This window comes from Aythya marila (assembly GCF_965140915.1).
Source record: "Aythya marila genome assembly, chromosome: 6".
Lineage (NCBI taxonomy): Eukaryota > Metazoa > Chordata > Aves > Anseriformes > Anatidae > Aythya > Aythya marila.
In genome coordinates, this window is record NC_139047.1 from 23359534 (window position 1) to 23412426 (window position 52893).

At 40.8% G+C, this 52893-nt stretch overlaps 1 protein-coding gene across 2 annotated transcripts; it reads left to right on the forward strand.

The window, feature by feature from the left end:
• The first annotated feature begins 8658 nt into the window (after positions 1 to 8658).
• ZNF148 (zinc finger protein 148) lies at positions 8659 to 47899 on the forward strand. Of its 2 annotated transcripts, XM_082762998.1 has the most exons (7): positions 8659 to 8976; positions 26800 to 27145; positions 28367 to 28492; positions 31454 to 31577; positions 32240 to 32323; positions 38427 to 38545; positions 38882 to 47898. In XM_082762998.1, the coding sequence occupies exons 2-7, from the start codon at positions 26816 to 26818 to the stop codon at positions 40475 to 40477; spliced, it is 2379 nt and encodes a 792-aa protein (XP_082619124.1). In that variant the 5' UTR covers positions 8659 to 8976; positions 26800 to 26815; the 3' UTR covers positions 40478 to 47898. The 2 variants fall into 2 exon arrangements, with proteins under 2 accessions (XP_082619124.1, XP_082619125.1); XM_082762999.1 differs by lacking the exon at positions 28367 to 28492 and having other exon boundaries at positions 38882 to 47899.
• The last annotated feature ends 4994 nt before the right edge of the window (positions 47900 to 52893 follow it).

Here is a 52893-nt window from a genome sequence, read left to right on the forward strand (position 1 = left end):
TCTTGCTGTTCTGCCAGCTGTGATGAGCAGAGGTGGTGCTCTTCTCTCAGGCTAGTTGGAAGTCAGGTGTAGTTTGAAAACTGCATCAGTGCTGTTAGGCAAAAATAATATGCAGTTGCAACATCTCTAGCTTCAATGGTAAAAAACAAAACAAAAGACCAACAACAACAAAAAAAAAACAACTGCTACTACTGAGATCATCTACAGAGAGACCATGTGGAGCCACAGAGAGAAGCTGAGGAGGGCTCTGTTTCCAGGTATAAAATGTGATGTATTTAGCATTTCAAAGGTCAAGTTTTTCTTAATGTGCACATGCAGCACCACATTCCTTCCAGAAATTGCTGGCCTCTTGACATTTGTGTTTTAAACAAATTTCTGGCTAAGCTGCTGGTATGTCTCTGATGTGTCCTTGAACTGTTGGCTCTTGTTCTGGGATCCCCCCTCAAGTTCAGTTCTTCATAGGCGCTAGCTGAAATGTATAACATTGGAAGCTAGTGGTTGGAGTTACTCAGTAATAAGTAGATTTGTTTGTTAAGTTAACTTTGGATAAGACTTTGCAGTGAAGACCTTTGCCCCTCTGTTTATAGATACTGTCAGTGCTGTCATCCGGGTTGGAGATCGTTTGTCACTGCTCATTATTGGCTAAACAAGACACACAACCAGCTAGATACACCTCCTTGATACACACACATTCTGTTTTCTTAGGATGATAACAAGGCCATGATTTTGCGAAGGCTGTTCAAGTTACTGCTTTGGGGCAGAGCACTTTTTTGGGTCAGGACACGTACAGCTTAGGGCTTGGGTCAGACCTCTCCTCTGTTCTTTCAACCATGGCCAGTCCTCAGCCTACTGGGGTGGATGGTGCCCTCTTAAAAACAAGCATTCCCTCTGGTTTGGGGGGTGGGTGGCAGCTGGGCTGGGTTTGGTGGCTCCTGACCCAGTCCTTCTGCTCTTGGGAGCACAATGGATGGTTTTCTCCTGGACTGAGGTTGGTAACACATTTTCTTTCTGAACCATTTTGTTTTCAGCATCGATGCTTTGGATGTACCATAGCAGTGAAGCTCCATATTTGAATCTCTTGTTGTGCATTTTATTTTTATTTTTAGTGTTCTTTATTATTTTTATTTTATTTTTTAGTTTGGACTAACCCACCTTCGGTTTGATAGTTTGGAGAACGTCCCTTTATTTGGCAGTATGAGAGAAGAAGAACAGAAGTCACTGATCGGTCTGTACCAGACATTACTTCATGTACTTTTATTCTGTCTCCATTGTTTTTTCTCTGAAGATAATAATCCCAATCTTCTCCATCTTTCATGAATTGCCATGCCCTTGCTCCTGCTTGCTGTTCTTTGAATCTTCTGAAGTTTCCAGTCTCTTTGAGATGGCTGGTCCACAGCAGTCTGCCTGAGATTGTACCACGTTTTTTCATTGCTCTTCATCCTATTTTATCTGCTTATAATCTGCTCACTTATTTTACCTGCACACTGAAGGGATGAAGTTATAAAGGTTTCTGTTGCACAATGGAAAACAAAGCTAGGTGGCACTTCAGGGTAAAGGCGATGAACTAGGTTACTTCGTAAAGCATTCCCTTTATGTTTATCCAATCTGTTCCTAAAGACCATTCACAGCCCTCTAGGCTCTCCCAGTGTTTTGTGACCTTTGCTATTAGAAAGACAGAAAAATACTTAACCTAAAGAAAGCTTCCTTGCTACGATTCACCTGTACAGCTCCCATGGGCAGGGAAAACAGCTTTTTCCACTTGTCTGTGCAATGGCCTCTTACATATTTGAAGACTCCTATCATGTTTCCCCTCTAGCACTCTGCTTGGGAACAAGTGCAGTTCATTTAGGCTTTTTTAGTCATGTTTTCTTCATCTCTTTTCATTCTCACTGTCCCCTCTCTGACTGGGACATCTATTTCCTTAGCTTCATGCCCCAGACCCGCCACAATACTTACAGCTGACATTTCAACAGCACAGTGTAGACTGAATGGGAACAAGTCCTTTGAGTCTTTCACACTTGCCAGTTTGTATGTAACAGCGTAATGTGAACTTTTTTGGTGACTGCATGATATCAGTTCATGTCCAGCTTGTGAACGACCATCTTCTGCCCATCTTCTGAAACATCGCTGTCCTTCAGCTCTGCAGCTGATCCAGGCCTGTCCCTCCATCCTTACTGAGTGGAGCTCCAGCTTCTCCAGCTCACTCCTAGCTTATCCGAGGAGGTTGAAGTTGAACCTGGACACCAGTCGTTGTCATGGCCATCTCCAGCTTGGTGCAATCTGAAAATTTAGCAGTGTTCATTCTCTAGTTGAAACATTGAATAGTCTGGTCCAAATCTTGAGCAGTTTCATTCAATGCACCCTTATCCTTTGAAAGAAAATCAGTTGTAACTACTTTCAAGAAAGGTTTGCTAATTAGAGAAAATTCATCTAGTCCATTTCCCATATTTTATGAGAAGGGTACATGACAAAATTGCTTACTGACAGTAATAACTTACCTTCTAGCTTTTACCTGACAAAAAGAAACCCCACCTGAAGCCGTAGCTCAACTATTTTTTATTTGTAAGGTATGTTAGCAGGTTGCCTGTTCTCCCAAATGTGCAGCTTCATACAGATGCCATGAACTTTTTTGGTTGTTGTATTGTTCATTCACCCAGCTTTTTTGAAACTCCCTCAAGTCTCCTTCACTCCCCTCGGGCCTGGTTAACTTGGTAACTTCATATCTCCGTTTTTTGTTTATATCTATCAAATCCCAGTTTACCATTCATCACTTCTCAATCTGTATTATAACAAACAACGTGAGATGGATTTAGGATGGAAGACTGATACCCTGATCAAAAATGACCATCTAACCCTACTTTCCACTTTCTGTCTCCTGGACAAATTCTGGCATCAAAAAATGTCAAATGTCTTTTGAAAGACAAAGTAAACTTTTTATTTTCCTTTTTCCTTACCCTTTTCCTTACTTTTCTGATACAATTGATAATTCTAAGAGCTTCATTCATAAAACTTTACTTGTAATAACATGATCTTCCAAATATTTTGAAAGATAATTCTGACTGGTTTGTCAGATAGGGATGTGTGGCTGCATATTTTTGCTGGCAGACCAGCTATTTCAGCTTCTGACAGCCACTAGGTATGCTGTGATTTGAAGAATTGCTAATAGTCTCTTTTGTTACAATATTTCTGTATTATTCAGATGCAATTTTGAGAGTATTACCAGAAAAGACCAATAAAAGGAGGGCAACTCTGATGTTTTTGATTATGAAACTGCAAAACCCTAAGGTTTTCAAAGCCCTTTCATGCCTTTCTCATTTTCCTCCTCTTCACTGCCAACTGAAGTTTGAAATTTTCCTTTCTACTGGCTTTTGTAGATTCAGATTTCCATATTCTGTTGGCTTTCCTATTGGCTCAAATAACATGGAAACTTCCCATTTAGCATAATGGCTTGATCCTTGTCCCTGGTGGGAATGTACATCATCTTGGACTTCATTGCTTTCAGCAGTATCCATGTCATCTCCACACGGTGATTTTTTTTATTTTTTATTTTTTGGTAAGTTTTAACTTTGAATGTCTGGTTAATAAATATCAATATCTCCCAGCATTATCCCAGTGCAATGAAGTAGTAATGCAAATGTCCCCCACCTGCTCTTTCAATCTTTGAGTTTTGCTTTAAATTGGGTTAGACTCATGAAGAGGTGTGGTTCTGAATTTTAAAGTATAGTAGTTCCTTGTGTGAGCTCTCTGTGCATGTTAGTTGGTTTGATGCAACCTGTAACACCTTGTGTCAGGGAGTATACATTAAAGTAGATATGAAGTAGCTGCCGTATCTTGTCTCACATCTACACCAAATAACCTTCCCTTATGGACAAGCCTTTAGTTAATGCTATCTTTTGAATTAGATTCACTGTAATAGTTCAAACTAAAGAACTCAGCTGCAGTGGGACACTTGGGAAAGATTAAGATGAATTAAGTAAAGGTGTGACATTAAATTGCATTAGTTAAAGCCCACCAAATCCCTGTGTGGATGCTTTCCCTTTAACACATAAAATACACGTAGTTTCCTTTGCATTTAATTCTGAAAGGCTTAATCCTAAAATGTTCACACCAGGGTTTAAGGCCCTTTTCCTTTTCCAACTTCAGTTAATTCAACTTAAATGTCCTAAGTAGACAGGGGATTTCAGTTAAGAGCAGGTGGGTTTCTGCTCTGCTTATGATTTGTGTTTTAAGGCAGAGAAATTGGTTCTCTAAATTCTGCCACGTTGTGTCATTTGGACAATTTATGTTAGGCAGAGTACTACATTATCATCATTTTTGTTGCTTTTTCTGTCTGTTAGGCATCTCGGCATGGGACATTAAACATCCTCTCTTCTTTTAATCTGGAGATTTATAATGTTAATTTTATAGGAATGCCATGTGGGACCAAGTCAAATATATTACAGATATGTGAATGTCTTATGTCTACATAAAACTGTCTTGACTGACGCTGACTTGCTATCTTTCTTTGTTTCAGACAGGTACATCTCATATCAAACTATTACTTTTCATTTTATTTGGGATTTTTGTGATGTCTTTGGATCAAGTTTTAAAGCACTTCAAGATACTACATTTCTGTAAAATAAATGAGTAAGTTGAGTCAGGCATGTTTGTGGCATTAGAAACTAATCCGATATTAAGATTTCTTCAGGGCTTCAGTACCAGTGTTCCCCTCTAAAGAGATTTAGGAGCAGAGAAGACTTTGGAAATGAGGAAAAGGGCTAAGTCACTTTCCTTCTGACCAATATTTTCTTGAAAGCATTTTTTGTTTGCAGGCATCAGATGCACAGGTATTTTCAGACATACCATAACACATTTATTCATGTCAGGACAACCGTGTGACTGATAGCAATGTGATTGATTCCAGGTCTGCTAGGAATATAGTGTAATGTAGCTTCAATTGAGTCAGGCTTCTGTAGGATCACGAACTGAAAGCCTGCTCTTAAAAAATGATTAAAACGCAAATTCAATCAGGGCTGTTGAAATAAATAGGAGCAATTTACAGACAATGTGAGTGGATACTCAGACAATAGACACATTTAATTTTCTGCATTGAGTATTTGTGCTAGTTAAATTCCCAGTGAAATGACTGAATTAAAAAAATGGATGGAAGATTTTCTACCTTTAAATAGCAATTGTTCCCTGATTACATCTACTGCTGAAATGTCAGGTGTTCATCTAGGCATTTCTGAAGCACTGTTCATTGTATCACTTGCACAAACTAGTATTAACTATGTCTACAGCACTTTTAATGGTTCAAGGAAGAAGGAGAGAAATTGAAGAAGGCATTTGGTTTTATTTCTGACTCAATATCTGATACCTCCATTTAATTAAATGGGATATTTGCATTTTTGAAGCTAGACATGCTTGGCTCTTTTGCTGAATGGGGAAGAAGGCATAAATCTACGAGGACCAAACTGTGTTCATCTCCACTGTTACGGTGACAACCCAGTTGCAATAAATGTGTTTATACTTGTTTCACTGTCCATTCTGTGTTTACTACTAATTATGATTACCATTTCTTTATTACAGTCACTATCTGATCCGGTGCTCATTTTTGTCAAACGGGTTCCAGGCAAAATTGTAGGTCATAGCTAGCATGAAGACTGGTGTGAGACCTAAGTAGAAAATGAACATCTTTCAGCTAGTGTTTGCCATCTACAAGTTATGAGTATGAACATTGATAACCTCAAAAGTCTTCTTCTTTTGAGATTTCACATGATTACAAAATATCCAGTAAGATATTGATCCTTGATATGAAGACTGCTTTTCAGATTTCCTTTGACCCTATCCTGTAGCCATGTAGAGACATGAATAGTTGGACAGAATTTTTTCCACTCAAGGAAAGGCAGTTGTTTGTGTTTGAAGGAATGGGACTATAGCTGAATGGCATCATCTGCATGGGGAAGGGAAGAAGACAGATGTGTTTTATCCTTGTTTTACACCAAGAAGGACAGAAACAAAGCAAGGAGCTTTCATCACCAGACAGAGTCAATAGGACAAACCACATCACTAGGTTTTGTACATCGCGCCAAAGCCACAGATAAGCTAAGTGGACATTCACATCAGGCACAAAGAAAACCAACACCCTACCCTTGACGTTAGTTGATTCACCTCTCTGTGTGCTACACCATCAGAGCAGAAGGCCCACACTAATGACATTTTCAAGCAAACAAAAATATTTTTTGAAAAACTGTATTTTAAAAAAGAGTTACAATGGTAAAGCAAGACTTGGAAAACATAATTAAGAATTCTGATAATTTTAGATACTGGATTTACAGACTGTCTAAGCTCAGTTAGAGCTTGGTGAAGTCAGACAACTATAAAGGCATAACTTTAACTGTTAGGCTAAGCAGCCATCTCAATAGCATACCTAACTCGTGGACTTCTCGCTCCAATTCAAAGAGTGGACCTGTCCAGGTTAGCTTTTGCTTCACTAGAAGTTACTATCCTGATGCAGAAATTCCTGAGTGCAATCCTTCAGTTCATCAATAAATGAGGTTAAATGAGGTGGTTCTTCTTGCTCTGCACAGTTATTTCTAAAGTCCCTTCCTGTTTAAGACCTTTCAAAACACACACTCTCCAAAGATTCCTGGTAGCCATTCTTTTTAATATGTAATTTACGTGTGGTTCTTATTCCTCTTGGTTTCTGGGTTTATACAGAAAAGGGAAACATTATTCTTTTTATTATATCCATTATTTTGCACCCTGAAATAAATGAAAAGAAACTGAAATGCACCCTACTCAACAAGGTATGCACGCTGCCTTTTGGAGGGCTTTTCATGGGTGGGCAACTTCTGGATTTCAGAAAGGAGAGGGAAGACTACTAAATTTTTCTCTAGGAAAAAGCAAAGTTTGTCTGTTATTTCTGGAGTCATAAGAAAAAAAAAGAAAAAAAAAAAAGTCAAAGTGCCCCTTTAAACTTATCAAGCTCCAGACTTTTACATTTTTGTTATGTCTGAACATCGATATTAATAAACACTACATTATTAAATGTGCATCAAAGCATCAAAACACTAGTACGAACAACTTCAGTGTAATAGCTGTGTGACTTGGTGAGAAATTACCATCGTTTGAAAATATGGGTGGCAGGCAGGGGTAAAGGCCCGAGGTCTGCAATGCCCTGTAACCACACCTGCCTCGGCATGGGGGACTTTCAGGTGAAGACATCACCGTCAGATTCTCCCAGATGTAGGTGCTCAGTTCCTCTTAAAACAACAACAGAAAACTCCACCCTAACCCAAACCGACATTTGAAAATGGAGCATGTCTTGATTAAAGTCGGAGAAGATTGGTAATGAACAGAAACTAAATATGCTGAGTCTTACTTCTTTGCTTTAAATACAAGACAGTCTTCTTATTATATTGTTAATTGCCAAACAAAATTTTTGAAAAGCAGGCTCCAATTGATGGGTCCTTGGAGAAAGACTTGTGCTCACCCTGCAGAAAGCTTTAATTCCTCAGTGTATTTTAAAACAAGGTTTTAGTGCTGAGCTTCCTGACTCAGACCTAATGAAATTCAAAAGATTTTTTGACAGGTAAAAATGAATAGTTACTAAATTAATTGTCTTTGAAGGAAAAAAAAATATATCAAAGCTGCATAAATGTACATCTTCCCTCAGTTTCTAAAACTCTATTTCTGGAGATTAAAAAGTTTCCCATTTTATTCAGCAAGCAGGTTAACGACGCTTCTTGTGTGTATGTAAAGCTGTAAACGGCTGCGTGAGATGTAGGCACGTTTTATTAACTCCTTCCTCTGTTCATAGAGTGAGTAGTCGGCGCAATTATTTTGAAATATAGCTATTGCATAAAGGCAGGGCAGACCTTCAAACTGGGTCTTAATGTCATTAATACTTTCTTAACGCAATTTATTACAGCACAACGAAGTGGCACGATCTCTGACCCGTGTGAGGATGCAGAACCTTATGAAGGCATCTCGTTAAAGGGAGGTGGGAGCCCTATGTGGGGTTGTTTGGTGCTGCTGGCTCCCCAGACACATGCACCTTCATCCTAACAGGGTCTGCATGAGGGCTGTGAGCTTTGTGGCGGGGACAGGGCAATCTGGGCACAGCCAAAGTGCGGCGAAAAGCTTTGTGCTGCAGTTGGGTGGCTGCCTCACGAAGCCCTACAGAGCTGGTGAGCATCGCCCAACAGCACCATTAGGGTTGGGAGCGACCTCCAAGAGGCCAACCGTGCCCTTAGGACCAGTGTCACCCACTCAGTGCGTCCCCAAGGCGCAGCTCCAGCCTTCCCTTGGACACCCCCAGGGATGATGACCCTGCCACCTCCACGGACAACCCGTGAGAGCCTGCAAGAAGAGGTCCCGCACAGCGCGGCGCCCCCCTCCCAGTGCCAAGAAGCGACACCAGGCGATGCAGCGGGGCTGGGGGCTTCGCCTGGAGGACGCTGCTCCCGCTCCGGCTCCGGCTGAGGAGGCAGCGAGGCGGCGAGGCCGTGCCCCCCCCCCCCCCAACCTCCTCCCTCTCCCCTCAGGCGCTGCAGGGCCGCCATGTCACCCCGCCGCCCGGCACCGCCCCGGGCTCGGCGGCTCGGGGCCGGCCCCCGCGGGCAGGCGGCCTCCGCCCGGGCCCCGCTGCTGCTGGCGGCGGCGGCGGTGGCGGCGGTCCTCCGGGCGCCTTTCCCATGCTGCACCGCGGCGCGGCGGCGCTCTGTCGCTGTCACCGCCAGCAGGAGGCTGAGGGGAAGGCGCCGATCGCGCCGCCGGAGCCGGAGCGGGAGCAGGAAGGGGCCGGAGCCGCCGCCGCCGCCAACTTCCCCTCGGCCTCCCCGCGCCCCGCCATGCCCGGGGCCTCCGCGCGGCCGCTCTGAGCCGCCCCCTGCAGCCGCCGCCGCCTCGGCCCCGGCTCCGGCCCCGGCCCCGGCTCCGGCCCCGGCCCCGGCCCCGGCCCCGGCCCGCCTTCTCCTCGCAGCCCCGCGGCCGGTAAGTGCCGGGCAGGGGGGAGCCGGGCCCGGCCGGCGGGGAGGGACGGGAGGAAGGGAGGCAGGCGCCGCGGGGAAGGCAGGGGCAGCGCCGCGTCCCGCCCGCCCGCATGGGCCGCGCTTGGCCCCGCCGGCGGCTGAGGAGCGGGGGGGAGGCGGCGGGAGCCCCCGGGACCCCCCCGCGGCTCGCTCGGGGTGCGGGGGGCTCCCCGCGGGCCCTCCGGCTCCCCCCGCGTCCCTCCCGGTTCCCCCCCTCGCCGCTTCCCCCCCGGCCCAGCCGGCCCCCAGCGCGCCGGGCCCCGCTGCAGGCCGCGGTGGGGCCGGCTGACAGGCAGACAGACGGACAGACCGACAGACAAAGAGCCGGGGCAGCCGCCGACAGACCGACGGACAGCGTGTGTGTGTGTGTGGCCCCGCAGCCCGGCCCCATCCCCGTGCCCCCACACCCCTCGTGGCCCTATTCCCCCCCCCTCCTGCCCGCCCCCATTGTTCCCGGTGTAAGGCAGGTGAAGCGCGCGGAGTTGTGGAGGGTGATTTATTTTTTATTTATTTATTTATCCCCCCCCCCCCCCCTCCTCTTCTTAAATAACCTTTCCCGAGTCGCTGCTCGGAGGGAGCTTTTGGAAGTGGCCTTTCTGCGGTGCTGGGAGCCTCTAACAAGTGCCAGGCGGGAAGGGCAGGGAGCACGGGGAGTCCAGCAGGAACGAGCCGGGCTCCGAAAGCTTGTACTCAGCTCCCCTGCCCCGGTCCCTGCCAAATCTCAGCTGGGATGAGCGCAGCAAAGGCTTGATTAAGCTGGCTCATAAAAAGGGAAGGCATTTATGTCGCGGCCGTAAATCACCTCTCCGATGGCTTCATCTTCGCGAAGTGTGCGGAGCAGCTCGGAGATGCTTTGCGCAGTGGTCGGAGACAAGTGTGCGGATCCCAGCGGTCGTGGCTTTGGTTTTGCTTTGAAAGTCTGCCGGCAGCGTGACCTGTGCACATGTGACAGTCCGGCCCAGGAAGTTTTAGGTGGGAGAGATGTTGTGCTGCTGCTCAGCAGCATCTTTGCCTTTGGTACCAGGAAGAAAAATTACAGGGAGCTGTTGTTTTGTCTCCACTGGGATCTTGGTTGCCTTGTTTATTTGCCGTACTTACAGATTTCAGCGAGGCTTTTCAGGCTTGCTGGCAGTATGTACCTGGGCCTGTCACGCTTACATATTTTGGAGTGCCCATATCAGATTTCTTTGTAAGCGAGACAGCTTTTGCGCTCGTTCTCCATGCGTTTGGTGATGCGTGCCTTGCAAAGAAAAGAGGTGGAGAGGTAGTGCTAACCTACATCGTTTTTTACAGGCGTTCTTAAGCTGTAATCAGAATTCGACCAGGCAGTGGTCGAACCCAGACGTGAAGTCTCTCCTGCCGCGAGACAAGTTGCACACCTGCAGACAGGGTTGGTTTCCCAGTGCCCCGCTTCCCACGCTGGGGATTGGGGCGCTGCCGCTGACAGCTGTCATCTGCAGGAGCTGGGGCTGGGCTGGGAAGCTCCGGAGCTCCTGAGGCCTGGTCACACGTGGATCCAGTGGGATCTGCAGGCTCTCGATGCGGGGTGCAGTCAGGTTCATAGCGGGGGCAGGCAGCCTTGCTCTTGTTGCAGTGATTAAGGGGAATTCTACAAAAGTTAGTTCTTCAGTTGTACTGTTTCCCTGAAAGCAATTCTTACGGCCTTTCCTCCTGAATATTCAGCTGAATGTATGCGCGTATTCAGTTTCCAGAAGTGTTTTCTTTCTCGTTTCTGTATGTCTGCATGCTCTTCTTCCCCAAACGTGTGTAGGCAGTGAGCTCATAGAGCTGAATAAAGCTCAAAAGGATGAGGCTGACCTCTTGCATGCAGCTGGTACGTTTTCTGTCTTTACTGCTCAGGCTAGGGCATGAGATAACAGATGCACTTATAACCGATGTTTCTGTTATTGTTTTCCTTGCCCACGTGCATTTAATTGCTGCTGTACTGCAAACATATTCTCCTTATGGAAAATCCCTAATATAATGGATTATGAAAGGAAAGCTTAAGTGGGTAAGTAGCTGCGTGAAGACCACAGTGGTTAAAAAAGTACTGTCTGGAAGAAAAACTGCTCAGACATTAAAGGTTACGTTGCAGGCTAAATTGTTCACCTGACAGAACCTCCTGTAATGCTATTGTGTAGTTTCTTAAAGGACAATTTTCACTCTTCAGTTCAGTGTATTTAAGTTTATTGGTATTAGGATTTAAAGCTTTGTAGAGCAGGCGTTTATTCTAGAGAGAGTTGGTGTGGTAAAGCCACTGGGGGTGGAAATTCGTACTTCCAGTTGAGAACTTCTGTGTACCAGTAGTGGTAGAGTTGAATTACCAGAATATTAAGAATATATTACTCGAGTGAAATATAATAACAGTACATCTAAAAGAGCTTAGCTCGCTTCTAGCTGGGTTCTTTGCACTACAGGTTTGATGATGTAAAACTGGAAATGGTGAAGATCAGGATATTAGGTGTTAGGCTGTTGACTTAGGTAAAATATTTTAAATTTACCAACGGGGAGGAAAGGTTTAGCTGCTTTCTAGTATCGTGGGGAAAAGCAGAGTGGGATTGTCTTTTCTATCTGGTGGTAGAATTAGCGATGTTTTTTTGTGACTAGGATCTCTGTGGAGAATTCCTCCTGTGAGGACTGTTACGTGTACTGTTGTCCCCCTGTAAATACTACAAGGGGAGACCTGTCTGTGGCGAGCAGCTTGATGGAGTGAGTGGGCCTTAATCTATCTAAAAAGGCTTTAATTGTTTAGCATAGTTTGGGATTAAGCTTGATTTAATTTTGGCTCTAATATGAAATAGATTTTTGTGTGAAGTAACTAAAGTTAAATAAGAAACGGCGACATATAAATCTTTGACAAATAAACTTACTGGTATTGTTCTGGAGTTCTTGAACATGAAACCAAAGTGTCTGATTTTGTTTTCCAAACTTAAAAATCTTTTCCACTGAGTGAATGTGAGAAGGAATGAGAAGTAAATGCCACTGGAAATATTTTAAAGACTCCTCTAAGTGGATCCAGCAGAGAATAGCATCACAGAATCATAGGTATGTTTTATTTAAAATAAGCACTCTTTCTGCCTCTGTCTGGCATTTCAATGATATCTACCTTTCAAATCAACATAATTTACGATGAAATAGATTCAAGCCTTTAGCTCTCAGTCTGATCTGCAGAGCTGAGTGCCTAATGACAAATGAAGTCCCACAAAGCCTCCATGGATGTAAGTAGACGTGTGTGTCTGCTTCTAACAAGTTACAAGGCTCATGTGAAACATCACTACAGTGATTAACTCATATTTTAATTTAATTTGATTTTTTTGACAGAAATATGTTTTTGAAAAATTAAATTTCCTGGAATACTCAGATTCATGAGAATATTTTTTTGCTCTTCTGTGTATTGGAATCTGCAGAAACCCTTGAACTAGCGGTGAAGTTTAACTTACTTTAACACACACGCAACTTACTAGCTTTTGGGAGCTGAGACAGCGCTTGACAGGACGTGTCAGAAAGCAGCAGCCATTGGCTGTAACATATGTAGGTGTATGCCAAGCACAAACTTCCCCCTAACAAAAGAAAACCCATTCAGACTTTCATGAGGTTTATTTTCAGTTGCACAAATGCTTTTAGTTACTTCATTCCAGTTACTGTTCAGTGCAGTTAAAAGCACAGTTCCATCTGTTTAGTTCATTAGTGCACTATATGTTTTTCAATATACATTTTTTATCATCTCATTAGAATATTTTATACACCAGCAATAATGTCATAAACTACACAAGTGACATAGGTTAAACCTATTTAACTTACAAATTATCACACAAATTAAAAAACTAACATATGTGAGTGTTCCAGTGTTATTTCTGATTAAAATGCCTGCCCCTGCCCGCATATAGGGATTTTTTTTCATATGTTATTCTGATATTCAGCATTTTGGATAAAATATCAGGAAAAATCCATAATAAGTTCTCACAGGACTTGATTATAAGTGTGTCCTAAAGGGGAAATTCAGCATCTTTTAGAAAGATGGCAGAAAGTTCAACATGCAAAAAGGTTGAACCTCCTGATAACTTCTTCCACGCCGTCAGAATTTTACACTGGGAGGTGATACAGAGACTGTTATCACAGTTGCTCAGAAATAATTATTAGTGTACTTTTATGATATTGTCAGTGTGTTAATGTATTTAAGCCTGATACTGCGAGGCAGCTTTTTCACAAATAAGGTGATACAGTTAATGTATTACTAATTTGTGTTACTTAATGATTTCATTCCCTTTTGTGGAACCAGCAAGGCACAGCTCTTCAGCTGGCTCTGCATGCTGGCCGTAGCCTGCCACTGATGCGCTCCGTGGACATATTAGTAGTGGAGTACCTGCGTCTCGTCACAGTCTGTGCAGAAAACTCTAAGGCAGTACTGTCTGATTCTCTCCTTATGACTAGGCTGACGTTTTTGTAAGTGCAGAATTAAACAGTCTGATGATAAAATGAAATCTGTGTGGGAAGACGTTCCAACCTGCAAACAGCACCAGGGTATAATTTATGAGCAGCCTATCGAATATAAACTGTCTAGGTCTCTAGCATGGCAAAAAAAATACCACAAGGTGCCTGTGAAGTAGCTGTGAAGCAAAATCATTTTTTGATGCAACACGTGATACTACTATTGCATAAAGCTGTTGTGGTATCTGTGTAAATAAACTCAGATATGGGAGTGATAAACAGTTTTACAAAAGACTTCAAACGGCAGTTGTGTCCGTAAGCTAAAAAGATGCCCATTCATAAGCATTTCAACAAGTATCGTAGTGGCGTGGTAATCATTTCCCATAAAGTCCATGTAAACTTTTACTACATATGTAGCCCAGCACGGATGTAAAAACCGCTGTTAGCAGCGTTTACAGTGCCAGTAACATCGTGACCAGGTCATGCCACCTCAGTGCAAGAGGTGCAGTGACAAATAGTGATGCTGGGCAGGTTTGACACAGCCATATGTTCACTGGCAGTGGTTAAGACAGAAAGGGGAGACAAATGTGTTGTACACTCCCTGAATTTTAACTTCTACGCGATTGCCTGGAAAATGAGTCAAATTTATTTCTTTTTTTTGCTTTTACTGGGATTAGGTTTGAATGAAGGAGTTAGCATTATATTCCTAAAAAGTATGGGTGAACGTATAAAACAATTCTGGCATCTGTTTGTGATGATCTCTGGCCTAAGGCTTTAGTCAACTGAGCTTGAGAAATGCTCAGCGTAAACTGGAGAGAGTTTTGCCAACCCCAGCAGCATGCTGCCTGCCTGGCATGCAGCTGGAACCCGTAGCTGTTTCCTGGGAAGGGGCAGAGCACACGGGCAATTTCTGCCTTCGCCAGCTTTCTGCAGGCTTCCTTTGGTGATGCAAGCTATTTAGCTGGGCTTTCACCAAGCAAATCTGAAATATTACATCGCTGACATTCTTCAGTTTCGTAAAGGGGAGGAAGAAGGGAGCAAAATGGATGTGAAAGCCAAGAAATGAGTGCATTGCACTGGGCTTGATGTCCGGGGATGATGTTTTAGTCTGTAAGCATTATAACAGCATTTCCAGATGCAGCCGATGATTTCGGAGTTTTTCAAATGAAAGTGCTCGGAAGCAAAGTACCATCTCTGCTGCTGACCTCCTGAAATGCAATTCTCCCCTGGTTTTGACCACATACACAGTGAGTCCTGACACAGGTCACTGCTATGCGAGTCTGTCAGATGAAATATGCCTGAGGTGGATGACAATTGTCAGGCTTTTACGTCGGGTCATCTGTAGCGCTGCGCAGTTCTGGACACAATAGGAGCTATAAATAAATTTAAAAAGTCTTCGCGTGTTGTGTCCTAAGTTTCTTTTATCAAAGGGGTTCTTGGCTAACGATTGCTAAGCTCAAGCAGCCCCTTTTTTGCTGAAATAATCTTAACATGTCAGGGGAATTTTTGTGATGAGCACTGCAGACAGAGCAGGTCAATCCTGAGGACACCACAGTGTGGTGTAACTGATGTTACAGATGATGTCTTCAAGAAGAGTCTGTAGAATATGGGTTTTCAGCTTCTCCTGTGACCTTATAACCACTTTATTTTTTGGGGGTATAAAATCTAGAGTAAAGGTGCTGTGTGTGAATACAACAATATCAAACAGAAATGAGTAAGTTGCATGGGAGGAAGCCTGCTGTCATCCCTCAAGGAGAGCTTTATCAGGCTGCTGTCCTCAGGACCTCCCTCTGGCTCTGGTGAACTCGACAGGTAGACGCTGCTGAGTTTTTGTGTGGGCCAGCAAGAAGATGTGGAAAGTTATGTGGTTGTCTGCAGAGGGCCTGGGAAGTTTGGATTGTTTGGGGGTATAAGGGAGTCATGGAAAGCTACTTGGCTTTAGTTTTGCTTTTTCCTTTTAGAGATTATGAAGTTTGCCAGTAATATCTTTTAAAATGACTCATAGCAAATAATTTTGATGTATTTAAAATATTTATTTTTGTGAGCACAGGTTATTTATACTTGACATGAAATTAAGGGATTGGGATGGAATAAAGCAGAGTTTGTAGGAAAGGAGCATGCAGAGGATGATCATCCAGTTGTCATAATACATCACTTGAATACGTAGACTAGGCGGCAATTTGTAGACAAACCCAGGGAGCTTGTGTTCTTAATCCGACAGGTAAAAGCAGATCAAGCCAACCAGACATGCTCGGGCTTTTCTGGTGCCTGTTAGGAGCCCCTGCTCAGCGCTGTATCCTCTGTATCGGGTCAAATATAAGGAAGCTTCAAGCAGGAGTCGACTGCACTGTAGAAGGGGAAATTGGCACGAAACCTAATCTCTCAATCCTTTGCCTGACCCTGCAGTTCGCTGCCTAGGGAGCCTTTGTGTTGTCCCCAGCTCGCATTCCTTCTGGGCCACGGGGCAGCGTGGAGCTTCCCACAGCTGTGGTGATCCTGTGCGTATGGCCGCGTGTCCAGAAAGCGCGGGATCGCTTGTACTTACATGTGCCAGGTGCCTGGAATTTGCCCCTAAGTCGGGCAGCTCTTCTGTTTCCATCTGCGGTTACGCACGAGTTGGCTTGGGCTTCTCCTGGTGCTGTCGCCCAGTGGGAACCAGTGGGTGCAGGACTGGGGCCTCTTAGCAGGGTTGGACAATAAAACAGTGCCTGGAAAGCAGTCTGTAAACACAGGGCATGCTGGATTTCTCTTTTCCCCAAGTCTTGTAGGAATATTTTCCTTCTTTACAGGTTAGTTTCCTGCTCGTGCAGTAATACAGGATTGTATTGGATGTATCCTACTAAGACTTGGCTTCCCCGTGGAATTGCTCGACCAGGGCTTCTTGGAAGTTTCAGACCTGCTGGGGATGGCAGCTCTGAATTGTTGGCCTGGGAGTTAATGGCATCAAGGACCTTCAAGATTTTTGTTCCTAATAGTCATAGGAGTATGATAGAAATCAGTGGGGTTCCCTGTGCATGCAATTTTTGGGACACTAAAGTGGCGTTACCTGGAAGTTTTCTTTGGGGTTGTGGCTGGTCTTGAGAAGCAGATGTGCTGCAGAAGCACAGCATGTTTAGGAGTTACCTGATTTGACTTTTTTTTTTTTCCTTTGGAGTGAGGATCAGCCAGACTGAAAAAAGGCTGACTTACAGCTCTGGTATTTGGTGTAAGCGGGGTGGGAATAGTTCTTAGTTGATTCAGTCTGACCACAAATGTTGGTTATCAGGAGGGAGGTGATGGATTTGTTGCAGCAACATGGAAAAAAAGGCCCAGACTGTACAGAAGCGTGCTCTTCAAAAACTTCTTCGTTGTCCTGGCAACTTTACGTGGTCTGTCACTTGCTATTGTACCAGCTGTGGGTTTTAAGAAAGTGCCCTAGTTGTTGCTCACTTTCCTTAATTATGAATTTGTTTCTACGGCTTCTCCTCTGGCCGATTTCCTGCAGTCTATAAACACGGACGTGTGTTGGTTTGTGTACTGACTGCTCCTCTCCCCCTTGCTGAAGATGCTTGGTACTCCCCTTACGCCGTTATAGCAGGGTGTGGGTTAGGCCACGGTCCCTAATTCGTGGGACAGAAATTGCTCCTTGGTGATGGTACCGAGACCGTTGCCTCTTTGCTATTTTCATATCCTGATCCCGCTGTCACCTCGGAGGGGTCTGACCACCTTACGGAAATGTCTCCTGTGTTAGGATGAGCGGCTGCCACCTGTGGTTCTCTCCTGCTTTTTCCAGGGATTATTACGTGGCTTTATTTTCTATACCATGTTGTGTGTGTTGCCTTGTGCTCACATTAACAGAAACGAGGTAGGTTAGCTTCCTTGAGCTTGAACTATTTTTTTTATGCTTTGTTTTGTTTAGTACCTTGTAGTTGCTGAATCTTGTGGAATGGGTCCCTGAAAGGACCTGAATTTTTGGGGGGAAGCGGAGCCGTCATCCAAGGCGTTTTTCTGAACTTTTGGGAGGCCTCTATCTGATATTCTGGCCCACGGTGATGGCCTTGAGATATGCCCACTGAAGGTAGCACAATGGTGTCTGAAAAACAATAAAAGAGAGCAGAGGATTCGCCTGGTCTGCCCGCAGTGCCTCTTTCTGTAAAGGAGGGATTCACCCTCTCATGCTCTTGGCTAATTGGATTTTCTGAGGTTACTGTTCCGTGTGCGGGTGAAAGGTATGGTTAAAAAGCAGCCAAAATGCAATAAATATACATTAAAAATAAAGTTACACTGGCATATTGCACAGCCTCCTCAGCAGGCTTAAATGAGAAAATGCTCCTTGCTGGTGCCGCTGTGTGAAAAGTCAGGCTGCAGAGAGCGCAGCATCCCTCACGAGTCCTTCCGAGACCTTACACAGAATGCAGCCTTCCCCTGAATAAGTCTACTGTAATGAAGTTAAGGAAAAAATGTGTACTTAGCTCATGCCAATATCCTAGAACTGAAATTGCAGCTTAGGAGAATGATTCCTGTATTCCAAAACATTTTCCTTGCCCTCACAGTCTGAGAGCCAGTGTTTAAATCATGCTTTCAACCACTCAAGTAAGATGTAGAAATAAATATTGTCTGAGCTCCATGAGATGCTTTGTGTCTGTTATTTGTGTCCTTCTCACCTGTGGTTTAGGTTACTGTTGGTACTTTCCTAAAAGTTTTCCTTATGCTGTTGTGTATGTACATGAGGGATGTCCTCCAGGTTCTCTTGAGACAGCTTTCCCTGGTAACTTCAAGGTTTTGGGATCAAATCCTTCCTGATTATACTTTCATTAGCATATTGCCCAATGTTATTTAGTCTATGTGGACTTACCAGGGAATTGGCTTGAATTTTTTCTGTAATTATAATTTTTCTTGAATGCCTGTGGATGACCTTTTAGAAGAGAATGAGAAGATGAAGTAAAATCATTTCAGGCACGAAAATGGTGCACTTAGAACGCTTCTAGCTATAAGTCAAGCACACAAATGTTAAAATTGCAGTGTTCACCTATGCCACCGTAAGTTTACCATCTGAAGTGTAGGTGCACTGACCCAGGAGTAATATTATCTGGTGGTCTTTAGTGGTACATGAGCACGGTGTTTCCCCCTGCAGTCCCCTACCTTTCTGAATGTACAGGATCCATAGCGCTTGCTGGCTAAGCAGCTGCTCGCTAATTTGTTTTCTGCTCATTGCATAATGCCTCCTCTTACTGTGCTCTGCTTAATCCTGCGCGGAAGGCAGACTGAATATATTTCTTCGTGAAGGAGAGGTTTGTGAGGCCCTCAGAAATAGCTCCTACTGCTCTCTTCGCACCCAGATCCTAGGTAGGTCAGTGCCCCCGCTGCAGCGATGAGGAAGCGGCAGTGCGGGAGGGGAAGGTGATGTGCCAAGACGACAGATTTGCCCAACAGCAGCGGCACGGCTGAGAAACGGAGCCAAGCTCTGTTACAACATCGTGCTTGTAACCCGTCGTGCCGTTGTGCTCACCTTTTCTTGATGGTCCCGTGTCTGTGCTCCCAAATTCCTCAGCTTATTCTCCACTGAAGCGACTTGTCTGGATGAGCTGGAAACACGCTGGCTGTGCCCTCCGAGCAGTGCCTCGGTCCCAGGGGATGCCAAACCCCTGCGGTCTGCCTTCTTGCAGTAGTTACCTAAGCCACTAAGGCGTGGGCTCAGCTGTCCCTCTTGCATATGCCACCTTCTTCCCCCAGGAGCTGTGTTGGCTGCAGGAACGTGAGCACCATGAAGTGATCAGTCCACCCTGCTGACCTATATTGAACGCTGCTTATTCTTACGACTATTTCAGTGTGCCTCAGGGAAATGAAACGGGTACCTCCATTCTTATTTTATGGTTGGGGAATTGATGCTGGGGAGTTAGATCGAGATTTGTGTGTAGTGTGGCTCCCACTGAGCTCTGGGAGCTGTAGAATTGCAGAAGAAGGAGCAAGGATAGGACCCTATTTTGCAAGGCAGTGTTGAGTGGTCATGACTTTCTTTTCCTGCTATCCATGCCTCGTTTGCACACGTTTCAGCCATCACAGCAAATGCAGCAAGGGTGTTATAAACGTTCTCACTATTTTACCTGCTTATATGGAGCAGATTCATCCAGTGTGCTGAACAAAATGATGCTTTATAGAAAAATACAAATGATCTTTAATTAAAAAGAAGAAAAGATGTGAAAATCTATCATATTTTCATGTGATAGATATGAAAATAAGCTAGAGAGGCAAATGATGATGAACCTAATGATGAAAAGTACCTGCAGTGTGGCTGTCCCTGGCTTCTGTAAGTTTGCATGCAACTTCTTGTACTCTCCCAGGGCTTGTTGTGTAAAATGTTCGAAGGATTTTTAAAAATCAATCTGGAAAGAAACAGCAGAAGTGCTGTTGTACATACATACATATGCAGAGACCTCTGCCATTTGAGCCAGGAGGGTAACTGATAGCAACAGCAGGTTGTCATCTTCTGTAAAATAACACTAGCATGGTGCTAGTGACAAGAAGAGATGCTTCACAGATACTTGCAGATAGTAGAGGGGTGGTGAAACCCAGGAATTTCTCCAAGGAACTCAAGGGCTTGTCAAAAAAAAAAAAATCACAGTTTTTAAAAAGCAACATATTTTCCTTTTCCGTTTGTTTTCAAGGTGAAATTATACGGGAAGGGCTGAGCCAGTTAGCCTCTGAATGCTGTATGGGGAAGGACCCACTCCCACGCTATTTCGAGCTGCTTCTGACAGATTCTGTACAGTACACCAACTCAGTGAGTTAACCTGGCAGAAAATAAGTAACTTTTTTTTTTCTTGCCAGCCTGAAGGACTTTTAAATGACCATGTATTTGTAGGAGCATTGGGGTAGGCACAAAAGATAGGGTGGCGTGTCCCAGGAGGAGGGAGCTTAGCTATGTCATACGACTGCACTGTAAAAAAAAAAAAAAAAAAAAAGGCATGGTACATTATCTGAAATAATTCTACAAAATTTCAGCTTTAGAGGTATGCTTGCAATATATCAAATTTGACAAAATTTTAACAAGTTGGTGTGAAGTTATAAACTAGCACAAGTACTTACAGGGTGCTGGCTAGCCTTTGTTTTGTGTAGGGCTTTCTGTCCTGTGTACAAATTCATCTGAGGATTGAGTTTCATAACGTAAGGGCAGAAATTCTGCTCTTTTGGGTTAGCTGCGCAGTGGTAGAGGTCCAAATATACATTCTCAAAACTACCTGTTTTCTAGCAGGTTGAAATTAAGTGCCACCAGATCAGTGGCAAACCAGCTTTTTCTCTAGATAAAAAGCAACACTGCCTGTGACTTCTGTAATAGGGAAAGTGTGTTTGCTCCACTGGTAACATCCCTGTGGGTGTTGCAGCGGAACTGGGCTTTGCTGACACGGTCCGGAGAGCTTCTGATGTGCCTGCTTGATGTTAGACCGTGGTTGTGCTGGGCGTGATCAAATACTGAATTTAGAGTAAGCAAGGTGGCAAGGATTTTCATGCACGGATAATTTTATGCACAATAAGTAGATTTTCGGTGAGTAATCCTGTTGATTGTAAGAGGACTATTCACAGCTCAGCGCGAGCGTAAGTCTGGGTGGGATCAGGCCCTGCGCTGGCACATGTTCAGCAACATGGGGTGTTTGGAAATAGCTGTGCAACAAGTCTTAGGAGTGTTTGTATCGTACGTTGCATTTTAGGATGCGTTATTTTTATGATCTGTGAACCCGTGCACAATGATTTATGTTTGTTCACTTTTTCTGTTTTACAAGTCATCATTTTAATTCATCCTTTCAAATGCCTGTGTGCTAATTGCAAAATCTTTCAGTTGTGTCTTATTTTCTCAGCAGGGAGAAGGGATGCTAAGTTCATGTAATGTTCTTTATTTAAAACCATTAACGAGGGTGGTATTTTCTACTTTCCAGGTGTAGAATCAGAATTGAACTTATGGTATTGTGAAAGCGAGCAGTGTTTCCCTTTCCATTTGACTGCATTCGTACTTTAATAATGCCGCCAAGTATCTTTTCTGAGGTGGGAATCCTCAACATGTTTCATGAGCTGATAGGGTTTTCAAATGGCTAGTAGGAACCTGTGGAATTGCGATTTTTTCCTTCTTTTGGAGAGCGTTGCATTGAGGGCAGTTTTATTAATAGGAATGCATCACCATAAAACGTGACCTAGGCACGTGTAGTTTTTAATGTGCTATTAAGCCATGTTGCTATTTCTTTCTTCTCTCGCATTAGGAATTGCAGAATTACGTGGGTTTTTTTGCACTGCCTTGAGGATATAGATACACATTGCACCTCTAAATTTAGCATAGCCTGTAGGTACGTCTGCGTGGCAGCTGTACCTCCTTCATTTGCATGTGTACATCACACTCGGGCTGCAGGTTCCCCATACACCCATCTCTCATCTAAGCACTGCCTGCAGCAGAAAGAAGCAGCCCCTTTCCCTTCTCCCTGCCTCTTCCCTTGCCAATCTCCTGTGCTCGCTTCCTGCCTACCCCCGTGACCCGGAGGACAGCCGGTGGCTTTGCTGGTGGCCTTTTGTCAAGCTCCACTCGTGGTGGCACGGTGACAGTTGCGCTGCTCATCCCAGTGAAGGCAATGAGAACACTGGGAGAGGGGCTGGGCACCGGGCCATATACCTTCCATTCATTAAAGTTTACATTTTAGCACAAACCATTGTAGTTGGGCCATAAAGGTGAGCTCCAAGAAGGAGTCTTAGTGGTGGGTGCTTACATCAGGACACCATGGAGGTGCTACAGGCACCCTAGGATTGCTGTTGTGCGTGCACACTATTTTCTCTATCTTGTCTCTCAGTTTTTAATTGTCCAACATACTTTTTTTTATCTCTCAGTCTTTTAAATCCTACCCATAGAAACTTCATCCAGTACTGCACATAAAGATTAATTTCAGAGGTGAACCGAAGCAGTATCTCTAGGTGCTTGCTGATCATTAAGTAATCCTTTGCTGCCTGCTTCAGAAAAGAAGGGAAGAAGGCGGAGTGGAAAGAAGTGGAGAAAAAGAAGTGGAAAGAGCAGGAGAGTACATGGCACTCCGGTGGCTAACAAGTTGTAGCACTTGCCTTCAGGGGTGCTGCTCAACCTTAGTGCAGAGCAGCCACCATCCCACCAGCCTTTTTATTTTTGTTTTTTACCTATTAATGTTTTCTTTTGACTGTATTGCAACTGTTGATTCTGAATTGGAAAGGTTGTCACGCTTCTCATTTATCCTGATGTGGTTTAGGTGATTGTTTCTATGATAGGAATATTGTCTTTCCCACTCAGCTCTCCGACTTGCTGCACCAGGGATCGCTGGAAAAACTGATGTCAGGGGTACTGAAATGAACAGTTCTGAAGGACTGCCGTAGGCTCTGGCACGGCAGTGGCTTTTGAAAAGGAGCACGTTGTTCACTGGATGTGGATGTTCTGCGAGCAGCTGCTGAGCACTGTGTGAAGAGAGAAGATGCTGAGATGATCTGATGAGACCTTTTCTATGCAGTCTCTCCCCAGCCTCTTTTTTATTTTTCTTTCCTCAAAATGGGAGCTATATATTCAAAGAAAATGCTAAAATTATGCGATTATTTGGTGGAGCTTAATAAAAGTTCTGCAATTTCATTGAAAATGTCTCTGCAATAAGGATAACAATGTTTGATGCCAAGGGAAGTACTTGTGTATGTTCGTGTATGCTTTGTGTTATTGTAACTTCGCTCAAGATAATCTCAAAATGAGTTGATCTTTATCTCACAGATGCATCTTGCACTTGAAATATTTATTTAATCTTTGCAGGCTTGGTAAAGTGAGCTGCTTTGAATGCTTTTAACTTAAATTTTCTTTATCCCACTGTCATTCTTCCAAGAACACTTCTCCTCATATTTAATGTAAATGATAGGATTCCTTTTATGTGAGCCAAAAGGTGTCAGATGACAAATTACCCTTGTTTCACTGAGATGGTGGCAATTGGGATACTTCTCATTTGAATTAGTAGCTTATTTGTGTTTGTAGTTCTTCTTTTTCAAGCAGTACCTGATGTCATATGACTTACACCATGCTTCATCGCTTAGAGTACGCAGCCTAAGAATATGCTACAAGTTCTCGTTATTTCTCTCTGAAAAGCCAGATGTTTGAAAGCCTGATTCAATAAGCAGCACGCTCACTGTACCAGCAGCTGATATGACTCAAGATCATGATTGGAAAACAACCGAGTGTTTGCAGTTGCATGACTCTGCTAAGTCTACTTGGCAGGGTGAGAACGAAATAGTTTCCCTTCCCCTGGCAATTCAGAGCTCTAGTGAGACCAGGACATGCCATCTAGTGCCCGACTGTCTTCTGGGCAGCTGCTCTGTCTTGCCAACTCCCCTATGAATCTGCCCGTCTCTGTTGGCGAGAGCAGCAGCTCTTCTGCAGCCTGAAACGCTCGGGTCTCTCTATTTTCATTTGTCTGCCTACCTTCCTGCCAGGAAATAGCTTTGTATCCAGGATTTCCTCAATTCATACCTAACTTCGGGGTGAGACGGCAGTATGCTCCATGTGGAGCAACTGTTTCCGTGAGTGGCTTGAGCAGAGCGATCAGGGCCACTGTGTTCTCAGACTTGATGCTGTTTTTTTTTCCTTATATCACCTTGCGTTCTTGTATCCCAGTACCTGCACATACCATTCCTCTAAAGACTCTGCGCTGAGCTTACACTGTCGCATTTCTGTAGCATGGAACAAAAGCGCAGCAGATGATGATCTATGTAAGATGTATGCTGAGAGTGGATAAACTTGGGATAAAGGCTGAAATGAATAAATATATCTGCTTGTTTTCCTTGGAGTCTATCTTTCATTGTACATATTTAACATGCCCTACCAAGAAACCTTAGCTCCTTCGCACCATCCTTTATCAAATAGTGACTCCATGGGAGACAGATTCTCAAGACCTTGAGTTCCTTCTCGCATTTCTTACTTGACACAGGATCCTCTGCACTGATAAAATGATAAATTCACCCTTATGTTCTTTTAGGATCACTAAGGTCTGTTGCACGATCTCTCTGGGAGACCTGTACTGGTAGAAAAAATGCAGCCTTTGTGCTATGCCAGGGTTTTTTTTGTTTGTATTACTGCTGAGAAACTATCAGTATGGTTTCCCAGTTACCTCCCCAAAATACTTTATGGATTATATAATGTCTCTAGGTGGCTGTGTGGCATGCCAGACATCCGTTTTCTCTTGAAGATGTGAAATCCCATTCTCTTCCTATAAAGTGGATTAACTGGGAGTAAGCTTGTCACCTAGCACTACCTGAGATCGCTTACGACATTAAGGAGTTGTCAGTACTTGAAGACAGATGCTTTGAAAATCAAGAGAAAGACTCCAAACTTCCTTGTGTTAAAATTGCAGAAGAACAAAACAGGACAGATAACAAGCAAAAATGCTCTTAACAGAATTTTTCCTCTTCTGCTTCCATCACAGGCTTTTTTGGGTCTCTAAAATGTTTTTGTTTTTTTGCATAGGAAGGGAGATTATTAAAATTGTTGATGACATTGTCATATATAAACAGATTTAGCTTGGTGACTGCGTCCTCCTGACTTGTGGCATCAGAAGGCTTATTAAAAAGACCTGTAATTGTCTGAAGAGCTTCTTTCTTTGGCGTGCCACTTAAATAGCTGAAACTTGGAGAAGTCAGCCCATGCTGGCTATCAGCTTTTCAGTGATACAGTCAGAAATTTGGAACATCTCCTGGTAGGGCATGGGAACAAATATTATTCCAATTCTGTGCTATATGACATGAGCTGTAACTAGAAGGTGTTAATGTGGAATTTTTTAATTTCATTTTTTAGAAAAAATGAGTGAATTTTACTTTAGGAAGAAGATTAAGAGCTAACAGTAGGATTGGAAGCAAAGTATAATGTAGCAGAACTTCGAGATCTTTGTCAGCTGGTTCTCTGGTGGCTTGTGTTCCTACCCAGTACGCTAGGATCTCACCTGCAGAAAGGCTGCTCCGTGCTTTGTAAGCTCCCTGTAGTTCAGCACAAACAAATCTTTGCAAAGGTTTCAGGTGCATCAAGAATTTTCAGAAGATATTCCTGGTGAAGAAAGTGCTTTGGAAAGCGATCAAACAAGACTGGTAATTTAAATAGTTGATGTACACTCGTTTGATCCAGTCGTTTGGCGAGCTGGCAGTGGGTTTGCAAGGAGCTGGCAGTGGGTTTGCAGGGGGCTGCACCGCCATCCCGTTCATATTGTGATTCTGAATGCGACAAAATCCAAGGGGCTGGCGTAGCTGTCCCCAAGATATGCTCCTGTTTGTGCTTCACCCCACCCTGTCCGGCCCCGCTGTGCCTCTGCTCCCACCCCATGCTGTTGTGTAGCCATTGCTGCCAGCTGTGGGACGAGGCAGGGGTGCAGGAGGGATGTCTGTCTGTCTGTGGGTCTGTCTGGAGCAGTGGACCAGAGCGCTGTGCAGCAGGTAGGAGTTAGGGGCCTGGGGACTAGCACGGAGGAGGCTGGCTCCTGGGACCCATGCAGGACACCAAGAAGTTTTAGCCCTGCCGTGCCACACATCCCACGGTGTGTAGGGAGGTCCAGAGGGCTGTGTCCTGTCCTAGCAAAGTCACATCACCTGAGGAACAGGGAGGGGACAAGCAGATGCTGCCACCGCCAGCCACAAAAGCCTGCTGCCCTGTGTTAGACAACAGAGGAGAAAGCCATGCCACTTGTTGGAATATTCCACTTGGTATCTGTGCATCACGAATCAGTGTAACTACCGGTATTGCTCTTCACGACTGGAATTAATGTTTCCTGACTAATGCGCCAGCTTAGCGGGTGTGAAAATGACTGCCCTTTTCATAAACAAATTGTACCTCGCTGTAGTCCTTCCTTGATGTGCACGCTTAGCCAGAAAGTTCTCTTTTCTCTCACTCGGGGATATTAAAGGTGTTCCTGCAGCTATAGCATGCCCCGGGGTAGCTGTAACAAAAGAGCACGTAAAGAACAAGGAAATAGGGGGGAGCTGGACCAGTATGACATTGGCATTTCTCAGACAAACAAAGCAGAAAAAGAGAAAAAGGGGAAGAAAAAAACAACATTTTTTGAAAAAATAAGGAGTTAGGTCTCATTTAATCTTAGGCTTTTGCCAGCAATCAGAGGGCACCTTGTTATAAACCTTTTGTCTGAAAGTCTTCATTGGTGTACACATGCATGTGTGTGAAAGGAGAATCGTTTCGTGTTGAAGCAAGGTATCCAACTCCCCGCTTCTGGTTGGGTGTCGGTGTTAGGAGTGGAGTGCATGTACGTATGCTGAGTACTGACTGGGGCCTTATAAATGTTTTTAAGTGAAAACTTGAAGCAAGAGCACCGATTGGAGATGTTTACTATTAAAACTTTCTTTGTAGGTTATTGCACTTAAGAATGAACATTGAAGACAAGCTGGGAGGATTATTTCTTAAATGTGGTGGCATAGACCAAATGCAGTCATCCAGGGCTATGGTAGGGATGGGTGCTGTATCTGACCAGTCCGGAGTATCGGGAGACCGGCAAGAGGCAGTGCTTCAAGATCGGACTATGGCGCACCAAGAAATTCTTGCGGCAGACGAAGTGTTACAGGAAAGTGAACTTCGACAGCAAGAGATGATTTCACATGATGAACTCATGGTCCATGAGGAGACGGTAAAAAATGATGATGACATGGATGCGCAAGATAGACTTCCTCAAGGGCTGCAGTATGCTGTTAATGTCCCTGTAAGCAATTTCTTTGTGAAATATTGGAGAAATTACTAGGGAGCTTGATCCGATAGTCTTATCCTACTCTGGCAAGAATCTATTAATTGCTTGTTTGGATTTTGATTATCAAAATATTTATGAATAGATGCTGTTTATGAAAATGTCATTTGCCTCTGGCTGTGGACAAATTTTTCCAATTAAGTATAATCTTTAAGTATCTGTTTTATAAATATTTTATAATCAGGCTGTTGCCATAAAATTAACGAGTTAAATTGTGCTCTTTTAAATACATTTAATGTTTGAGGGTAACTACAAACCAGAATAAATAGCGTTATGAAAAGTTGCATACTGTTTATGCTGTTGATAGTGCTGTTTAGTTTCTTTTGACGCAGGAAGCATCTTCTTATATGTTTTCAAGCTATGTGGACGCTTAGCAATTGCATTCACGCTGCAGGTTGGACTGTGACACTTCATACATGACCATAAATATGCCCCTCCTTGAGATCTAATAGAAAGTTTCCCTCATCTTGCCCAGAGAGAATACAGATGACTTCCTTTTGAAAGCAGAACGTCTGTCTGTAAAGCAGCACACCATCACTGATAGCTGTCAAACATAAAGGATAATTACAAGGACCTTAAAAGCAGCTAGCCTTATATATGAAGAGTAATCCTCGGAAAGGTAGCGTTGTGAAAACACGACTCTGTTAGCTGTAGATCAGGCAGTTCAGCTGTTAGAAAAATGTAAGAGTATCTTGCTCTTCATTGAAGTGCACAATAGGTGAAGAAATATTTTTGGAAAAAAAAAATCCCATCATTAGCAATATTTTTGTTTTCTTTAAAAGTACTTCTGTCTTAAATATATACTAAACTATTCCGTTAAATCTTGCATTGACAATACACGGACTAAAGTAAAGTAGGTGTGAAAAGCTGAATGCTTTTACAGATGGAAGTGATTTTAATATAAGAACTGATCTCAAAATCACCACAGATCAGAAAGAAAAAAGACTTTGGGAGATGAATGAAAGGATACATCAAAATGTCACTGTAAAAATTAACTATGCCCTTTTTACTTAAGATTCTTATTATTCCTTTCACTTAAATTTCTGAAAGAATGAAGCCACACGATAATTCCCTTAGAAAAAGGTTTTCTGTTTCAGCAGTTTGTCATCTTCTAAAATTGAAAAATTGCTTTTCTGTAGTGAGAACCTTACCTGAAACTGGCACTTGGTATCTTAACAGATCAGTGTAAAGCAAGAAATTACCTTTACTGATGCATCTGAACAACAGAAACGAGACAAAAAACAAATACGAGAGCCAGTAGATTTGCAGAAAAAGAAGAAAAGAAAACAGCGTTCACCAGCAAAAGTAAGACATTGATTTGGCAAAACCAAGATTAAAAGAACCTGAAGATTGGGTTGACTATGACTAATTTCATTAGCATTTGAAGTAGTTAGGCTGGAAATTGTTTGTTTGCTCAGTGAAGATGCAGTTCTGAAGTTTACCAGAGACCCAAATCAAAACCTGATATAACAGTGTTTTTCTTTGAACTCTTTTTAGCAACATGAACCCTTGACATATTTTAACATCTGTCTCTCCAGGGAGTTCTCTCCAAATATTTTTTTTAAATTATGAGTCAGTAGCTTTGTAGACAACCTATAAATCATTACTCTGTATCAGTCTAATAATAGTTGTGCTTTTCTGTGAGCCTGTCAATTTTATATGCTTTATGCATAGTGAAAAGTTTTTAAAAAGAAATCTAAAACGGTAGTTTGGAAAATTCTAAAAAGTTACTAATATATATAAAATAATCTACCAGTAGGGAATATTCCTGTGGTCATAATCATCTTCATATATGTATTTATTGATATCAAAAGATTCTTATGATAGCTGCTGGTTTGTTACTTCAAAAATTGTTTTGTAGATCCATTCATGAAGAGTATGTATCCCTATATGTCTGAAAATTTAGGTTTTCTTCTGTTGAGAGCCACTTCAGATAAAAACAGAATCATTTCACCTCATGAGGTAGCAGTGTTATACCTTCTAGCAACTCTCCAAATCCATCTTCAGATTTAAAATAGAACATATCCTGGAAGCTCTGATAGGTAAAAACCAGTTATATATCATCACACAGAAGCCCTAAAATAAGCCTACTCTGAAACCAACCTAGACTGTGTATGCATTGAAGGAAAACTCAGCCTAACACCACGAAGAATTCCAAAAACTCCTGCTTGTTGTCCTGGGATTGGGACCCTTCAACCCTCCTCAAAGCACTGTCGTATTCTTGGAAAGTTGACAAATTATATCAAATTGGGTGTGGAAGCAAGTTCCAAATCCTTTGCATCAAGGTATTTGTCCTTTTGATAGAGAAAGGCGATGTAGGTCGAGTACCCTCCACAGATCACTTCCATGGAAACATTGCAAGGTAGGAGAGGCATGTGTCCCTCTTTCTACAGACATATACTTGCATGCTTCCTTTTTATCTTCCAGTCTGTCAGTGCCATTCTTTTGAGATAACAAAAGATTGAAAAATGATCAGGAGAATTGTTAAACAGGTTCTTTTTCAGTCTCTCTTCCCCTTTTTTCAAGCTTGTCAGAGTAGAATGGCAGGATGAAGCTGAAGGGCTGACATAGGTGAGAGCCTTCTGCAGTTTGAGTTAGTGCTCCCAGAGTAACAGGGTTGATTTTTCCATCCAAACAGCAGCTGGGACTTTTACAAATGGAAGTCAATTAATTTACTGAAACATTTGAAATTTTCTTCTATTAATCTAGTCCTCATATACATAAAAAGTCAGTAGCTCTTATGAATCCTATCTACTTTTCCCCTTCCATGCACACTCACATGCACAAGAACACAAATGCATGCATGTACACACACACACACACACACACACACGTTACTTTTATTATGAAAACTGTCAAAGTTTTCTTGATTTAAGACATGATGCAATGAATGGATGCAGTGGAAGAGCTCAGGGTTAGTTTGCACAATTATTTAAAAAAATTCAATATATGAAAAAAATCATAGCAGGTATTTAAATTTATTTTAAATAACCAGTTTCATTAGCTGAATGCTGTTACAGTACCTAATTATAGTTGTCTGTATCAGAGACTTACTGGAGCTGTAACATACCAACCCTACAAACGTATGAATGTGCTTGTCCTTCAGAGTGAATGCGCAAGAATTTGCTAGCTGAGACTTTCACTCTTGCTGATTTTTTGATGCAGCAAAATTAAAAATTGTTAAGTAGATCCTATAGTATTTGCTACTGTGCAGAGATATTTCATTTATTCTGACTCCCTTTCTCATCGCTATCATTATCATAAAACTTTAAACATCATAGCTAATCAAAATGCAGATGTGTTTCCCCAGCAGATTTTTATTTTATATTTTTTAATAACAAGGGACTAAATGTTTTATGTAAGGTTATTTAAGCGCTTCTTTATAGCTCTGTTTTCAGTTAAGTAAGACTTCTGGAAATGTAATTTATTTACTGGTTTCCTTATGCTCTTGCCAGAGATGATAGAGAGTTTGGGTGTGGGTTTTTTGTTTTATTTTTTTTTGACAAATTAGAGCAAACCTGTAATGAGCTTTACTGAATAAGATATGGTGTAATTTTTTTTTTCAATTACTTTTTTCAACTTTATATTAAAACAGCTGCTTTGACACCAAAGCAGTTGAGTGTAGAACATTGAATTTGTCAAGGAGATGCTCTAACATGTATATTGAGTGAGCAATATTTTATTGAGTGAAAACCTTGGGAGAATAATGATACTATTTTCTTAGTTGTTTGGCTTTGGGGTTTTAGTTTTTAAAATATAATGTTGTCTCCAAGATTGCTGATATATGTAGATATAGGTAATTTGTATGACTATCCTGGATAATTTGTATGTTACTTTGCAAATTGCAATAATGATTTGAAAAAAAGAACATAACTTTTCACTTTTACTTTAAAATGTGATTATCCATGGTTCAGTGCCCAGAGGTGGTTTGGTTACTTCGCGTCCTTTCCAACAGACGGACAAAGTAAACAGTAGCATATAAAATGACTCAGCTGTGAGTAGGGAAGCTCTAAGTTGATTTTCTGAGATGCTTTTGCCTCCGTCCTGTTGAAATACTTCTTAACGTACAATGAGACACAAGTTGGATTGGACTGCAATTGGAAATGTAAGCTAAAAGCCTAAGAAGTAGCTTTATAGAAATTAGCATTGTTTTACCTGAAATATTTAAATTTTCTGCATCGAAAAAATGTTTTTTTTTTTTTTTTGTAGTTAATAAGACATCTTTAGAGGGTAGTGTGAGAACAAATTTTACTCTTTTTAAAATAGATCCTTACAATAAATGAGGATGGATCACTTGGTCTGAAAACCCACAAATCTCATGTTTGTGAGCATTGCAATGCTGCCTTTAGAACCAACTACCATTTACAGAGACATGTCTTCATTCATACAGGTACTGCTTGACTTCAAATTTGTCTTTTCTGCTATATAAAGGGTTGTTTACTTATGTTAAAATGTTTTCAGCTATATGCGGATTTCAGTGTTAAGACTGTAGCAAACTTGGCATCTAAGCTTAGAGATTCCATGCACCAAAGTGTCAAAAGAATACCAGGAAAAAAAAAATCAACGTATGTTTAATCAACTTAAGACCTAACTGTTTACAAGGTTTCTTTTCTTTCTTTATCAGAAAGTAATGGGTTGACTTGTAGCCTAAGTGCCAAAATTGACCCCTTTGTAAAATGTGCTCCGGCTGCTTATTTGCCTGATGAGGTATCTCTCTGGTTCGGAGAAGTGAAAAAGGTACTTACCATTATAATAGCTTGCCAGTATCCTGAATGCAGTCTTATGCCAGCATCATGATTGATCTTGTTCATGAGGATGTTACAGCCATTTCAGATCACTCTTCCATGCTAGTCTCAATGTGATTCTTAGGATCATGGAAACAATTCTGGAGTTCATATACTTAGTAAGGCTAATGTTTTTTGGTACTAGAGTATTTTTGGAATTTGCTCAGATGCTGGTTTCTTATAAAGATTTTAATAATCCTCAAAAGTAGTTATCAGAAACAACACTGTGTAGTTATTAACTTATGGATGTGGAATTATATTGTTCAAGGTGAAAAACCATTTCAGTGCAGTCAGTGCGACATGCGTTTCATACAGAAGTACCTGCTACAGAGGCATGAGAAGATTCATACTGGTGAGTATAGTGCCTTGAGTATCTTTGCTAGTGTGCTTAAAAACTGTTTCCCCACTCAGGCAAGATTTTGGATAAGAAGTATGCAGCCTAAGACCCTGTTGTAGTTTGTTTTGACTTAACAAATGTTATAAGACTTTAAAAAACAAATTACCTTTGTGCTTTCAACGTGTTCCACTTTTCTGTGGCTGTAAAGTGGTATAAACTGTAATAAGCGATTTTGAAAGTAGTCTCTGTAAATAATCCCAGAGTGACAAATTTTGAAGTTTGTGCGTTCCTTAAAAACAAGGTTTATTAAGCAGTTCTATCTTTTGTAGTATCAATGTAACGTGGACAACAGGGATTTCCAAATCATATTTTGGTAGATTTTTCTTTTTTTATTAATTTCTTTTGGAATTTGATGGATAAGTGCCAGGACTAAAATGGCCAAAATGCCGAACCCCAAAGGTATTAGTATCAGCTTTACTTCTCACCTTTTTTTTTTTTTGAAAGGTTTAATTCAGAACTGTTCTAAAAATAAGAGCTTTAGCTTAAAAATATCGTAGGTCAAGTAAGGCCTGAATTTTTAAGCCAAAGAGAGTTAAAGTTTACACACGTTTATTTTTTATCTTGTTGCACCGCACAAAACCACATTCTTTAACAGGTTTGGCTTCATTGGGTTTTTGGCATTTTGGTGCATGGCCTTTCAATCCCTCTTTAAATATTTTGTAATATGGTCCCTTTGGACTAGATGCCAACTTCTCAGCCTCTTTTACAGAAAAGCAGAGCTGGTGAATGCGCACAGTGTTTCTTGGCTCTAGCATTTAAGTGGATATGAAAGCTACTAACACGCAGTGCAGTGTGTGCATGTGTAAGAGTCGAGAGGGAGAAAAATCTTTGCAAAATGAATTTTCAGAGCAGTGTACAGGGAGTTGCATGCACAAGTGCCCTGTTGTTTATGGGATTTTTGTATCCAAGGTTGCCATGAGTCCAGACTAAGTAGGTTTCCTTCAGCCAGTCAGCCACAGAAGAGTCCTCCATTCTTCTGTCCCAAGTCTTTGTTCTGTTCATAGTCTTTCCTCTGGCCCTGAATTGGTGAACCATGCAGCCTTCGCTTTGTGTAGATATTATTCTTGAAAAGAACGCTCATTTACTCTCGTTTGTCTGTATATCTGCCCCTGACTCCCAAAAGAAAAGGCAATTTTTTTCCACATTTTTCAGAAGTGTTTTTTTTTTTTCTTTTTTTTTTTTTTTTTCTCCATGATGATTATTCCCTGTACGTGGCGTTGAAAATGAGAGTCTGGGCAATGTAGTTAATTAACACTTGACTGAAAATATTTTTTTAACTGCATCTGATTATCTTTTAAAATTCAGTTTCTAGCTCAAATGACAATTCCGCTGCATTGATTGTAAGCTTTGGAGGCAGGGTTGGGTCTGGTGTTGGTGGGACTTTTATTTTTCAGCTCTTACATACTTAAGTCTTTGTCTAGCAGAGAAAGATCTGCCATTTAACAACTTAACTGTATTGTTATCTGAATTTTTAGATAGCTATGTTTTCCTCTTGCCTTAGCACCCAGAGGCATAGTCTGTTTGTTTCCCAAAAAATTAAAATCAGTGATTGTGATTAAATTGCTGAATTGTGTATGTTTCCCTAGATGACAGCTAGTAAATGCTTTGGAGAAATCATTTAAGACCCAACTTCCAGTAGAGTAATTCCTACTTTATTTAGCTAGTTTCCAGTAGACAAACATCTTTCATCTTCAGTGAGATTGTAGTTACTGGATATATACAACTTATTCTGAAAAAAAAAAGAAAAACACGGATTTTATTTTTTTACCTCCCCAAACAGAACAAAACAAAACAACAACAAAGCCACAACAAGCAAAACAAACAAAAACCACACAAAAACGATCAAAAACAAACAAACAAAAGGAAAAAAAAAATCTTTTTTGAAGTTCACTTGGTTAGTAAGTATTTGACTAGAGCTCTGTTTTAGGGCCTGGCCCCGTATAGCTAATTGTCATTCTGTGTGCCCATCTGTGCTTTCATTTCGATGTGACAATATATTCACTCCTGGGCCATAGCTGTCTGCTTAGTGGTATTCTGTTCTGCAGAACTGCATGTTTGAACCCACCCAGAAAAGGGGAATTTTCAGTTTGCTTCTCTGACATGGAGGTGAACACCTCCATGTCAGACCACATGGTCCATGGTTTTTGCTTTGATGGAAGTAAAGGAAAGCTCTCTTTGTATTACTCATACTCTAAGAAATATTCCTTATAAATTCTGTTGTATTTTTTAGTTTTATTTTGCATTTTTAATCTCTGCCTGGTTTTAGCACCAGTTTTTGTACATTGTTCAAAATACCAATGAATAACATATGCTTCTTATTTTTTAAAGATGTTTATCAAATTTTCAAGTTCATTATTTTAAGAGAATCTAAAATGGCAGTTATACATAGAAGCCCTATTTTATGCCTCTAAATTTAGCTCTAAATTTAGAGGTGCTCCAACTAGTTCCAGTCTGATTTGAATTCGGTTCTTTGAACCACTCTGTCGAATGAAGTGTTACGATGGAGGTAGGAAGCAATCAATGAACAGCCTTATTCTGTGTAAATAATTAAATAGTCGCATCTAAAAGCAGACATTACATTAATACAAAATTCACTTTCTAGAAACAATTGTATATAGAGGAGGGCAGCAGTGCTTAGATCCTTGCTGCTGAACTTGTCACTAATGATACGGAAAATTGCCATTTCAGTTGTGAGAAAATGAACAGTCATTGGCACACAAATAATTTCATATTTTGAGTTTACTAGGCTCATGAAGATAGCAGATTTTTTTTCAAGTATATCTGCTTTATTGTTGTTTATAAATGTATCCATAGACGTTACCCACTCATGCATTCATGTGTCCTAATTCTGTAAGCCACCCTACTTTCCATTTTAAACATACACAAAAAAAAGAGGTTACATTTAAAAAAGACAAACAAACAAGAAAACAGCATTAGTGGCTAAACATTCAAGTGCCTTAATATTCTGTCATGCTGCTTTTTATTGTCTTATTTTATATTTTATCATTTGTATTTTGTCTGTTTAGATTTTAAACTGCCCTGGAGATTTGCTGCTATAATTGTTAAAGACTTCATACACACAGTAGTTGCAGCCATGCTTTATAAATAGTTCTACTGCTCACTTGTAACATATTTCCAGTCTAGACGCAAAACATAGGCTGCTTTTGTAAATAATGTATATAATTATTTTATTATATTTTAAATTTTTTTTTTTTTCCTACAACTGATTTTTTCCTATGTCACCAATGCACTTCAGAAAAATATATTTTGGATTCTCCCTATGTTACCAGAAGGTTTTTAATAATGAGCTCCATTTGCAATATATCCTGTTCTAAAAGTACAACAAAATTTCAGAATGCACCTGAAGTTTCAGGCTTCTGCTAGGAAGAAAGTATTACAGGATGCATATCTTCATATTAATTTTTAATCTTTTTCTAACACTATCTTCCTTATGAAGATTAAAACAAGAATTAAGCATGGTATCAGTTTCACAAAATGTGTCTTAATTTACTTCCAGTGTTCTGGAATTCTCCTGGAAAGTATGATTTGCTGTCTGGTACTAGTTAGTTGAGAGGAGTATTCCCAAACTTTTCTTCCTATTGAGGCATGGCCAGCAGTGCCCTGATAACGTCCCCATAAGGTCTCCAAAACAAGCAGTCGCAGCCTGCTCCTGTCCTACCCCTGGGGTATGGAAGCTGTTTAGCAGTGGTGCCCGGTCTGGCACAGATGCTGCTGCTGCCAGAGGTACGCCTCTGCCGTCTCGCCATCGCTGGTGGGAATACACTGCAGGGAAAAAACTGAGCCCCCCTGTTTAAGCCTAGTTAAAGGGAATAGATAGCAGTTAGGCTTTTGCCAGTAAATAGCCAGCTTGTTAAGGACTCTGGGACTGTTGGCTTACAGAGATGGATGTGAGGCTGAAGGTAAGTGTACCCCCACAGCAGAATGCATTCGAGCCTCCCTGGGATACAGGAGAGCTCCACGAAGGGCTGCTCTGCACTGCAGCAGGACTGAGCTGTCTTGCTTCTCTGGCTTTGTTCAGCTTCTGTGGAGGCTCAGGACAGTCTGCATCCCAACCAGCATTGTGCTGCTCTGAGAAGAGTTTAAGAGACTGAAAACAGACTTTCAGACAACATAACAAGAGTTGTTCTAAGGAGGTGATTTAAATGAAGCACCAAGTGGAATAGTGGAGAAAAGGAAAACAAAACATAAACTAAAAAGGATTAAGTAATAGTCTTTGGGAATGGAAGGGATTGGTGTATAACAGTAGAACATCAAGACCTAAAACTCTTGCCTCATCTTTCTTAAAAGTGCAAACAGGGAATTTAATTTGACTGACAAAGCCTGAAGAGGCTTGGTGCAAGTAAAACACCATAGTAGTAGGTATGCCTAACTAATAAAGAGAACATGGCAAGACTGAAACTGGAATTTGAAAGGAAAGGAATAGGCCAGAGAGGAGGATTTACTTGTAGACAGTATGAGCAAGGATTAAGTGGTAGGTGCTACAATTTATAGAGGGTGCTGAAAAGATCAAAATTTTATGGTGGTTATTAATAAACAAGATATGGTAAAGTTGGTCTCGGACCAAAAGTGAAAGAAGAGAGAGGATGCTGAGGTTGTGAGACTGCAAAAAAACAAAGATGGTAGCTGTGAAAGATCTTAGGAGGGGAGATAATTTGATCTAGGAGAGAATAAATTGGAATTATTTCATCCAAGAAAAGGTTTGGTTGACAAGCCACACGGAGAGGTAAGAACTAATAACTGAAAATTGGGTATAGGCTTACAAAGAGAGAGGTTTAGAAGTTGCTTGGAATTAAGAATTGAAACTCTGGGCATTAATGATCTGACAAGGAGCAAACGTGTGGGTGAGGCATCTCTTTTCCATTCTAGTTTCTATAAGTACTGACACCTTATTTTAAGGTGTAGTCATATCAATAGTATTTCCATTTATAGAAGGATTTGGCTGAATTTATTCACTCTAAACAGAAAATAATAATGAAATAAAATTAATATTTTATTTATCATTAATAATTTGGTAATGCTATTTATTAAATTAATTTTTAAGGAAAAAAAAAAAATCCTTAGAAAAAAATAAGTCTGCATACTCCTGGAAACAAAAGATAGATATTTTATATCCCAAAAATCTGCAGGACAGCATCCAGAACAAAGGATGTTGACAGATTTTGCCAAGATATTTCCTTATGACTGCATCAATTCAGAAGACTTTTTAGTAAATATTAAGGGGAAAGATGACTGTTTTTCAGGATGAGTTCTGATAAATAATAGCGAACTTTTGTAAAATCAAAACTGACTTTTCAACACATTTGGGATTGTTCAGTTTTGTTGGAGAAACCTAGAAAGTAAATGAATCATAAGGAAAATGTAAGGCAAAAGTTAAAGGAAGTAAAACCAGTTACTGCATGTTCTGAAAGGATCAAAACCCTATTTGCCGGTGTTAGTTCAGCTACAGAGGTTTTCCTTTTTTTTTTTTTTTTTTTAATTAATTGCAATTTTAAAATGAATTTTGGTTCCAAACAAAATAGTAAATTGGTTTCAGAGCAGTTATTTCAATTTCACAAACAGATAAGGGGAAAGAAACAACTGAAAATACAGAGTATCCTACAAAAATCTAAATCAACAGCTTGAAAACACACAATTATCTTCTAGATGGGATAGGATTGAGTTAAATGAGTTGGTGAGAGAATTAAGGTATTTTTTAGATAGTCCTCTGCCCTGAAAATTATTTAGGAAGGTTATTTTTGTGGTTCTTCATTTGTTAGGTTTAAGGCAGATGTTTGCACCTGCATTAGAAAGACGGGAGAAATCATTTTAAAGGTGGATTTTTAAATTTTTTTAGTGTAAAGATTTACAGTAATTTGGAAGCATCAGCTCCTGAGTGCTGGGAGAACTGTGATATGAGCAAGCCATAATTTGTTTTTCAGTAGCAACAATCTAAATCTTCCTTATTACTTCTATTAGAGAATGTAACATTTGACCTGGTAATTGTGTGGAAGAACATCGATGTTTTTTTAGATTAATATTGCTACATGTTTTTTATCAGGTGAGAAGCCATTTCGTTGTGATGAATGTGGTATGAGGTTTATTCAGAAGTATCACATGGAAAGGCACAAAAGAACTCACAGTGGAGAGAAGCCTTACCAGTGTGAATATTGTTTGCAGGTAAGATGTTGTAGTGAAGTCTTTCACAATTAGAAAGCAAAATACCAGTCAGTTCCCAAGCAGTACACAGGGAAATTTCTCCAGATACCGTAGCTTTGCATATACAAATAAACATACAAAAGAATCGTGTTGTTTATTTTTTTTTCAGTTACAGTGAGCTGTCTGTATGCACAGGAGTCGCAGCTGTCTGCAGTTGATTTTATTGATATACGCTATCATTAGAAGTCAGTAAAGTGGACAGACTGTCAAGTAAATTTGCTAGAATTAGTTTTCTTTCTTAGTGTTAATGTTTTTTGTTTTTTTTTCTCTAATTAAATATATATGTGTATTCTGCAGTATTTCTCCAGAACTGATCGTGTGCTGAAACATAAACGTATGTGCCATGAGAACCGTGACAAGAAACCGAACAGAAGTGCCACCAAAGTTGGCTTTTTGCCATCGGAGGAAGATTCTGGTTTCTCTACGCCTATGAAAGACAGCTCCTTGCCAAAGAAGAAAAGGCAGAAAACAGAGAAAACAAAATCTGGAGATAAGGACGGTATAGATAAATCCGAACAGAAGAAGGACAAAAATGACTACTTGCCTTTGTACTCTGCTAGTACAAAAGTAAAAGATGAATATATGGTAGCGGAATATGCTGTTGAGATGCCCCATTCTTCTGTCAGCGGGACGCACTTAGAAGAAGCAAATTCTGGAGAAATACACCCACCCAAGCTTGTTCTCAAAAAAGTTAACAGCAAAAGGAGTCTGAAACAGCCACTTGAGCAAAGTCAAACCATTTCACCTTTATCTACATATGAAGACAGCAAGGTTTCAAAGTATGCCTTTGATCTTGTGGACAAACAGAGTTTACTGGACTCTGAAGGTAATGCTGACATTGATCAAGTTGACACATTACAAGAAGGGCCCAGTAAACCTGTACACAGCAGCACTAACTACGATGATGCAATGCAGTTTTTAAAGAAAAAGAGGTATCTACAAGCAGCTAGTAACAACAGTAGAGAATATGCCTTGAATGTAAGTACCATAGCATCTCAGCCTTCGGTTACGCAGGCGGCTGTGGCAAGCGTCATTGATGAAACTGCTACAGCCTCCATATTAGACACACAGGCACTGAATGTTGAAATTAAAGGTAGCCATGACAAAAATGTCATTCCAGATGAGGTACTGCAAACTCTGTTAGATCATTATTCACACAAGGCTAACGGACAGCATGAGATATCCTTCAGCGTGGCCGACACTGAGGTGACCTCCAGTATATCAATCAATTCGTCTGAAGTGTCTGAGGTCACCCAATCTGAGACAGTTGGAACAAGCTCTCAGGCTTCCTCATCAGATAAAGCTAGTATGTTACAGGAATATTCAAAGTTTTTACAACAAGCTTTGGACAGAACTAGCCAAAATGATGCCTATTTGAACAACCCGAGCCTTAATTTTGTGACTGATAACCAGACTCTTACAACCCAGCCAGCATTTCCTTCCATAGAGAAGCAGGTCTACACATCTATCCCCGTCAATAGCTTTCGATCGGGAATGAACTCTCCATTAAGAACAACTCCAGACAAGTCTCATTTTGGACTAATGGTTGGTGATTCGCAGCACCCTTTTCCCTTTTCAGGTGATGAGGCAAATCATTCTTCTTCCTCCTCTACCCAGGACTTCTTGGATCAAGTAACTTCTCAGAAGAAAGCAGAGGCACAGCCTGTTCATCAAGCATATCAAATTAGCTCCTTTGAGCAGCCCTTCAGAGCTCAGTACCATGGGGCAAGAGCTGGAATATCATCTCAGTTTAGCACTGCCAATGGACAGGTGAACCTTCGGGGACCAGGGACAAGTGCTGATTTCCCAGAATTTCCCTTGGTGAATGTAAATGATACCAGAGCTGGGATGACTTCTTCACCTGATGCCACAACAGGCCAGACTTTTGGCTAAGAAATCTTTGTAAATAATACTGGCACTTTAGAACACATTTGTCAAAAGGGGGTTGCTCTGTATAAGATGGAGTTCTGTACAGCTTTTAAGAGCGCTATGTTAAAACAAAAGTAAGCTGATATTAGCAAGACCAATAACTGCTTTCTTTTTCTTTTCTTTCCTTTTTTTTTTTTTTTTTTTAAATGGTTAGTCACCAGTCATTGATCTGCCTGATGTTGTTGCCCCTATCAAAGGCAGGTTATTATTCACTTGTTTGAATCCAGTAATTATTTTACCTTCTATGAAAATTAAAATAAACAAAATCCCCAGGTAAGACTTTCCCCCATGGTTGCTTCCTTACTGGTTTCCTTGTATGCTTTGGGAGGACAGTTTATTGTCTGATACTATTCATATTGTCATTTTTAAGCTTGTCAGTGTAGTCATTGCTCTTCAGCAGGGAATCAACATGTATTAAACACACAGAATAAACTATAAGTTTCAAAGTCAAGTAAATAAGGCTTTAAAAGATGGCATTTTCTAGGAAAATAATCTTTCTTCCAACTCTCTTAAAAATAATTTTAGACCATATGCCCTGTGTTTCTGCTTTGCATTACCCGAGTTGTGTTTGGAGGAAAAAAAAAAAAAAAAAACAACAAAAATTCTGGTAGACTAACTCTACTATTTAAAAGACTAATTAATTTAAAATTGTTTAAACACTTTTTTAAGCAAAATACATAACTGCTAATGCCTTTACTTCATTCCTGAAGTAATGTGTATTTCTTTGTACAGCTGAATCTAGATGTAACTTTTTAATGACTTTTTCATACACAGATACCAAGATTTTGAAGTTTTAGTTAAAATACTCTGTAGATGACATTCCCAATTACGTAATGCTTACACAAACTGTGTGTTCCAAGATTTCAAAGTTTAATTGTACCTTACCCTACATATTCACAATGATTAACATAGAGCACTTAGTTTATTTGATAGATTTGATTTCTCAAAAAATAAAACCATTCTAGATTTTTAGGTTTGATATGGTTGCATCATTTTCATCTCATACAACTCCAACGATTACTTTCAGCATACATTGAAATCGAATATTCTGAGCTTCTGTAAAAACTGTTTTAATTCTTTGTCTAGAGTTTTGACAATTCAGCTCATTAAATTTATCAAAGTATCCCCAAAAGCTGAAGAAGTGGGCATTCAGATTCCATATGTCTTTTTCGAGTTTGCTTGGTGAAAGTCATTACAATTTTGCCAACCAAAACCATTGGATAATGTTAGTGAAAAGGATTTCTTTTCAGCATAGATGAGTGATCAGAAGTTTTCATTGCATTTCACAATATAAATAAACTACAAAGTTTATCCCTGTACCATGAATATGTTTTTTTGAATAGTACTTTGTCTTGATGTATGCAGTATGGTACGATAAGTAGTTCTGTGTGCATTTTAAGGTGGTAAGATTTGAGTAGCATAACTATTGTGTAGTTTAAGTTAACAATTTACAGATTTTTGAACTGTATGTTCATTATATTGCACCTTCCCTAAAGGGACACTGTCTGGTAGTTTAAGGCAGTTTAAGCCTAATACAGGCTGATTAACCAGGGAAAAACGCACTCACACACAACACGTGTGTGTGTGTGTGTATATATATATGTATGTATGTATATGTATTTTTTATAGGATTTCATACATTCTTTTACAGCACTATTGCTAGCTGATATTTCTCAGATGAAGCCATCAGCTGTGAGAAAAGGCTGCACCTCAAGGGGCTAAGATATACGCTGTCTTTTGAAGGGACTTGAGCAGGACACACGAGAGTCCCCACCTCTTCCCAAAACAGTAGCAACATTTTTCTTGACTTTTATTACTAGGAAGCCAATTTCCCTCTCTCTCGTTTCCCTTGTGGTCTCGCTCTTAAAGCACTAACTTTGCTTGGTACAGTTCAGGGAGAAGGCCTGTTTGTAACCCACAGCTTGGTTCCTACATGGACAGGAAATACAATTTATGTAAACTTCTCACTTAGTACTTTTGTATAAGGAAACAGATTATGTTGTGATTCATTGACCCTGTGTATGATATAAGGAAGGTGTTTCTGCATGTTATCACTTACCAGTAATTTGGTCTGAGTATTTGGCCCAGAGTTAAGAATTGAGCATCAAGGGAGAATAGTTAATTCCTTCTGGATTATTAATGATACATGTAAAGAAATTTATTTGAAAGAATAATTACAATTTGTTCCATGTCTCTGTTTTCTTCCGTTATGATCAGTTTGGGTTTTTTGACTTTCCGTTCTACTTTGCATAGACACAATAAATATGGCCCCTATTCCCCAGGAAGCCACCTCTTGTTACGCATGTTTCGTTTTCATTGTTTCATTTCCATGACATCTTAGCTTGTGCTGCCTGAATAATAATACTGTGTCGACATCTTTGTTCTAGTGCCCTGTTGTTGCAAGTAGGTGACCATTAATAGTACTATTTGTTAAATATAACAAGCAGCAAATGCCAAAAGAAGAAAAAAATAAAAAAAAAAGTAGGATTATTACTGTACTAGTCTGTTCCAACCGAGAGGTAAAAGGAATATAAAGCCTGCTTCTCCCTAAGCAGATTGATTCAGCTTTATTTAAAGAAAAAAAATAGTTATTGCATTGATCCTCTGCTGTGAAAAAGTGATTGAGGAGTAGGAGGGAGTAATTCTCGCTCCATGCCATCTTCACACTTATGGATTGCTGCTTGGGTACGTGAGTAAGCTCTTGTATGGAGGGAAGGAACTTGCTCTTCCCCAGAGCAAAATGGGAATTGTTGGAGAAAATGTTACTCCTTATGTCGCAGTTCATTCTCTAGTCTGCTGCTGAGCCATTACAGCTATCCTCTGTGCCTTAGGACAGATTGTGAAGTCCCAGCCTAGCCCACAGGGACTATCTTGTAGGATTCTCGCACATGCACAATTAAAGAGGTGGTGTGAATACTTGATCCGCTGATGCTTGAAGCTTTCTGTGATGGAGGAGCTAACCAAAAATACTGCTATAATTTCCTGAGTACATGGCCTTTTATTCTGGAAAAACTCTGTATGTAGTTCTGGAAGGTTTCTCTGTGTGAAAAGCTCTTGCTTTTTTGATAATTACATTATTTAATAACATTTTCTACTGCTCTTATTTTGCTGCTTCTAATCTGCTACAGATGCACATTCTCTGTTTTGACCTGGTCAGTGTTTGTTTTTGTTAGTTTTCCATGTATGTCCAAAAGAGCCGGGGAAAAAAAAAGTCTTTGGTTTTCTGTTCTGTTCTTGTACTGATATTGTTCAGTCGGTCAGCATGAGTTCGGGGTTAGCATTTATATTGCACAGAGCTAACAATAGAGGTTCTTTCTTAAAGGTCATGCAGGCACCATGTGTGTGTGCACGATGGAATTTTTTGTGGCTATCTCCTAGTGATAGAGCGATGATGATTTCAAAAAAGGAAAAAAAAAAAAAGAGGAAATTCATAATGTTTACTATCAAACTATATATATACATATATGTCTATATATATAGACACATACTAATAGGCCATATTTTGGACCTAAATTACTTGACAGTGTCCCTTTTAGCATGAGTCCTTTGGTATGTTTTACCATTAATGTAACAGACAATGAAGGAATCAGCTTGTGATGGTATACTAATAACCAGTTACGTTTTCTGCTTTTGATTTGGGAATGAATTAACCATAAACGACAAGGTCTAGGGAGAAGGATTAACAATGTGTATCCCTGTATGTTGGTTTACAAATAACAGCATAATTTAAATTGGATGATAAAGGAATTATGTTTTATGATCTTGTGTCTCCTAGTATGTCTTTAGGAAAAAGGTGTTTGAGGAAGAAAATAGGACAACAAACTCTTCACATGAATTAACACTTGCATTATTTTTATATTGTACTTGTCAGTTTTTTGCGTGAAGGGAGCTTTTCATTGTTGATTGAGAAGTACAGTAAAATCTTGCTAATTCGCTGACTGCTAATCCGATCAGTTTATACATCCCCCATGGTCTGTCCCCACCTCTCTGCAACGTTCCAAAAAGTACTGGAGCGAGGTCTCGTCTCAGTAGCACTGTACTGCTTCACCCGAGTATACTGTACATATCAGTATACTGGGAGGTACAAGGAACACTGAAAACTAAATTACAGTTGTCAAAATAAATGAACAAAGTACCTTTTGTGACGTGACATCCTTGCTTTCATTGCCTGCTTCTTCGCTCTTCTCAAAATTGTCATTTGTGAAGGGTTTCTAAGTCACTGCTGCGAATTATTGGGGTTCTACTGTAACTTTTGGAGTTTATTCTAAAGTATTCATGTTCTCCTATGAAAACTTTCCACCTGGACATATACATTATATTCCATGCTTGTTCAGACTATTTTTATGGTGTTTGTATCATATGCAGTAACTATTTGAAATGAACCAGAATATTTGGATGAATTCACTCTGCATTTTGCAGCATTGGATTTCTTTATGTATGCATATTTGCTAACTAAATTTTCTTGGTTTTTGAGAGCTTTGATTTTTATTCTTCTTTGTTTGTTTGTTTTAATACCATTACAAATTGCAGGGAAAATCCTAATACTCCTGGGAATACGTTTGGAAGTTTTATTAGGCAGAAATACGCCATCGGTACCAGTATACATGTGAACTTTCAAATTACATGGTTGGTACCGAAGCAAGCTAATGATGTTACACGTCCCTAGTTTTAAATGTTCTCCTGAGATGAAGCCTTGTAACTTTGAAAGTTCATTCAACTTGCAGTAATGCATGTTTATGTTAGGCATGTGATGCATTTAGCTAAAACTCACTTTGCAAAGGGCAAGTACTAAGAAGTATTACTTCTAATGAAAGGAAATGTCGTTAAGTTAAAATTTAAACCTTTGTTCAATTTTAAATTGCTTTGTGTCAGGGAAATACATTTATAGTCGCTTTTGCTCTACTCTGCTAAAGAACCTTATGTTTCCTTTTTAAAATTGTACCTTTTGGTAGGAAACACAAACTGAGGCAAGCAACATTTCTAAGAGCTGTTTCTTGCTTTCCTTAATCCAATGGATGGAAAGGTAATATTGTGTAAACAACATTATTTTATTTTTTTATGCAATATCATGCTGTAAATATGATTTATCAAATAAGGATGTACCTATGATTGAATCTTTGATTCTGCACAGTTAGAGTTTATATATAAATATAAATGTGTCTTGACAATCAAGGACTTATGTCAGTCTTCCTTTATGATGTTTATTATTGTTATGCATTCCATTTGTTTGAATTGAGTACCAATGTGGAAATTTGTATTGTCTGTAAAGTATGTAATGTTTTTTATAGCTTGTTTAAAGAAGAAAGAAAAAACCCTGTTGTAAATACAAACAAACTGAACACAGTACCGCTCTGTTAGAAGGCATACGATGTTGTACTGTTTGTAAGCAATAATACATGACAGTGCTAACTTTACAAGTAGCATAAGGATAAGTTCCAAAAATACCTTTGGGAGTTATTAGCCTTGAGTTAATGAATATTCTTAATCATTTTTTATAAATAAATTCAAACATCCTCCTGCTGGAGTATATAACATTGTTTACACAGCACAATTTCAGACACAGAGGGGACAGTCTTTAGATCTATGGCTTCATCCGTGCACACTTTGAGTAAGAAATGAATGGCTTGGCTGCACTTCTGCAAGAGGAGGAAGACTGCAAAAGTTGAATAGCTGTGTCTCTAAAGGATGAGAGATACTATTCTGCTTCTGTGCTGATTCCTGACAAGTCCTCTACTTAAATTTGGAGTCTTTAAGTCCTGATATTGAACTGATGAGACTTGGGCCTCCAGTAGAAAGGAGTAGCTCTCTTTGTATTTCATATGCAGATAAGCAGTGAACTTACAAGTCACATGTTCATTTGAGTTGCAGATTTTTCAAATTATGAGCTACGAGATGAGTTTATTCTGATAAATCAACGTCAAACTTATAGTTTGAATTGAATAGGTATTAGACTGTACAGAGCAGCGAAACTATTTGAACACAGTCATCACTGCTTTAGAATCCCCCCCATCCCAATTTATAAATGTATATGACCTACATTTTATAGAAAAAAAAAATGTTTTTAAATGCTAGTCATTTATATAATATGTGCTTTGAAGGATTTGCTAGTCCACTTCTGTCACTTTTAGTACACTGGTATCTTTTATATGTAATGTATGCTTTTTATTATTATTGTAGTAAAGCATTTCAGTAGGAGGAATTTTGCAACAGTATGAGGGGTTGAAATTTTCATTGTCAGAAATGAATTATACTGGACTTTGTCTGTGTAGTCTTGTCTTTCTTTTAATGCTGTCTGGAAGGCAACTTGGAATATTCAATAAAGCAAGTGACCTCCTTTTCTTTTGAAGGCATACTATGTAGTGCTGAATTGGATCTGGAAACACGATGAATTTGAAGACAGAAATTAATACAAAATCTAGTGTACAGAAGAAATTGTGTTATGAAAAACCTGATGATATATATATTGGAACACTGTTACAGTGCATTTTCTGATATAGTGTTATTTTGCTGAAGTCCATATGCCTTCTTTGTATTTCAACTATTAAAAAAATCCGTATGGATAAATTTAGGATAATAGGTTTATATTAATAACTATACAATATTTCTTTATCCTACAACATCTATTCCGTCCCTTTATTATTAGGCAAAAGATCGTAACCTGAGTTCCGTCAGTAAAAGTATGTACATAAATAAGAGATGGTTTTGTAGGAACCTGAAGAGTGTGAAAGTTGTATATTCCTTATGTTTCTGACAGAAATCAGTACAGGAGTCTGTCTTTATACCTGTGAAATGAGGAATTCCCTGATAAAATGTGTGTGTGTCTGCGTGTGTGTGTGTGTACGTACGCGAAAGATGCTTGGGTCTCATGGCAAAAATGATGCAAGGTATAAAAGGATTTAATGTAGCTCAACATCTGACATTTAATATGTAAAAGAAACATATAAATTTCATAATTCAGAAAGACAGTAGTTTTGCAGGAAACAAAACTATTTGGATAGCAGGCTTGACCAAATGAATTTTTTGGTTAAATTTGATATATTTTAAATGATTCTATTTCTGCCTTTATTTCTGCCCTAAAAGCAACTTAAAAATATTTTGGGAGTTATTCTATCTGTTCATTTGACTGTGAGTGTAATTTATATCATGGTTTACAAAACGTGGCATGAAGGATTGGATTGTTTTATCTGTATAATACAATGAAAGATTGCTTTTTTACATAATCATGGTGAATGGTATTGTATTATTAGGATTGATTTATTCATTAAGTGACTTAATGAGTTCCATCACTTTTGACATTACTGTTTTCTTATGATTAACTTAGTCATTTGGGGTTCATAATACCCTCCTATGTATTGTGATACTAAGGGAAGTTATGTTTTTGCTTTATTTTTAATTAAACTAATAGTTTGATAATTTATATTTGCAAATGATGCATTTTAAATGTGGTCACTTGCTGTTTGAAAAATAAAAATATAGAATACTGTTTTATGAATAGACTTAGCAGTATTTTTCATGTTAGATGATTTCAGATCTTTCTTAACGAGACAGATGAAGGCATGTGAGGATACATGTCGCTGTGTAAGCACTGAAGTGGATGCTTTCAACAATTAAATATTTAAGTACTTGATTTGAGATGTACCAAATTTATTTGGGTTTCCTTCCCCTGTGGATCTCCATCTTGCCACATTTGGTTAAACTGCATCTCTGACCTTAATTTTAATCCTGGACTTTGCACGATGGTAGCAGTGGAGTCACTTGCACAGGACCACATAGCGTTAGGCTAGCTTGCCTCTTGTGCTTCTTTTGTCCCCAGAGAGGCATTACTACACAGTGCCAGCAACTCCTCGTGTAAATGAGGATGAGGACTTTGTCTGTTTTAATCTCAGTTGTAAGAAAGGTGAATTTTATTTAACTTTATTGCCTACTGGATACAAATACGCCATGTGTGCGCTACATCATTTTGTAGTCTGTGTAGTATACAACCTATTTAACATGCAGCGTATTTTTGTACCATTCAAGCAGATATGTGAGAAATACTGATGATAGCATTTTTGCACTTATAAAACCAGAAATGTGCCCCTTAGCATTAATGACTGGTAATTTAGTTTTCCTTACCTCTGTTTATTCAAATGTTAAAGGTATCATTTGAACCTTTTGGTAAGGTCACTTCTGATAAAGACTTGATTTTTGTGAAATACATGGCTGTCTGGATTTTACTTTGTGTAAGAACAAGTTTTATGTTGGACAATGTTAAAACTTGCACATCACCTTTTAAAGAGAAAAAAGAAAGAGTTAAACTGTGTTCAAACTTGAGCCATGATCAGATGATCACTGCAGAAACAGCTGTGTTGGTTTAGATCCCCTCCGGTCTGTTACAGCACTGGTCCTGGAGCCCGCAGAGGGGTGACTTTCAGCAGGAACCTCAGGGAAACTCCTCTGGTTAGCACAGATTGTGGGTGAGGAGTTTTTTGTCTGGCTTAAACCATTTCTGAGGCTGTTTAAGTCAAGGTGACTGAATTTGCATCGCAGCAGAGAAAGAGCGCTCCTGAGATTTGCTTTAATGTCTCAGCCAGCGAGGTGGTAACTCTAACAGATGAAGGAGCACACAGCCAGAAATACATGAAATCAGCACAGACATTTCTGCAGGAACTATCTGAAATTGGCCTTAGTAGGGCTGCCCTTAGTCCAGCCCCTGTTAGTTGTGTCAGGCTATAATCCTTGCTGCCTCGTAGTCCCTTTACATATGTCTGAGACATGGAATGAGTACAGCAGTATTATTTTATATGACTTTGTTTCAATATTATTCCAGTATGCTTGTTCTGGTATTGTTTTTAAAATAACCTATAAAGAACTTAATGTTGTATGTTGACATCCATCTAGTATAGTTATTACTTTTGTTTTATGTTCAATAGTCTTAAATTGTGGGTGAATTATGCAATATACCTTAGTAAGTAGCGTCTGCTTACTCAGCCACCCTGCTTGTCTTTGTTTTTGTTAGTTTTGCTTACATTAGTCACAATGATTTTTATTTGTTTCAATTATGTGGTGAGAATAAGGAATCAGAACTGATAGTTTCTGCTTTTTGACTCTCATAATTAGATTTTAAAATGTTTTGATGCTGGAAAGAATTGTTAGGACCTACGTTTTGTGTTGAATGAGAAAAATAACCCATGTAGCTTTATTTTTCCTTGTACCACACAGGATAATCTGTTTTGTAGCTCCAAGTAGGACAGCAGGCAGTTCACAACGGCAGAGATTTGGTGGTGGTTGGTTTAGGGAGACGGGGTGGAAGTGTCCAGTTTCTTGGTTATCCTGTGTGTTGCACCTGCCACATCAACAGAGGGCAGTTTCCTCTAGAATATTGTTTGCTCTTTTGTCTGCTTTAGCTGTCAAGATACGAAGTGCAAAGAAACAAGCTTTCTGCTGGAGCTGTACTCGGTCATGGGGGGTTAAAACGGAGCCCGTATATGTCGTCCTCCCTGAAGTCCTGCAAGCAGTCCTGCAGTGGTCACTCAGGTAAGCTGCCTCCTCCTCAGCATCCTTCCACGTCCACGTCAGGCTGAGCTTTGGGTCTACAACATCCCTAACGCAGCATCTGCTCTAGTTTTTGAATTTCAAAGGCAGTCTCGTGGACACGAGTCGCTGGCAGAAATTAAAACACCACAATTTGGTGAGGTGCCTGCCATCTTACGAGGTGCCACCGTGGGGTGGTGGTGGCAATCTGCAGCCTGGCCAGCTAAGTTGCTGTTAGCCGTGTCAGCAGCCCCGCGTGTCATGCAAAAGAGCACGGGATCCGGTTCCTTCCTCCATTATTTGTACTTCTGGATGTTCGCTGGGTGCACAAGAAGCTGTGTTTTTCTGCTTGGAGTCACTTCAGGCAGTTCCGCCTGCCTTACACGGGAGAGCCGAAGGAGGTTTCTGCGTGGTGACTGAACACTGCTGCCTTCTGGTAGCACGGAGGCTTTTGTCTGCCCGGCAGCTGCACCTTGCAAGCCTCCCTCCTGGAAATCCGGCTGCCTAGTCCCAAATCAAACATTGTGCTGGCACCTTCTGGCTCAGGTCGGTGTGCTGGCAGCGCACAGATTGGACGTAGCTGCCTGTGTTTGGAGGAGGCAGTACTTTCTCCACAGCATTGCCCCAGAGAGGTATGCTGGCACAGCAAGCTGGGCCACTGAACACAGTAGTTTTCAATTCTATTTCTGTGTATATCTGTATTTTTTTCCTGGCTGGATGCAATAATTAGTGCCATTTCAGAGAGGCAGCCTTTCTGTTAGACCAAAGCACGAGTCTGGCCTAAGTGGAACCAAGAGGAATCGTTATTTTTGCACTGCAATTAAAAATATTTCCGTGCTTTGATACAAATAACAACTGTTCAAAATGTATTATTTTAATACTCATGAGGCTCTTTGGTAGCAGCACTTCCTTGTTCTTATCAAAAGAGATCCCTGTCTTGTCAAAAGATAAACTGGATGGTGGGAGATGATAAAATAACAGCCGCTGGGGATACGTCCAGGTGGTTGCAAGGTAATCTTCGCCATGGAGTACCGTGTGAGAACAACGCAGAGGATGCCATCAGAAGCTGAAAGGATGACCTGTGAGTTTGCTCTCAAGACCTGCATTTGCTTTGCTAGTTCCTGAAAGCTTCTTTATGATAAGGCTAATTACGGACAGCCTAAGAACACTGCAGCTCCAAAAGAAGGAAAAGCAAGTGCAAAGTAAGCAATGTGCCGAAGTGATCTGTCTCCAAACCTCTAGTTGGAAGGGAGGATTTTCAGGGATTTTCATTTCTTCAAGGCTGTATTTGTTACCTTACAGAGCAGTCGGTCAGCTAGTCGAACCCACAAATGGACTTCTGGATGCGGCAGCTTCTGGAAGGGAGCCACGACGGGAGCAGGAGTCCCTCTGATGTCAGCCGTGGCAAAATGCTCTGGCAGTGTGAGCCCTCTGTCAGCCGTCCTGTGCTGCCTGATGTTCTGTTTTAAGGAGCTGAAACAAGAACGTCGTTTGTGGTGGTGCCTGAATACTGTGCCAATAACTGCTGTATGCATGCTCTGAACGACATTAGGTAAAATGCAATTTAAAAGCAAGGTTTGAACTCCAACAGAAAAACGCTGGCTCTTCGTGTACAGAGCTCTGTTTTAGAAACATACTCTTTGTTTAACTGTTGGTCTAGGGCTGGTATGTAGAGCGACTGGTTAAATCACGCGACTAGTTAAATCATGAAGTTTATTCACAGCTCTGTCCTCGTGAAAGGAGCGGGCTGTGTGTGTACCTGGAACTCAGCTTGCACACCGCTGCGGCAGGCGATGCAGGTGGGTTGAGCAGCTGAAGCAGGTGGTGCTGAGGTACATGGTGGTTAACATCCATTCCACTAAGAATCAGCCTTTTCTACAATTCATGTCATCTCTCAGGCCTGTGGACAAAAATACACATTTTGTCTTGCCGACTGACCTAAGCCCTGCTGCTTTCCCACTCCCTGAGGGCTCCTTGTGTGTAGTTTTCCCTTCCCTGTTTTATCTCATAGCATTTGCCACCTCCTGTCATTTAAGGAAAAAACACTTTGCACATGACTGCAATTCAGTTACGCTCGGAGAAGCGATGTCAGTCCATGTTTCTGCTAATGTGCTAGGCATGGAAAAGCAGCGTGCTCAGCAGGAATGCATGCAGACCCATCGAAGGCATGCTGTGGGTTGGATTTGGTTGCCCAGAAGGAAAATGTTGAAAACTGCCATGACTTAAATAGGAGCAGGCAGAGAGCAACACCAAGCACTCCTGAAAGTGTTTTTAGCATCGGTGCTTTGTGATTTTACCTTGGAGGGAAGCAGGATGTCTTTAAGGACTGTTCAGCAGTGGGAGATGGCAGCAGTAACTGCCCCAAGAAGTTTTTAATCTCCTGCACATGTGCACATAGAGGCAGAGGTGCCTGCAGGCAAGCTACAGGGCTCAGCTGGTTACTGAATTAGCAAGTCTTCAGCAAGTTTGCAACAAATCACATACTTCAGATTCTGCCCTGGCCCACAAGGTGAGGGAATCTGGCCGAGCCTGTTCCCTGGCAGGTGTAACACTGGCCTCTGAAGGCAAATGGGGGGTTTCAGAAACATCCCAGGAATGGGAGACCTCTGAGGGAGGAACCTGCTGCTTTCCCCCATCAGGCTTCATCCTCCTGCAAGAAGTCTCCTCTCCTCTTTGGACTCCTGCTTTCCTCTTCTGCCACTCCATCCCTGCTGTTTCTGTCCAAGAATACGGGCTGGTTCATGCTTTATCTCTGTGGAAAATCAGAGCGGGCCAGCTGCATTGAACAGGTGTCCTGTATGGATACTATAGTGAATGGTAGAAGGGCCCTGGCTTACTCTAGCTTATTTCATTTTGGAAGCAAATTA

Bases quoted from the DNA above. Each gene is read 5' to 3' on its own strand.
- ZNF148 (XM_082762998.1), top strand. From the start codon at position 26,816: ATGAACATTGAAGACAAGCTGGGAGGATTATTTCTTAAATGTGGTGGC. The intron at 28,493-31,453 runs GTAAGACATTGA...TTTTTAAAATAG, and splicing joins AACAGCGTTCACCAGCAAAA to ATCCTTACAATAAATGAGGA. The intron at 32,324-38,426 runs GTGAGTATAGTG...GTTTTTTATCAG, and splicing joins GCATGAGAAGATTCATACTG to GTGAGAAGCCATTTCGTTGT.